Here is a 72,089-nt window from a genome sequence, read left to right on the forward strand (position 1 = left end):
TACAATTTGCGTAAAACACACGGCTAAATGCATACAAATACCTTACATGTAACCGAAATGTGTGTTCTGTATGTAAGGCTTGCAAGTGACAATTAAGTGAAAGGATTTCAATCGCGCATAAGGCAATCCAATTAAACGCCGGTGACTTATGGGCACCCAGTTGGTCATGGGCGTTTGATTTATAAACAAAAAAAAAAAAAAAAAAATTTATGTCTAAATTGGGTATTTATGTTGCAATGCAAAGCGATTATGTTAGTTAGCATTGTTATGCCAAAAACACGGCATTACATTGTATGCTGTCCGGTTCTGGAAATGATATTTTCGAAAGGCGTTGACAAGATAAAGTGCTAATTTAAAATTAATAAATAAAAGATAAAGAGTGCTATGTTCGGCCTGGCCGAATCTTGAGAACCCACCACCATGGATTCTGCTAAAAATTTATGCAAAATAGACCGGTTTACAAGGGAGCTATATCAGATTATAAACTGATTTAGACCGTACTTGGCACAGTTGTTGAAAGTAGAAACAGAACACCTCATACAAAATTTCAGCCAAATCGGACAAAAATTGCGACTTGTAAGGGCTCAAGAAACCAAATCGGCAGATCGTTTTATATGGGAGCTATATCAGGTTATAGACCAATTTTAATCGTATTTGGCACAGTTGTTGGAAGTCATAACCGAACACTTCGTGCAAAATTTCAGCCAAATCGGATAAAAACTGCGGCTTGTAAAGCCTGAAGAAATCAAATCGGGAGATCGGTTCATATGCGAGCTATATCAGGTTATAGACCGATTTGTACCGATCCCAAGGCAGCCGGTTGTACGCACCGGATTGCCCCATGGAACCCTCATCGGCAAGGGCTGCCGCCTCAGTGTACGTGTTCGTCTTTTTTCGTCATGGGAAGGGGCACATCCCGGAGTGCCTTCTCCGCACGCTTCTGGTCCGTGCCGGGATTGAAAAGAACCCCGGACCCTGGTTCTGTTCGGTTTGCCAGAACCGCCTTCATCATCGGTCGGTGTCGGTGAGGTGTAATCGGTGCACGGAGTGGCTACATTTCCGATCTTGCTCTGGCGTAACTTCACTACGGGAGTATAGTCATACTGGCTATGTCGCAAGGTGCTGTGCGAACATAGCCAGCAGTGGGTCACAAGCGTCTTCGTCGTCGCCTTTGTCGTCCTCGTCGTCGGACTATGTGATAGCAATCAGGTCCGGTACTGCCGAGATAGAGCTATACAACGTGTACATACCAGCGGTTGGCAAGCTTACAACCCCCTTATAAGTGGGTTGCTATCTGGCCATAATCGTCTGGTTCTAGGGGACTTTAATGCGCATCACATTTCATGGCATTCTCCCCTAGGTAACGACCAGCGTGGCATAGCTTTGGCAGAGCAGATAGATAGCTCCACGTTTTGCATGGTGAATGAGGATGTCCCCACTAGGATTACGAGGAGGTGCAGCAGCTCACCAGGCATTCCCATAGTATTCAATGATTTCCTGAGTGACGTATTCTGGCAAGCCGTCATCTCTTTGGGGTTAGACCACCTCTCCATAATTCTCACCAATCAGAAGAAGGCCGATTGGGCTGGCTTCAGAGAGTATACCAATCGCCGCTTCAGTGAACTGTCACCCCCCTCGGTTGTGCTAGTGGCCGAGAGGAATTTCCGAGACATCATTAACACAGCAGCCGTTCGCTTTATACCAGCCGGTCGAATACCCCAAGTGCGGCCCAATTTTCCGACGCATGCAGTGGTACTCGCAGACGAGCGTGATGAGATTCGTGCTATGGACCCCGCTAAGCCCAGAATCAGCGAGCTGAATCTGGAAATAAACAGGGTAGTCAACGAACATAAGCGAAATTTGTGTCTGGAACACTTGCAGCAATGTAACTTAGGCACCGGTGTACGCAAACTGTGGGCCACTGTTAAGTCACTCTCGAACCCCGGTAGACGGGATGACAGGACCTCAGTCACTTTTGGCGAGATAACCGTGACTGATCCAAAGAGATGCGCCAGGTTGTTCAACCGTCAATTTATTGTGCATCCCGAGAGAGACAGGGCAAGGAGGAGAGCCATTCGCCGTATTCGTGGTCTCCGAGCCGATGAACAGCCATCACAATTTACCGTGGTCGAAGTTACGAATGTCATCCGTGGCGCCAAATCTTCCAAGGCGTTGAGCCCGGACGGAGCTCTACATTGATGTTGAAGAATCTGGATTCACCTGGAGTTGAGTACCTTACCACTGTCCTCAACCTGTCTTTGAACACTCTCTTAGTTCGCGATGTCTGGAAAATGGGCAGAGTTATACCGCTACTGAAGCCTAGAAAGGACCCGAGTTTGGGGGGAGTCGTACAGACCGATCTCCCTTCTCACACCAGTAGCAAAAACGCTTGAGAATTTCCATTCGCCGAACATCAAAATGGATTTCGAAGACTGCATAGCAAACAACAGCTTTGCATGCCATCACCGCATACATTTGCCGTGGCTTTAATCAGCCTAGGCCATTTGACAGGACGGTCCTCGTGGCACTGGACCTATCGAAGGCATTCGACACGGTCAGCCAGGTCTGAAACGCTGGGTCGCGAATTATCTGTGTGGTCGCCAGTCATTTGTGGAATTTACGGATAAGAAGTCGAAGCACCGTAGAGTGAAACAGGGAGTTCCCCAAGGTGGGGTGATATCTCTGGCACTGTTCAACCTCCATTCCACCCCCTCCAGACGGCATCTTATATATAAAAATCAATTTGTGTTTGTTTGTTTGTGTGTTCCTTATGGACACAAAAACGGCTGAAATGTTCACTGATAGTTCATAATGACCCCTTGGTGAAAATAGGGTACTACATTTTTTGATATCTGAGGGGGGAGCGGATCCTCCCCCTTATCCAAATTTTCAGAAACGCCAGATCTCGGTGATGGGTGGTGCGATTTAAGCGAAATTTTGGTGTGCTCTCTTATAGCAGCATACAAACAAAAATTTGATATCCAAATTTCGGATGGGGTACCTAGGGGGAAACGCCCTACACTAAAACCTGCCAAATATATATATGCACCAATCACGGCAATGTGGGTCTCAAATTAAAGGTATTTCAGATAGGAAAACGTATCTTATATCCAATTGGCAATATGGGACTTAAATGAAAGGTTATTAGCGAGTACAATACGAATTTGATATCCAAATGTGGAACCAAGTTTCTGGGGGTCCATCCCTCCGCTAAAACACCCCCCAAACTTATTTACTGACCATGGCAATATGGGACTCAAATGAAAGGTATTTGCGAGTAAAATACGAATCTGATATCTAAATATGGGACCAAGTGTTTGGGGGGCCGTCCTTCCTCAAAAATATGCTCCAAAGAGGACAAATTTACGACCATATCAATATGGGGCTCAAATGAAAGGTATTTGGGAATAAAGCACGAATCTAATATCAATATTCGGGAAAAGTGTCTATGGGGCCAACCCACCCCCATAACACCACCCAAGTAGGAAGTATTTGCTGACCATTGCAATATGAGGCTCAAATAAGAGGTATTTTAGAGTAGAATACGAATCTGATATATATTTTCAAGGCGAAGTCACTGAGTGGCCGCCCCATCCCCCAAAATAATCCCCAAACCGGTCATGTTTGCCGACTGTGGAAATATGGGGCTCAAATGAAAGGTATTTGGGAGTAGACCATGCATCTGACATCTACATTCGGGACCAACTGTCTAGGGGACGCCCCACCACCATAACAACCCCCAAGTGGGACGTATTTGCTTACCAAGACAATTTGGGCCTTCAACACAATGGAGCTCGATATTCAGGAGGCCACCGTAGCGCAGAGGTAAGCATGTCCGCCTATGACGCTGAACGTCTACGTTCGAATCCTGGCGAGACCATCAGAAAAAATACTTTCAGCGGTGGTTTTCCTCTCCCAATGCTGGTAACATTTGTGAGGTACTATGCCATCTAAAACTTCTCTTCAAAGAGGTGTCGTACTGCAGCACGCCGTTCGGACTCGGCTATAAAAAGTAGGTCCCTTATCATTGAGCTTAAACTTGAATCGGACTGGACTCATTGATATGTGAGAAGTTTGCCCCTGTTCCTTAATGGAATGTTCATGGGCAAAATTTGCATTTGGAGCTCGATATTCATAGTTTTTAGGGCCCAAACCGGACATATTTGCTGGCTTTTTCAATAAGGGGTTTAAGTGAATGCTATTTGAAATTAGAAGAGGAATTTGATATCCAATTTTGAGGTCAATGGCAATATGGGGTTCAAATATTGTATGTGAGAATAGAGCACGTTGCTGATATATTTTCAGGGTTTAGTGTTTGGGGGACCACCCCAACCCCCAAAGCACCCCTTAAATCGGGCATATTTACCGGCCATGTCAACGATGTGTTTTGTTATGATATCCATCAAATGTGCCAAGTATGGTTCAAATCGGTCCATAACCTGATGTAGCTGCCATATAAACCGATCTTAGGTCTTGACTTCTTGAGCCTCTAGACGTCGCAATTCTTATTCGATTGGAATGCAATTTTGCACGACGTGTTTCGTTATGACTTCCAACAACTGTGCCAAGTATGGTTCAAATCGGTCCATAACCTGATATAGCTGCCATATAAACCGATCTTGGGTCTTGACTTCTTGAGCCTCTGGAGGGCGCAATTCTCATCCAATTTGACTGAAATTTTGCACGTAGTGTTTTGGTATCACTTCCAACAACTGTGTTGAGTATGATTTAAATCGGTTCATAATTTGGTATAGCTGCCATATAAACCGATCTTGGGTCTTGAGTTCTTGAGCCTCTAGACGTCGCAATTCTTATTCGATTAGAATGAAATTTTGCACGACGTATTTCATAATGACTTCCAACAACTGTGCCAAGTATGGTTCAAATCGGTTCATAACCTGATATAGCTGCCATATAAGACGATCTTGGGTCTTGACTTCTTGAGCCTCTAGAGGGCGCAATTCTCATCCAATTTGACTGAATTTTTGCACATGGTGTTTTAGTATCACTTCCAACAACTGCACTAACTATGGTTCAAATCGGTCCATAACCTGATATATCTGCCATACAAACCGATCTTGGGTCTTGAGTTCTTGAGCCTCTAGACGTCGCAATTCTTATTCGATGGGAATGAAATTTTGCACGACGTATTTCGTAATGACTTCCAACAACTGTGCCAAGTATGGTTCAAATCGGTTCATAACCTGATATAGCTGCCATATAAGACGATCTTGGGTCTTGACTTCTTGAGCCTCTAGAGGGCGCAATTCTCATCCAATTTGACTGAATTTTTGCACATGGTGTTTTGGTTTCACTTCCAACAACTGTGTTGAGTATGATTTAAATCGGTTCATAATCTGGTATAGCTGCCGTATAAACCGATCTTAGGTCTTGACTTCTTGAGCCTCTAGAGGGCGCAATTCTTATACGATTGGAATGACATTTTGCACGACGTGTTTCGTAATGACTTTCAACAACTGTGCCAAGTATGGTTCAAATCGGTTCATAACCTGATATAGCTGTCATATAAGACGATCTTGGGTCTTGACTTCTTGAGCCTCTAGAGGGCGCAATTCTCATCCAATTTGACTGAATTTTTGCACATGGTGTTTTAGTATCACTTCCAACAACTGCGCTAAGTATGGTTCAAATCGGTCCATAATCTGATATATCTGCCATATAAACCGATCTTGGGTCTTGACTTCTTGAGCCTCTAGAGGGCGCAATTCTTATTCGATTGGAATGAAATTTTGTGGAACGGGTCCTCTCATGACCATCAACATACGTGTTTATTGTGGTCTGACTCGGTCTACAGCCTGGTACAGCTCCCATATAAATCGATCTCTCTATTTTACTTCTTGAGCCCCCAAATGTAATTGGCTGACATTTTACACAGGTCTCCAACATATAATTTAATTGTGGTCCAAACCGGATCATATCTTGATATTGCTCTAATAGCATCTTTTCTTTTATCCTCTTTTTTGCCTAAGAAGAGATGCCGGGAAAAGAACTCGACAATCGCGATCCATGGTGGAGGGTATATAAAATTCGGCCCCGCCGAATTTAGCACGCTTTTACTTGTCCATATAAACATTTATAGAATTTCTATAAGGTTTTACCTTTTAGAAGTTTTATTAACTAGGCGAATTCACCTTATTTTTCATTTTCTTTTATCGAAATTGAAAAACCAATCACATAGTTGTAACAAAGTTGCATATCAACCCAGTTGTTATGAAAAGCGGACATTGTGCAAAGTTCTCGTGCATAAATTAAATCCGTTGTCGCAAGATAAATGACAGCTCTACAAATTATCCATACTTAAGGCTTAAGGCCATAAATAAGATCAAATATCAATACAAAAACGCTTAAATAAATCATATCTGCGATTAGGTTTTTTTTTTTTTAAATCAATCAACATCAAAGGTTGATAGAATTCTGCATTGGAATTCAAACACTTGTTAGAATTTTTGTTGCAATTATGTTTTAAAAATGAGAAAAATTGAAAAAAAGCTAGAATTTCAGATAAACTCTTTGTGCCAAGGTCAATGTAGGCTGCATATGTAACGTTTCTTGGAAAAGCTCACACAATTACCTGACCATGTGACAAAAACTAAAAATAAGACACTTTAATTCTTTCTCAGTTCTTGGTGTAAGTCACAACAATGCAGTAGTAATGCACAAACAACACAATGTAAGTCATTTACAAAATCCATGTCTTAGCTGTTGAAGAACATGAGTGTGTGTGTGAGTCAGACTCATATGTTACTCAACGTATAATTATTTCGTTAATTATAAATTGTCAAAAGACATGTTCGCTTAGACTTCAATGTTTTTTGTTAACAATTAAAAAAAAAGTCAATGAATGCAAACAGAAACGGTAGAGGTAGGTAAATAAGTAACATGCGTGTCAAAATAACTAAAACTTCAATTTGAAATGAAGCGTTTTGTTGCCAGCAGCATATAGACAAGAGTGCATAGTGCAAAAGGTTAAGAAATTGCAAGAAAAAATGCTGAAGATTTTTGGCAACCTCAGTCATAGGGTGAGGGTTGCTCATGATGATGGTGATATGCATATAAACTGGGTCAGATTATTTAAACGGGAATCCATGACTTATCCTAGTACTACAACCAATAGAGAAACCTACAACTAGGTAAGGTTCAATGGGCAGCCTACAGATATTGTGATACCTTAATAAGAGGAACCGGATGAGGAAACGATTTAAGTCTCTAACATATGTACATACCAAGAGAGTGTATGACAATTTAAGAAATCTTCAGTTCTATACAACAGACCTCCCATTCATTGCCCACCCAACATCTTACCACCTCTTAGCCAATTTGGCATAATTTTCACAATTTTTGCTACAAACTCCTTTCAAATTATTTGGCACTTGCCAAACGTGCAATTAAACGCATTCATAACAAGCATTAATTATTTAATCTTATCGAGCCATTGAACGCATTTAATTAATTATATGCGTTAGGCATAATTTGAACAGAAACCTCAATGATAACAAGCCTCTACGACTGTGCCTTGGCAACTCATGGCAGGTTTGCATGGTAAATATATTTGATGTAGCAGCTTGCAGCCAGAAACCATAAAACCCATTTCAAAATTCATTTATCACATTTTTGTAATTGATACCCTCTTAGCATAAATATCTTTAAGCAAATAATTTTTTCTTTTTTGTAAGTTTACTTAGAAAAATAGATTGCGCTAGCGACATTAATAATTGAAGTAAACAAGCGCACAGCAAATGTAGTCATTTATGGGCAACAATGATAAATGCGACAAGTGAAGATAGGCATATATTTTTATACCCACCACCATAGGATGGAGGTATACTAAACTAATCATTCCGTTTGTAACACCTCAAAATATGCATCTATTGGGTTGCCCAAAAAGTAATTGCGGATTTTTTAAAAGAAAGTAAATGCATTTTTAATAAAACTTGGAATGAACTTTAATCAAATATACTTTTTTTGCACTTTTTATACCCACCACCGAAGGATGGGGGTATATTCATTTTGTCATTCCGTTTGCAACACATCGAAATATCCGTTTCCGACCCTATAAAGTATATATATTCTTGATCAGCGTAAAAATCTAAGACGATCTAGACATGTCCGTCCGTCTATCCGTCTGTCTGTTGAAATCACGCTACAGTCTTTAAAAATAGAGATATTGAGCTGAAATTTTGCACAGATTATTTTTTTGTCCATAAGCAGGTTAAGTTCGAAGATGGGCTATATCGGACTATATCTTGATATAGCCCCCATATAGACCGATCCACCGATTTAGGGTCATAGGCCCATAAAAGCCACATTTATTATCCGATTTTGTTGAAATTTGGGGCAGTGAGTTGTGTTAGGCCCTTCGACATCCTTCGACAATTTGGCTCAGATCGGTTCAGATTTGGATATAGCTGCCATATAGACTGATTTCTTGATTTATGGTTTTGGGCCCATAAAATGCTCATTTATTGTCCGATGTCGCCGAAATTTGGAACATTGAGTTAAGGTAAGCCCCTTGCCATACTTCTGCAATATCGCACAGATCGGTCCAGATTTGGATATAGCTGCCATATAGACCGATATCTAGGTTTTAGGTTTTGGGGCCATAAAAGACGCATTTATTGTCCGATGTCGCTGAAATTTGAGACAGTGAGTTTTGGTTAGGCTCTTCGACGTCCTTCTTAAATGTTGCCCAGATCAGTCCAGATTTGCTTGTAGCTGCCATATAGACCGATCTCTCGATTTAAGGTTTAGGACCCATAAAAGAGGCATTTATTGTCCGATTTCGCCGAAATTTGGGACAGTGCTTTGTGTTAGGCTTTTCGACATGTTTATGCAACTTGGCCCAAATCGGATCAGATTTGGATATAGCTGCCATGTAGACCGATATCTCGATTTAAAGTCTTGGCCCCATAAAAGACGCATTTATAATCCGATTTCACTGAAATTTGACACAGCGACTTATGTTCGGCTTTTCGACATCCGTGTCGTATATAGTTCAGATCGGTATGAGGTATATGAGTATAAGGTATGAAATTTTCACCGAATTTTGATGAAAGGTGGTTCACATATATACCCGAGGTGGTGGGTATCCAAAGTTCGGCCCGGCCGAACTTAACGCCTTTTTACTTGTTTTCTAAAGCAAGCTAAAAGTAACAGCTGATAACTGACAGAAGAAAGAATGCAATTACAGAGTCACAAGCTGTGAAAAAATTTGTCAACGCCGACTATATGAAAAATCCGCAAATAATTTTTGGGCAACCCAATAAGTCCCCATAAAGTACATATTTTCTTGATCATCTCGATGTTGTAAGTCGATCATTCCGTCCGTTCTTCCGTCCGTCCTTCCGTCCGTCCTTCCGTCCGTCCTTCCGTCCGTCCTTCCGTCCGTCCTTCCGTCCGTCCTTCCGTCCGTCCTTCCGTCCGTCCTTCCGTCCGTCCTTCCGTCCGTCCTTCCGTCCGTCCTTCCGTCCGTCCTTCCGTCCGTCCTTCCGTCCGTCCTTCCGTCCGTCCTTCCGTCCGTCCTTCCGTCCGTCCTTCCGTCCGTCCTTCCGTCCGTCCTTCCGTCCGTCCTTCCGTCCGTCCTTCCGTCCGTCCTTCCGTCCGTCCTTCCGTCCGTCCTTCCGTCCGTCCTTCCGTCCTTCCGTCCGTCCTTCCGTCCGTCCTTCCGTCCGTCCTTCCGTCCGTCCTTCCGTCCGTCCTTCCGTCCGTCCTTCCGTCCGTCCTTCCGTCCGTCCTTCCGTCCGTCCTTCCGTCCGTCCTTCCGTCCGTCCTTCCGTCCGTCCTTCCGTCCTTCCGTCCGTCCTTCCGTCCGTCCTTCCGTCCGTCCTTCCGTCCGTCCTTCCGTCCGTCCTTCCGTCCGTCCTTCCGTCCGTCCTTCCGTCCGTCCTTCCGTCCGTCCTTCCGTCCGTCCTTCCGTCCGTCCTTCCGTCCGTCCTTCCGTCCGTCCTTCCGTCCGTCCTTCCGTCCGTCCTTCCGTCCGTCCTTCCGTCCGTCCTTCCGTCCGTCCTTCCGTCCGTCCTTCCGTCCGTCCTTCCGTCCGTCCTTCCGTCCGTCCTTCCGTCCGTCCTTCCGTCCGTCCTTCCGTCCGTCCTTCCGTCCGTCCTTCCGTCCGTCCTTCCGTCCGTCCTTCCGTCCGTCCTTCCGTCCGTCCTTCCGTCCGTCCTTCCGTCCTTCCGTCCGTCCTTCCGTCCGTCCTTCCGTCCGTCCTTCCGTCCGTCCTTCCGTCCGTCCTTCCGTCCGTCCTTCCGTCCGTCCTTCCGTCCGTCCTTCCGTCCGTCCTTCCGTCCGTCCTTCCGTCCGTCCTTCCGTCCGTCCTTCCGTCCGTCCTTCCGTCCGTCCTTCCGTCCGTCCTTCCGTCCGTCCTTCCGTCCGTCCTTCCGTCCGTCCTTCCGTCCGTCCTTCCGTCCGTCCTTCCGTCCGTCCTTCCGTCCGTCCTTCCGTCCGTCCTTCCGTCCGTCCTTCCGTCCGCCCTTCCGTCGCAATTCTCGTCCGATTTTAAATATGACGCAAATCGGTACATAACCTGATATAGCTGCCATATAAACCGATCTGTGATCTTGAGCCGCTAGAGAGCGCAATTCTCGTCTGATTCGGCAGAAATTTTGTGCAACAGCTTCTCCCATGACCATAAAAGCCGAATTTATTATCCGACTATGTTGAAATTTGGGACAGTGAGTTGTGTTAGGCCCTTCGACATACTTCTGTAATTTGGCACAGATCGGTCCAGATTTGTATATAGCTTCCGTATAGACCGATCTCTCGATTTAAGGTTTTGGGCCTATAAAAGGCGCATTTATTGTCCGATGTCGTCGAAATTTGGCACATTGAGTTAAGTCCCTCGACAAATATCTGTGTTTGGGCTAGATCGATCAAGATTTGCATATATCTGCCGTAAAGACCGATCTCCAGATTTAAGGTTTTGGACCCATAAAAGGCGTTTGAATTGTCCGATTTCGCCGAAATTTGGGACAGTAACTTGGAACAGTTGTAGGAAGTCATATGCAAAACGACATTGGCAAATTGTCAACCATATTAATCGATCCCATATAAATCGATCTCCCGATTTGACTTTTTGAGCGCATGGAAGACACAATTTTTGTCCGATTTGGCTGAAATTTTGCACATAGTGTTCCACTATGACTTCCAATAACTGCGCAAAGTACGGTTTAATTTGGTCGAGAACTTGATATAGCTCCCTTATAAGCCGATCACCCGATTTGATTTCTTGAGCCCCTGGAAGCCTCAATTTTCATCCAATTTGGCTGAAATTTTGCACATAGTATTTTGTTACGACTTCCAAGAACTGTGCTTAGTACGGTTAAAATCGGTCTATAACCTGATATAGCTCCCATATAAACTTGGCCTTGAAAACAAATATCGCGCTCTTCTCTCAAATACCATTTATTTAAACCCCATATTCCCATTGTTTTAAGGGGAGTTTAAGGGATGAGGTGTCCCCCACAAACTTGGCCACAAAATTGGGCATAAAATTCTTTTTCTAATTTCAAATACCTTTTATTTGAGCCACATATTACCATAGTCGGTATGTTTTTACTCTTTGTGGGGTGCTTTGGGGAAGGGGCGGTGCCCCTAAATACATAGTTCCCCTTTTGCATATCAGATTCGTATTCTACTCCCAAATACTTTAATTTGAGTCCCATATTGCGATGGCTAGTAAATAATTGCTGTTTGTGGGGTGTTTTGGAGAACAGGTAGACCCCAGAAAATTGGTCCCCATAGTGAGAATCAATTTCGTGCCATACTCCCCAAAACCTTTCATTTGAGCCCCACATTGACATGGTTGGTAAATATGTCCGATTTAGGGGTGTTTTGGGAAGTGGGGTGGTCCCCTAAACACTTAGCCCTGAAAATAAATCAGCATCGTGCTCCAGTCTCAAATATCAGTTATTTGAACCCCCTATTGCCATTGGCCTAAAAATTTTATAACAAATTCGTTTTCTAATCTCTAATACCTTACATTTAAACCGCTTTTTGCCAAAGTCAGCAAATATGTCCGGTTTGGGGTATGGTCCCTAGATGTTATCAATATCGAGCTTCACCCTCTTTAAGACCCAAATTGTCATGGTGAGTAAATACGTCCTATGTGGGTGTTGTTACGGTGGTGGAACGTCCCCTAGACTGTTGGCCCCGAATGTTGGTTGATATCAGATTCGTGGTCTACTTCCAAATACCTTCCATTTGAGCTCAATATATCCATAGTCGGAGAACATGTCCAATTTGGGTTTGTTTTTGACTTGGCCCTGAAAATATATATCAGATTCGTGTTCTCTAAAATACCCCTTATTTGACCCCATATTGCAAGGGTCAGCAAATACGTTCTATTCGGGTGGTGTTATGGTGGTAGGATGACCCATATTGCTATTGTCGTAAATTTTTGCTCTTTTGAGGGCTTTCTGGGAGGGGAAGCCCCCCAAACACTTGGTCCCACATTTGAATATCAGATTCGTATTCTACACCCAAATACCTTTTATTTGAGCCCCATATTGCCAATGGTCATAAATAAGCCCTGTTTAGGGAAGGGGGTGGACCCCCAGAAAATTGATCCCACATTTGGATAGCAGATTTCATTTGAGTCCCATATTGCGATGGTCGGTAAATATATCCGATTTAGTGGTGTTTCGAGGGTTGGGGTGGTCCCCCAAACACTTGGTGCGACATTTAGATTTTATATAGGTTTTCTAACCTTAAATAGCTCTCATATGAGTCCCATATATTTGATAGATTTGTAGGGATGATGCGAGCCCCCAGGGTTCCCCATCCGAAATTTGAATACACTTATTATTTGCAAAGCGCTTATAAGTATGACCATCAAATCTTTCTAGAATTGCAGTATACAAAAATTATTTGCATTGCAATTGATGTGTAAAATATTTCAATAATTCCATTTATGAATGAACAGCATAACGTTTTATCAAGATTTTTTCAATTTTCATTCATCTGTAGAAAAAAAAAACTGATCTCAAACTCATTAATACTCATATGGCAAGCAAAGTACCGCCCATACATAATTTTGCATTATAAGCCAAAACAAAAGACTTAAGACACAAACTTGTCACGAAACATCACAACATTGTGACTAGCATGAGGTGACTATCAAACGGCACCCGCAATGCAATGCAAAGCATTTTCACATCAGTCCCACATCTGTCAACACTATTGAGTGAGAGTGAGTGCCTATGGCGTTACATATCGACTGCCATATAAGTGTGTGTGTGTGTGTGTGTGTGCACAAATTCAGTTTTATTAGCTATCGCTCAACTATAACTGGAAACAAAAGCGGATTAACATGAAATTCTCAGAAATTAATTTAATACCTGATACTCGAATAGCGTTCTAGTAAGAATTTCCGTTATTGAAATGGTTTACAGTTGTTGGCAGTGGCGATGGTGCAGATAATTACACCGAAAGTTGGCGTGCTAAGTTTAGTGAACGCGACTTATTGCAAAATATCCTGTTTCGTTGATAATTACCAACGAAAACTGAAATCAACACAAATAAGTGTGATTTTTCTCAATCGATTTAGCTAAACCAAAAAAAAAAAAAAATATAACAAACCATGTTTATTTTGCGGCGAAGGAAAAACAAATACAAATGAGCTAACAATTATTCCTGTAATTAAAAACCACCTGTTACTGTCGAAATTTGATTTTTTACGGTCCAAATCTTGCTTACAAGCGCACAGTATGACATATGGTTTTATACCCTCCATGAGGGTATAATAATTTCGTTATTGCGTTTGTAACTTATCAAAATGGTGGATCTAAAACCCAACAGAGTATATATCTCTTCCCGTCTCGTCTCGTCTTCCCGTTCTTAGCCGATTTAGCCATGTCCGTCCGTCCGTATGTCTGTCGAAAGCACGCTAACTTATGAAGGAGTAAAGCTAGGCGCTTGAAATTTTGCACAAATATTTCTTATTAGTGCAGGTCGGTTATGATTATAAGTGGGCCAAATCGGTTCATATTTTGGTATAGCTGCTATATACACCGATCTCGGCTCTTGACTTCTTGAGCCTCTAGAGGTCGCAATTTGGCTTTGTTATGACCTTCAATAACTGTGCTAAGTATGGTATACATCGTTATAAGCCCTGATATAGCTGCCATATAAACCAGTCTGGAATCTTGACTTCCTGAGCCCCTAGGGTTCGCAATTATTATCGGATTTAGCTAAAATTTTGCGTAAAGTGTTTTGTTTTCACTTCCATTGACTATGTCAAGTCTATACCAATAAACCGATCTTCAGATTTGATTTCATGAGCCTATAGGAGGCGCAATTCTTACACGATTTGGCTGAAATTTTGTTCAATGACTTCACCTATGACCTTTATCATACGTGTCAAATCTGATCGAAATCGGTCCATAACCTGATGCAGCTCCCATTTAACCGATTGCCCTATTTTACTTCATGAGCACTTAATGGACCCAATTCTTATACGATTTGGCTGAAATATTGCTCAATGACTTCCACTATGGTCTTCAACATTCAAACCAAGTATGGCCCAAATCGGTCCATAACCTGATATAGCTATAATAGCATGACCCAGCCGACACGGGAGAACTATGAGGCTGGTACTTTGAGTTTCGTCTTGTGTGGTGTCCATCCACGGTTACCACGGGAAGCTTAGCTGAAAGCTACCGGGCGCGTATCAGAAAATTTCAGCTAAATCGTAAAATAAAAACAGCTTCTAGGTGCTCAAGAGATATTTCCCAATCTGAACCGATACGAACTCTATCAATAGGAAGTATCTGTGCAAACTTACGATCTCTATTGTGATAACCACAGACGGTAGGACAGGGCTGGACCCACTCAGAATGGCGAGACGGAACGCTGGTGCTGATATTAATCCGCCCCATGCCACTATGGACATACACCTAAGCCAGTAATCGGCTTGCTGTGCGCTCTAAATACACAAAAAAAAAACCTCGAAAGTGAAATCCTAAGTTAGGAATTCCATGCTACTTACAAAATCCTTATCTGTTTTCCATGCCACTCCCCTAAGCTGGTTCATGTCTGGTAACGTGTCCTCACCTTAATGCCGGTATCTGTTAGACGCGAAAGCCGGACATTGATAAAGGAACTGCACCAAAGTCTTATCATCTTCCCCGCATCATCTTCTCCTTCTTACACTGCAAGGCTGTTAGTGACCTTACCGTCCTGGTTGTTATTACCCTTATGGCAATTTTTCTGTCGGTAAAGATGTTCATATTTGATGTCTTTAGCGCGTTAGCACCTCACCACTTCACCTATTCCGTGATCGCCCGGATCTCCGCCTGCAGGACCGTATTATGGTCAGGCAGTCTAAAATAGATCTCAGTCCCTGGGTTCTCAATGTAGACCCCCAGGCCCACTCTGTCCTACAGCTTTGATCCGCTGGAAAGCTCCGTTTTTATGCGGAGTAGCTGCAAATGTGGCCGCGGGCAGTCAGCGACTTGCGAGACGAAAGTCTCAGTGAGGAGTCAGCTGGCACTGGTTCTTAATTAAACACTGAGTGCTAATGATACTCGAGATGGCAAGGCGTGCTATTGGCGACTTCAAATAACCAATGGCCAATATCAGCGTCTGTTCCCAGGTTGGGGACGAGCGTCGGATCTTGGAGCAAGCAGCTCGCCACATCGATGGATACATGTGCAATTCCACAAAACCCATACGGTTGGGGCGCTGGACCAGTAATCCGCTCACGGAAATCTATCAGAACTACTATGAGAAACAAAGGAATAGTAAAAACGGACCCCCCCAACGTTGACAACCCACGCAAACGAAAAAAGGACCATCATTTGCGGATCTGCACCTGGATTGTCCGCACTCTTTATAGAGAAGGTGCGGTATACGCGCTGGCGGATGTGTTAGAGAAGTACAAGGCAGAAATTACCGCCTTACAGAAAGTGCGTTGGCCTGGGAATGGCGTCACTACAACACCAAACGGTGAAGAACTATACTATAGCTGCCATAACATGAGGCATGAATTTGGCTGTGGATTTGTGGTTAGTCGGGGTCTGTAGCACCATGTCTCCAGCTTTACTCCGGTAGATAAGAGGCTAGCCTCAATCCGCATAAAAGCCACATTCTTCAAGGATATTTTCTACTGCCACCTAGAGGGGGAATATGACCGCTTCCCCGCCAATGATATTAAAATCGTTCTAGGAGATTTTAATGCGAAGAAGATTTTAATCGAAATTTAAGCCTCCACGAAATAACGTCCAGTAATGGTTTGAGGCTGATAGATTTCACCGCGGCAAAAAAACGTGGTAGTTAGTAGCACCAGATTTCAACATAAAAATATTCACAAAGCCACATGACTGACACACGATCAAAACACGAGAAACTAAATTGATCACATTGTGATAGATGGAAGGCATTCATCCAGCGTGTTAGATGTACGATCGATCCGTGGAGCGAATATAGATTCGGATCATTATCTTCTTGCAGCAAAGTTTCGTACCCGTTTGAACATGGCGAGGAAAGTACGATCTGACACTGTACGGAAGCTGGACAATGAAAAGCTGCAAACACAATAAGTGGCAGCGGCATACTCCACTCGACTGACCCAACTGCTTGATGAAAGCACTCCTTGTTCCGATGATATAATGGCGTAGAGGCAAACTATTGCCCAGTCCATGGAAAATGCCGCGAAATTCGTACTTGGGTACCGGAAGCCTCCTCCAAGAAACCCATGGTACGACCAAGAGTGTCGAGATGCTACTGAAGCCAAGAATGCGGCATATAGAGCAACCCTGCAATCAGTAGCAGCGCGCCAGATGAAGGAGAGGTATCGGCAGAAAAGGAGAGAGGAGAAACGTTGATTTCTCAGAAAGAAAAAGGAAATGGAAAGACGTGAGTGTGAGCGTATTGAGATGTACAGGAGTCAGAATGAAGTCAGGAAATTCGATCAAAGAATTTAACATCAAACCGATGGCTTTGGTGCAGGCAAAGAAGGAAATCTGGTGAGTGACACAGATAACATGCTGAGGATATGGAAAGAACATTTTACCCATCAGCTAGTGTTCGACGTTGGGGGCGAAGAGGATACCGCAGAACCAATCAATGATGATGGTATAGAATGTTTACCTTCTGGTCAGAATGAGGTCCAAGTAGCAGTGACCCGACTAAAGAATAACAAGGTAGCAGCAGCCGAAGGGTTACCCGCTGAATTTAGGACCAGAAGTGATACGCTGATAAGGCGTACGCATCAGCTTATCTTATATGGACCCGTTTGCGTTAATGGAGAATATAGGCATATGAACCTCGAGCTGTATGAGCTGTATAACGACGATAGCATAATTAGTTACACATATCAAAATACAACGGCTGCGTTGGCTAGGTCATGTTGTCAGAATGGATGAAGATGCTCCATCAAAGAAGTTTTTTGAAGGCAAACACGGTGATACAAGCAAACCGGAAAGACCAAAATCCCGATGGAATGATCAAGTGGTGGGAGACACCTCGAATCTTGGTGTCAGAGATTTTAAAATGAGCGCAGAAGATTGAGGCGCTTGGAACGCTATTCTACGTTCGGATAGTGGAACAAATGTTCTGTGCTAGCAAACTAAAGTAAGTAAAGTAGCATGGCCAATTTTAACAGTTTTGCTTTGGTGAAGGGTATGTAAGACTTATTGTTTAGTGACAACAAATCTGAATGATTAGTAACCTCTTCTAAAATTCTTACATTTGTTACACTTTCAACCATTATATGGACTGCTGTACAGGTTGGCTGACACTAAACGCTACCAGTTCAAATGAGCAATTTTTTTTTGTCTAGATCCGTCCCGAGTATTGTCTATTGGGGTATTTTGCTGGAGAAAATATGGTCCATATTGGAACTGATTCAGGTTTTAAGTCGATCTAGCCATGTTCGTCCGCCCGTCCGTCCGCCCGTCCGTCCGTCTGTCTGACGCAAACTTTCGAAGGAGTAAATCAAGACGCTTGAAATTTTGTACGAATACTTCAAATTGATGTAGGTCGGTTGGGATTGTAAATGGGCCATATCGGTTCATGTTTTGATATATTGTATTATACCCACCACCATAGGATGGGGGTATACTAATCTAGTCATTCCGTTTGTAACATCTCGAAATATTGATCTTGGACTTGATCATTTCGACATTCTGAGTCGATGTAGCCGTCCGTCCGTCTGTCGATATCACGATAGCGGTCAAACGTGTAAAGCTAGCCGCTTAATATTTTGTACAGATACTTAGTATTGATGTAGGTCATTAGGGATTGCCAAATGGGCTATTTCGGCTCTGATTTAGATATAGCTCCCATATATACCGATTTGACTTCTTGAGCCCCTGTAAGCCGCAATTTTCATCCGATACATAGTGTTCTGTTATGACTTGCAACAACTGTGCTTAACACGGTGCAAATCGGTCAAGAATCTGATATAGCTCCCATATAAACCGATCTCCCGATTTAACTTCTTGAGTCACTGGAGGCCGTAATTTTTGTCCGATATGGTTGAAATTAAGCACGTGGTGTTTTCGTTTGACTTCCAACAACTGTGCCAAGTACGGTCTAAGTCGGTCGATAACCTGATATAGCTCCCATATACTCCGTTCTCCCGATTTGACTTCTTTAGCCCTTACAAGCCGCGATTTTTATCCGATTAGGTTGAAATTTTGCATATAGTGTTCTATTGTGGCTCTCAACAACTGTGCCAAGTACGGTCCAAATCGGTGCATAACCAGATATAGCTCCCATGCTTTTTCAGAATCCATGGTGGTGGGTTACCAAGAATCGGCCCAGCCGATTTTAGCACGCTTTAATTTGTTCAATTTTAATATCTGTCTACCGAGAGATGTTCCCTAGGAATGTGTGTAGCATGTGTTGCACGTTATAGGGTGTATAAGATTCTTAACGCATTTTTACTCAGCACTTAAGGAGGATTGGGCGAATTAAATATTCGTTAATTTTGATTGCTGCAAATGAAGTCATGTAAAACTGTTATGAAATAATTCGAAAAGTTTTTGCAGTGACCAGTGACCATTATAAGCCTCATATAAAGATTCCCACCATTCCCTTAACCAAACGCATCCACTGTATGTGCATTAATACACCTACTTTACTTGAATCATTTGAAGGGTATAATTGATTTGGCTTTTAAATGCCTTCATTCAGCCCAACCGAAGCAATAAGCGAAAGAAAAAAAAAATTTGACAATTATGGAAAACCTTTGTTTAAATAAAACAATTAAATCAATTACTTAACCACAAAACAACCGCAAAAAAAATTTATTCGCTGTAGAAAGGAGAATCCTATTGGGTTGCCCAAAATGTAATTGCGGATTTTTTAAAAGAATGTAAATGCATTTTTAATAAAACTTAGAATGAACTTTAATCAAATATACTTTTTTACACTTTTTTTCTAAAGCAAGCTAAAAGTAACAGCTGATAACTGACGCCGACTATATGAAAAATCCGCAATTACTTTTTGGGCAACCCAACAATAAAAAGCTAGGCACAAAATTACAGTAAGCTACAAAAAAATGGTATGGCGGTGTTTTTAAGTTTTCTTTGATTTGTATTTCAGAAATAGCGTTAAAAAATTTAACAGGTTTCCGTTTAACGCAATGTCTTTAATTAAGCAATTGAATTAAAAACGAAACTCAACTACAAAATACTAAAGTTTTTGTCTGGTTAAATCCCGAGGAGGGAATTGAAAACAAATCTATTGATGGTAGACATTAATGAAAAAAAAAAATGAGGACTTATTCACCGTTAAAGTTATGAGAAAAATGACCTAAGTTAAAAATTTGACAAACAAAAATGAAGCACGTAAAGGCGTATTAAATTCGCACGAGCTGACTCTTTAAACCCTCCACCATGGATCACATTTGTCTACTTCTCTGCCCGGTATCTCTTTATAGGCAAACAAAGGATAATGGATAAGAACAGCTACGCTATTAAGGCTATATCAAGTTATGAACCGATTCGGGCCCTACTAAGCTTGCATGTTGGAGACAATAATATTGGGTTGCCCAAAAAGTAATTGCGGATTTTTTAAAAGAAAGTAAATGCATTTTTAATAAAACTTAGAATGAACTTTAATCAAATATACTTTTTTACACTTTTTTTCTAAAGCAAGCTAAAAGTAACAGCTGATAACTGACAGAAGAAAGAATGCAATTACAGAGTCACAAGCCGTTGAAAAAAATTGTCAACGCCGACTTTATGAAAAATCCGCAATTACTTTTTGGGCAACCCAATAGTTGCCATTGTGCCACATTTCAACCAAATCGGCTAAGAATTGCGCCCTTACGAGGCTAAAGAAGTGAAATCTGGAAATCGGTTTATATGGGAGCTATATCAGGTTTTATACCGATACGCACCGTAATTGGCACAAATGTTTTGGGTCATAGAAAAGGTTACAATGCAAAATTTTCTGCGAAATCGGATAAGAATTACGCCCTTTAGATACTCAAGAAGGAAAATCGGGACATTGGTTTATATGGGAGCTACTAGCTAAACCGGGCCCGCTCCGCTGCGCCTTCTTTTACTTTATATGGAACAAAAGTTACCTTGGAATATTTATTTTCGACAATTAAAGAGCTGTTAGTGAAATACCATGCTACGAAAATAGTTTATCGCTTGACTAACAGTTTAACATTACAAGTGCCTTTATCTGAGTCCCATATGATCCTTGTTGGCCTACGAATTTAAGTTTGGATGTAAGGTGTATTCCATTTCTAAAATACTTTATTTCAGCCCGATATTCTCATGACATCTGATTTAGGGGTGTTTTCGCGTGTGAAGTGGTCCCCCAGACACTTGCCCCTGACACTTTTCCAGAATATTGAATATTTACTCCCAAAGACCTTTCATTTGAGCCCCGTATGGCAATGGTCGTAAATTTGTCCCCTTTGGGGGATGTTTTTGGGGCGAGGAGGCCCCCAAAACACTTGGTCCTATATATGGATATCAGATTCGTATTCTATACTCAAATACCTTGTATTTAAGCCCCATATTCCCATGATCAGTAAATAAGTCCTGTTTGGGGGGTGTTTTGGGGAAGGGGAGGACCCCCAGAAACGTGGATATCAGATTCGTATTCTACTCGCAAATACCTTTCATCTCAGTCCCATATTGCCATGGTCGGTAAATATGTCCGATTTAGGAGTTTTTTGGGGCTTGGGGTGCTTCCCCTAGCACTTGGTCCGACAATTGGATATCAGATACGTTTTCTAATCCTAAATACCTTTCATTTGAGTCCCATATTGTAGTGATTGGTCTAAATATATGTTCGGAAGATTTTAGGGTGGGGCGGCCCCCCTAGGTACCCCGTCCGAAATTTGGATACCAAATTTGTATTTTTAGGGTACTATATGAGAGCACACAAAAGTTTGCTTAAATCGCACCACCTATCTCCGAGATCTGAAAATTAGTGTAAGGGGAGGGTCCGTCCCCCTATAGATATCAAAAAATGTAGTACCCTATTTTTACCACCATCTGTGAAAATTTCAAGACAATCGGTTCAGCCGTTTCTGAGTCTATAAGGAACACACAAACATACAAACAAATCTACAAACAAACACAAATTGATTTTTATATATAAGATATCAGCAAAGCGGATGAGAATTGCACCCGCTGCATGCTCAAGAAGTATAAAAGGGACTTACACTAGACTCAACCGTTCTACACAAGATCGTCTTCTGCTATAAGGGAGAATATACCCCATCCCCAAGGATGGGGGTATATTCATTTTGTCATTCCGTTTGCAACACATCGAAATATTCATTTCCGACCCTATACAGTAAACATGTATACTCGACCGTTGTTAAAGTCTAAGACGGTCTGGCCATATCTAAAACTACCCTTTCCTTTGGAAAAGGGTGCTATAACTACCCTTTCCTTTGGAAAAGGGTGCTATAACTACCCTTTCCGTCTTTAAAAGTAGACATATTGAGTTGAAACTGTGCAAAGATTCTTTTTTTGGCCCATAGACAGGTTAAGTTCAAAGATGGGCTATATCAGACTATAACTTGATATAGACCCCATATAGACCGATTTCTCGATTTAAGGTCTTGGGTCCACTAAAGACACATTTATTTTCCGATTTCGCTGAAATTTGCAGCAATGAATTGTATTAGCCCTCTACACGTCCTAATTCAATACGGCCCAGAGGGGTCCAGATTTGGATATAGCTGCCTTATAGACCGATCTCACGATTTAAGGTTTTGGGTCCATCAGAGGCGCATTTGTTGTCCGATTTCACTGAAATTTGGGATGGTGAGTTGTGTTAGACCCTTCGACCTTATTCAACTCGGCCCAGATCGGTCCAGATTTGGGAATAGCTGCCATATATACCGATCTATCGATTTAAGGTTTTATAGACAGAGATACCGGTACTTAGGTGGAGACACAATATCAGACATGAACCAACTTAGGGGGGGTAGCATTGAAAACAATTGAGGATTTTGTAAGTAGCACGGAATTCCATACTTAAAATTTTCTTTTTAGAGGTTACTTTTGAGTATTTAGAGCGCACATCAAGCCGATTACTGGCTTAGGTGTTTGTCCATAGTGGCATGGGGCGGATTAATATTGGGTTGCCCAAAAAGTAATTGCGGATTTTTCATATAGTCGGCCAGGACAAATTTTTTCACAGCTTGTGACTCTGTAATTGCATTCTTTCTTCTGTCAGTTATCAGCTGTTACTTTTAACTTGCTTTAGAAAAAATGTGTAAAAAAAGTATATTTGATTAAAGTTCATTCTAAGTTTTATTAAAAATGCATTTACTTTCTTTTAAAAAATCCGCAATTACTTTTTGGGCAAACCAATATATGCACCCTCTTTTTCAACCTAACCTAACCTAAGGTTTTAGGCCCATAAAAGCTGAATTAACTAACCAATTTCGCAGAAATTCAGCACAATGAGTTGTGTTGGGCAATTCGACATTCGTACCGAGCATGGTTAAGATCGGGCTATATTTATATTTTATACCCTCCACCTTAGGATGGGGGGTATACTAATTTCGTCACTCTGTTTGTAACTACTCGAAATATTCGTCTGAGACCCCATAAAGTATATATATTATTCAACGTCATGACATTTTAAGTCGAATTAGCCATGTCCGTCCGTCCGTCTGTCCATCCGTCTGTCCGTCCGTCTGTCTGTCCGTCCGTCCACCCGTCCATCTGTCTGTCGAAAGCACGCTAACTTTCGAAGGAGTTAAGCTAACCGTTTTAAAATTTTGCACAAATACATTTTATAAGTGTAAGTCGGTTGGGATTGTAAATGGGCTATATCGGTCCACGTTTTGATATAGCTGCCATATAAACCGATCTGGGATCGTGACTTCTTGAGCCGCTAGAAGGCACAATTCTTATCCGATTTGGCTGAAATTTTGCATGAGCTGTTTAATTATGACTTCGAACAACTGTGCGGACTATGGTTGAAATCGGTCCATAACCTCATATAGCTGTCATATAAACCTATCTGGGATCTTGACTTCTTGAGCTTCTAGAGGGCGCAATTCTTATCCGATTAAAATGAAATTTTGCACGACGTGTTTTGTTATGATATCCAACAACTGTGTTAAGAATAGTTCAAATCGGTCTATAAACTGATATAGCTGCCATAAAATCCGATCTGGGGTCTTGACTTCTTGAGCCACTAGAGGGCGCAATTATTATCCGATTTAGCTGAAATTTTGCATGAGGTGTTTTAATATGACTTTCAACAAATGTGGTAAGAATAATTCAAACTGGTCCATAACCTGATATAGCTGCTATAAAAACCGATCTGGGGTCTTGACTTCTTGAGCCACTAGAGGGCGCAATTATTATCCGATTTAGCTGAAATTTTGCATGAGTTTGTTTTGTTATAACTTTCAATGACTGTGCTAAGAATAGTTAAAATCGGTCCATAACCTGATATAGCTGCCATTAAAACCGATCTGGGGTCTTGACTTCTTGAGCCTCTAAAGGGGCGCAAGTCTTAGCCGATTTGGCTGAAATTTTGTACAACAGCTTCTCTCTGTTGTACAAAACATATGTGTCGAATATGGCATGAATCGGTTTATAGCCTAATACAGCTCCCCTATAAACCGATCTCCCTATTTTACTTCTTCAGCCCCTAAAGTGCGCAAATTTTACAAGATTTGGCTGAAATTTTACACAACGACTTCTACTATGGTCTCCAATATTCAGTTCAATCATGGTCCGAAATGAACCATTTCTTGATATTGTTCCAATAACATAGCAATTATTGTCTTTTATCCTTTGTTTGCCTAAAAAGAGATACCGTGGCAAGAGCTCGACAAATGCGATCTATGGTGAATCCATGGCCGAACTTAGCACACTTTTACTTGTTTAGTTCTAGGGACCATAGGAGCACTTTTGTTACTCGACTTCGCTGAAATTTAACACAGTGGGCAATGTAAGACCCTTCGATATATAGACTTATCTACCGATTTATTGCCGTGGACCTATAATAGGTGCAATTATTGTCTGATTTCACTAAAATCGGCACAGTGATTTAAACTATTCGACATTCTTGCAATACATTGTTCAGATCGCTCTATATTTGGATATAGCTGCTATATACATATACCGATCTTAGGCCCATAAAAGATGTATTTTTATACCCACCACCGAAGGATGGGGTGATGGTCTCGTCATGATTCGAACCCAAAATATATCGAAAAATATTCTTATGGGGTCTTGGATCAATATTTCGATGTGCTACAAACGGAATGACAAAGTTTGACGAAGTCTCATCCTATGCTGGAGGATATGTAATAAAAAAATACTAAATTAATAAAAGAAATATTTTTCCCAATTAAGCCTTTATATTAGGATTTGACATAAAACGTCCATTATATTGAAAAACCAAGAATTTTTTTGGTAAAAAAAAATTAAGAATTTTTTTTTTTTGTATTTTTTTTTTGTGGTTTATAGGCTAAATTATAAAAAATAATTTAAAAATTTTTTTTTTCTTTTTTAATATTTTTAGTCTCTTTCGAATTTTACTTGTGGGTCTGTTGTTCTCCTGTTTGCAGCTTGTGCGAATAAAATGTTTGCAATTACTATTGTCTGTTCACTGCTAACCACCACCAGCTAACCACCACCAAGCAGACATTCAGTTACTCAACGATTGATTCATTCATTCATACATTAAGAATTGTTAGAGTGTTGTTGTTGTTTTATTGCAGTAGGGTTGTTCTCTTGGCACTGGCCGGGTGGCTGACTGGCGGTAACTATAAATATAGCATACTTTTGTCATAAACATTCAAACCACAAGTTGCATTAAACTCAAACAGTCTCATAATACTCTCCAACATCACTGCCAACGAAAATAAATCTTAACAAAATGTTCAAATTGGTAAGAATTGTAGGCAATGTGAAAAAGGATACTGTGTAAAGAAAACCAATAACAAAATGTGAACATAGTGTTGGTGTGTTTGGGGGAGAAAATGAAAAACAAAAGACTTAAGACACGAACTTGATTTTCTCTAAGTGCTAGTGAAAAATATGCATGATGAATGAAAAAAATGACAAGGCATTAGTGAATATTCCGATTCGACGATAAAAAAAGTTATTGAAAATCAGATGAACCTTTGACAAAGGATTTTTTTTAAATAATAAAAATTCTGGTATTTATTGAAAAAAACTTTTGTGATTTATATGGTAGCTGAATTTTTATTGTGCAAGTATAAGTGGGTCAGCATGGTGTATATAAATTATGGTCCATAAAGAACAATAGTGAGATTACGATATCTCTCATATAAACCAAACATTGTTTAAAGCCTACCTCACTACTGATACACCGGTTTATAGTGCTTAGTGCATTTGTATGAAACATCCTGGAGTAAGAGGGAAACACCATTCGATAAGTCTACGAATTGATTCAGATTCACTTTCTTATTGGATATAGGCTTGTTTTTCTGTCTGTCTGTCCTTGCGTTGGTTAGGTTAGGTTAAGCAATAGTTTGAAAAAGGGGTGCGGGTTTTAATACGCCCCATATCACTGTGGATATACACCTAAGCCAGTAATCGGCTTGTTGTGCGCCCTAGTGGTCATGTCTAATCTCCATGGGTATGTCCAGGTTAATTTGAAATCAACAAAGTTTTCAGAGAATCCCCTTTTGGGCTAGATATGAAGCCTATAGAACTCTAAGGAATATGGATGAGTTTAAAATATCTCGTCATTTCGTTTGTAACTCATAGAAATATTGATGTGATACCCTCTCTTACCTTAATCGTCTTGATTTAGTCTTGTTAATATGTCCGTTCCTCCGCCTGTCCATCTGGCCCTTCTTCCTAGTGTCCATTCCTCTGTCTGGCAATCGCTCCATCTGTCTGTCCGTCCATCCTTCAATATTTCACCTTTTCGTTAGTCCGTATGTCAGTCCATCTGTTCATCCTTTCGTCTGTCCATCCTTTCATCTGTTTGTCCATCTGTCCTTTCATCTCTCCGAATGTCTAGCCACTTGTCCTTAAATCTTTCTGGCTGTCTGTCCATCCTTCCGTCTGTACATCATTGCATTTGTCTATTCTGCCATCAGTTTGTTCATCCGTCCTTTTATCCCTCCAATCTCAGTATATTAGTCCTTCCATCTTTCTAGCCTTCAGTCTGTGTGGCTATATGTCCATCCTTCCGACTGTCCATCCTTCCGACTGTCCATCCTTCCGTCTTCCCATCCGTCTGTCTGTCCGTTCTTCCGTCTGTCCGCCAGTCCATCTGGCCATCCTTCCGTCTGTCATCCTTCATGTGTCCATCGTTCTGTCTGTCAATCACTCCATCTGTCTGCCTGTCTGTCCATCCTTCCACATTCCACCTTTCTGTTCTGTACCTTTCTGTTCATCCTTCCGTCTGTTCATCCTCCCGTCTGTTCATCCTTTCATCTGTTTGTCTATCCGTCCATTCGTCCTACCATATCTCTTCTGTCCATCCTTCCCTCTGTCCATCCTTCCCTCTGTCCATCCTTCCCTCTGTCCATCCTTCCCTCTGTCCATCCTTCTCTCTGTCCATCCTTCCCTCTCTCCATCCTTCCCTCTGTCCGCCATGTTTTGGTCTGCCCGTTTGCCTGTCTGTTTGTATGACCGTCTGTCAATCCTTCCTGCCTGACTGTCCATCCATCCATCCTTCAACATTCCACCTTTCCGTTCGTCCGTATGTCTGTCCTTCTGTTCATCCTTCCGTCTGTTCATCCTCCCGTCTGTTCATCCTTCCGTCTGCTTATCCTTCCGTCTGTCTATCCTTTCATCTGTTTGTCTCTCCGTCCATTCGTCCTTCCATCTCTCCGACTGTCTGTCCACCTGTCCTTCCACCTTTCTGGCTGTCTGTCCAACCTTCTGTCTGTCCTTCTTTCCATTTGTCTATTCTTCCATCGGTTTGTCCATCCGTGCTTTTTTTATCCCTCCGACTCTCTTTATATCATTTCTTCCATCTTTTTGGGCGTCAGTCTGCCTGGCTGTATGTCCCTCCTTCCGTCTTCACATCCCTCTGTCTGTCCGTTTACCTGTCCATCTGTTCATCTTTCTGACTTTCCAATCCTCTGTCTGTTTGTCCGGCCATCCTTCCATAGTTATGTCCATCCGTTCAGCGTTCCACTTGTCCATCCTTCCGTATGTCCATTTTTCTTTCTATCCATCCCTCCGTCTGTCCGTCCTTCCCTTTGCCTGTCCGTCGATCCTCCATTGACCATTAACTGGCCATTCTTCAGTCCTTCTGCCAGTCCATCCTTCCGTTTGTACATTCTTCTATTTGTTAGTCCATCCATCCATCCCTTTGACTGTCTCTCCATATGTTCTTCCATCTATTTCGCCATCTATCTGTCAAGCTGTCTGTCCATCCCTCCGTCTCCCCATTTTTTGGTCTGTCTATTTACCTGTCTGTTTACATGTCTGTTTGTATGACCGTCTGTCCATCTTTTTGTCTTTTCGAATCTTCATCTGTCTGTCCATCTCTTTGCCAGTTTGTCGATCCTCCCGATTGACCTCCTTCGGTCTCATTGTCTGTTTATACTTCCATTCTTCAATCTTTCCGTCCGTTCGTCCGTCCATCCTTCCGACTATCCATCTTTCCGTCTGTCCATTCTATATGCTAGTTCATCCGTTCTTCCATTTTTCTGGCCACTTATCTGTCAAGGTATCTGTCCATCCTTCCCTCTGTCCATCCTTCCCTCTGTCCATCCTTCCCTCCGTTACCCCATTTTTTGGTCTGTACGTTTGCCTGTCTGTTTGTATGACCGTCTGTCCATCTTTCTGTCCTTCCACTTCTCCATCTGTCTGTCCGTCCCTTTGCCCGGCTGTCGATCCTCTCTTTTGACTGTCCTTCGGTCTCACTGTCTGACCATTCTTCCGTTCTTCAATCTATTCTTCTATCTGTTAGTCCATCCGTTCTTCCATCCCTTTGACCGTCTTTCCATACGTTCTTCCATTTTTCTGGCCATTTATCTGTCGAGGTATCTGTCCATCCTTCCATCTGTCCATCCTTTCCTCTGTCCATCCTTCCATCTGTCCATCCTTCCCTCTGTCCATCCTTCACTCTGTCCATCCTTCCTTCTGTCCATCCTTCCCTCTGTCCATCCTTCCCTCCGTCTCCCCATTTTTTGGTCTGTCCGTTTGCCTGTCTGTTTGTATGACCGTCTGTCCATCTTTCCGTCTTTCCACATCTTCATCTGACTGTCCGTCCCTTTGCCCGCCTGTCGATCCTCCCTTTTGGCAGTCCTTCGGTCTCACTGTCTGACCATTTTTCCGTTCTTCAATCTATCCGTCCGTTAGTCCATCCTTTCGACTGTCCATTCTTCTATCTGTTAGTCCATCCATTCTTCCATCCCCTTGACTGTCTTTCCATACGTTCTTCCATTTTTCTGGCTATATAACTGTCGAGGTATCTGTCCATCCTTCCCTCTGTCCATCCTTTCCTCTGTCCATCCTTCCCTCCGTCTCCCCATTTTTTGGTCTGTCCGTTTGCTTGTCTGTTTGTATGACCGTCTGTCCACCTTTCTGTCTTTCCACATCTCCATCTGTCTGTCCGACCCTTTGCCCGTCTGTCGATCCTCTCTTTTGACTGTCCTTCCGTCTCCCTATCTGACCATACTTCCATTCTTCAATCTATCAGTTTGTCCGTCAGTCCATCCTTCCATATGTCCATGCTCACATCTGCTTGTCCATCCATCCTTCTCTTCGACTGTCTTTCCATCCGTTCTTACCTCTCTCTGGCCATCTATCTGTTGATGTATCTGTCTATCCTTCCCTCTGTCCATCATTCCCTCCGTCTCCCCATTTTTTGGTCTGTCCCTTTGCCTGTCTGTTTGTATGACCGTCTGTCCATCTTTCTGTCTTTCCACATCTCCATCTGTCTGTCCGTCCCATTGCCTGTCTGTTGATGCACTCGTTTGATCGTCCTTTGGTCTCACTGTCTGACCACACTTCCGTTCTTCAATCTATCCGTCCGTCAGTCCATCCTTCCGACTGTTAGTCCATCCGTCCTTCCACTCCTGTGACCGTCTCTCCATACGTCCTTCCATCTTTCTGGCCATCAATCTGTCAAGGTATCTGTTCATCCTGTATGTCCATCCTTTCCTCCGTCTCCCCCATTTTTTGGTCTGTCCGTTTGTCCGTCTGTTTGTATGACCATCTGTACATCTTTCTGTCTTTCCACATCTCCATCTGTCTGTCCATCCCTTTGCCTGTCTCTCGATCCTTACGTTTGACCGTCCTTCGGTCTCCCTATCTGACCATACTTTCATTAGTTCATCCGTCCTTCCATCCATTTGACCGTCCCTCCATACGTTCTTCCATCTTTCTGGCTATCTATCTGTCCAGGTGTCTGTTCATTCTTCCCTATGTCCATCCTTTCCTCCGTCTCCCCATTTTTTGGTCTGTCCGTTTACCTGTCTGTTTGTTTGATCGTCTGTCCATCTTTCTGTGTTTCAACATCTTCCGCTGCCTGTCCGTCCCTTTGCCCGCCTTTCGATTCTCCCTTTTGGCAGTCCTTCGGTCTCACTGTCTGACCATACTTACGTTCTTCAATCTATCCGCTCGTCCGTCAGTCCATCCTTCTACATGTCCATTCTTCTATCTGCTTGTTCATCCATCTCTTCGCCTGTTTCATCCGTTCTTCCATCTTTTTGGCCATCTATCTGGCTGCTGTCTGTTTATTCTTCCATCTATCCATCCTTCTGTCAGTCCATCTGTCTGTCCATTTTACGGTCTGTCAGTTTACCTGACTGTTTGTATGACCCTCTGTACATCTTTCTCTATTTCCATCTCTTCGTCTGTCTACCCTTCCGTTTGACCATCTGTCCATACTACCGTTTGACTGTGCTTCTCACGGTCTGACCATCCTTCCGTTCTTCAATCTATCAGTCCGTTCGTCAGTCCATCCTTCAGTTTGTGTATCCTTCCAACTGACTGTGATTCTGTTTGTGCAGCCTTTCCGCTCTTCCGTCTGTTGGTAGAGAAGTTTTTACATGGCACGATACCCTACAAATGTAGCCAGCATTTGTAAGGGGATAATCACCGCTGAAAATGTTTCTGATGTTCATGCCGGGATTTGAACCCAGGCGTTCGGCATCATAGGCGGACATGCCCATCTCTGCGTCACCATTACCTCTGAGGATTTTGTTCTGTTACATCTTCCAGCATCTGTTTAGAGTTTGGTCTGAAACGCGTCATAAATTCTTGAGCATACTTCAAGGCATACTTCATACTAAAATTTAATCCATTTTGATGGATTGGTATTTATGACTCTGTCCTGCAGAACTTGACATGTTTTTGCTTTTTATAAGCCCAAGAAATCTTATAAGTTCATATAGGGTCTATATTTTTTTATGGTGGGATATTGCACTTTCAAGTTCGTTTCTTAAGTCTTTTGTTTTAAAACCAACAAACTTTCTCTAACTCTCTCACTCTCTCTCTCCCTCATTTACTCTCTTTCAGATTGCTGTTTTCTCTGCTCTCTTCGCCGTTGCCTCAGCCGGCTATTTGGGAGGTTATGGTCATGGTTTGGCTTATTCTGCACCCGCTTATTCTGCCCCCGCTTATACAGCCTCCTATCATGCTGTCGCGGCACCCGTAGTCCATTCAGCTCCTATTATTAAATCTTATGCTGCCCCTGTTGCAGTGGCCGCGCCCATTGTGAAAACCTATGCTGCTCCTGTGGCAGTAGCTGCTCCTGTCATCAAAACCTATGCCGCTCCAGTGGCCACCTCATATGCCAATACTTATAAGGTATCCGCTAAGGCCATTCCTGTAGTACATGCCGCCCCAGCAGTGGTTGCCGCACCAGTCTACAAATCATATGCCGCCCCCGCTGTTGTAGCTGCTCCCGCCTACGGCTATGGTTATCATCATGGTCTAGCCAGTTATGGTCACTCTGTCTATCATCATTAATTTGCAACTTGGCAGCTGACTTCATAAGGATTTTTTTTTCACATTCTACGCATGACATTTGGACCATCTACCATTATTGTTAGTTTAATTTGTATCACCATGACCTAACTTGTCATTTAAGTTTAAATTTCATTTTTTTTTTTAAATTGCTTTACATTTTGTTTTATATCATGGAAAAATTTTCCAAAGTTTAACAAAGCCTCATTGAGAGGAGAGAGAGGAGATTTGTTTTTAACTTGGGAAAGAATTCATACCTGAAGAGTATTAAGGAGCATAAAAATTGTAAGAAAAACAACATCTATCACTGCCGCTATAAATGCTTTCTGTGCATGGCACAGCAAATGAGGAGAAAAGGTATCGCAAGAGAGTGAGTAGTAGAAGTTTGCAACTTGAAAGGGTTTTATGACTTTGTTTTTATTTATTTTGTCAAACTTTTGAGTAATTTCTAGCCAAATTTTTATTATTTATCAAAGAGTTGCCACGGATGTGTTTGTTTCATATCTTGTAAATAAATTACAATTGTAAAAAAAACGAAAACTGTACATTTATGTTGTTTTAATTCAAACTGTCTTACGAGGGAAGCCATTTATGGGGTTGCCCAAAAAGTAATTGCGGATTTTTCATATAGTCGGCGTTGACAAATTTTTTCACAGCTTGTGACTCTGTAATTGCACTCATTCTTCTGTCAGTTATCAGCTGTTACTTTTAGCTTGCTTTAGAAAAAAAGTATATTTGATTGAAGTTCATTCTAAGTTTTATTAAAAATGCATTTACTTTCTTTTAAAAAATCCGCAATTACTTTTTGGGCAACCCATATAAACCATGGAAACCATCAAAAATCTCTCTATTGTATATCAAAATATTTCCCATTACAATTTTGCATGTGTTTGAACCAATTGTCGAAGTACTTTTGCCACTCTGACCTATCGAGACGAGCCTTTTTTTTAAGCGATTGATAAATTGTGTGGGATGCAATGCGAAAAAATTTTTTGACTCTCAAATTTTTATGCAATTTTGAATGTATTCTAGTCCCACTAATGCCTAAGGTTGTCTCAATTTCACAATAGGTCACATGACGATCGTGCAATATCAGTTGGCACACAGCTTCAATGGGTTTTTCGTCTTCGAGTGAACTACGACCTCGGTTAAATTCACCATACCATCGATAAACACTGGTCCTTGATGGAGCTTCATGGCCAGAAATTGAATTAAACTAGTCGATGCACTGTTGTTGAGTTGTAAAAAATAATCGCACGAAAATATTCACGATTGAATTCCATTCTTTGGGCGAGATGAATCTTTTAAGCTATTGAAAATGACACAAATAGCGCTGGTATGTCAAAACGTTTTGAGTACATATGACCTCAAAAATGTTAAGCTTTACGATACGATGTCAGCAATGAGATTGCCACACAAGGATATTTACAAAGTGCGGGTTTTTAAAGCTCATACATTATGGGGTCCTACTTAAGCTTTACAAGTAAACAACGATGTCTGTCCAAAAGCAGAAACTGAATACGAATCTAGGTAACCCAACAATCATGAATACCATATTCGTATTTTACTCTCCAATACCTTTCATTTGATACCTATATTGTCCCGATCGGTTCACTTTTGATTTTGAGTTGTGTTTTTGGCATAAGGGGGAGGGTACGTCCCCCTTCCGATATCGGAAAATTATATAACCTATGTTTCCCTCCAGACCATCCTACATAATATGCGAAAATTTCGAGAAAATAGGCTCTGCCATTTTTCAGTTCACACGGAACAAACTAACCTAGTCCCATATATCCGTAAATAGGCTAATGTGCCCATTTTGGGCGTTTTTGTGGGGATGGTGATGATGACCCCCTACACTTCGACATGAATTTGTATGCCAGATTCGTTATCTTCTCCGCATACTTTTCATTAGATACCCATATTGTCCTTATCGGTCCAATTTTGATTTTGTGTGGTGATTTTGGGGTAACGGTGCGGGGTCCGCCGCCTTCCGTTATCTATAAATTATACAGCCCATTCCTACTTCCTGGCCATATTCGTCATCTACTCCCGAAAACCTTTCATTTGAGTCCCATATTGTCATAATCGTCAAAAAAACCAATTTGAAGGGGTTTTGGGGTTGGGGCGGCCCCCCAGGTTCTTGGACCCAGCTTTTATTATTTAATTCTTACTCTACTTTTCCATATCTTTCATTTGAATCCCACATTATCCTGATCGGTCCACTTTTATTTTTGGATAGTACTTTTGTGGTAAGGGGGAGGGGGTCCGCCCCCCTCTCAATATCAAAAAATTAAATAGCCTATGTTTCCTTCCAGACCAACCTATACAATCTGTGAAAATTTCAAGGTAGTCGGTTCAACCGTTTTTATACCCCCCCACCATAGCATGGGGGAACACCTCGAAATATGCGTCTGAGACCCCATAAAGAATGTATAATTCTTGATCGTCATGTCATTTTAAGTCGATCTAGCCATGTCCGTCCGTCCGTCTGTCTGTCGAAAGCACGCTAACTTTCGAAAGAATAAAGCTAGCCGCTTGAAATTTTGCTTCCTTCGTCAATTTGGCCCAGATCGGCCCAGATTTGGATATAGCTGCCATATAGACTGATCCTCCAATTTAGGGTATTAGGCCCATAAAATCTACATTTATTATCCGATTTTGCTGAAATTTGGGACAGTGAGTTGTGTTAGGCCCTTCGACATCCTCCGTCAATTTGGCCCAGATCGGTCCAGATTTGGATATAGCTGCCATATAGACCGATCTCTCGGTTTTAGGCTTTTGTGACCATAATAGGCGCATTTACTGTCCGATTTTGCCAAAATTTGAGACAGTGAGTTGCGTTAGGCCCTACCACATCCTTCGTCAATTTGGCTCAGATCGGTCCAGATTTGGATATAGCTGGCATATAGACCGATCTCTCGATTTAAGGTTTTGGGAGCATAAAAGCCACATTTGTTACCCGATTTTGTTGAAATTTGGGAAAGTGAGTTCTGTTAAGCCACAAGACATCCTTCGTCAATTTGGCCCAGATCGGTCCAGATTTGGATATAGCTGCCATATAGACTGATCCTCCGATTTAGGGTCTTAAGCCCATTAAAGTTACATTTGTTACCCGATTTTGCTGAAATTCGCGACAGTAAGTTGTGTTAGGCCCTTCGACATCTTTCTTCAATTTGGCTCAGATCGGTCCAGATTTGGATATAGCTGCCATATAGACCGATCCTCCGATTTAGGGTCTTCGGCCATAAAAGCTACATTTGTTACCTGATTTTGCCAAAATTTGAGACAGTAAGTTGTGTTAGGCTCTTCGGCATCCTTCTTCAATTTGGCCCAGATCGGTCAAAATTTTGATATAGCTGCCATATAGACCAATCCTCCGATTTAGGGTCTTACGCCCATAAAAGCCACATTTGTTACCCGATTATGCTGAAATTTAGGACAGTGAGTTGTGTTAGGCCATTCGACATCCTCCGTCAATTTGGCCCAGATCGCTCCAGATTTAGATATAGCTGCCATATAGACCGATCTCTCGATTTAAGGTTTTAGGCCCATAAAAGGCACATTTATTGTCCGATGTCGCCGAAATTTGGGACAGTGAGTTGAGATAAGTCCCTTAATATACTTCTGTAATATGGCACAGATCGGTTCAGATTTGGATATAGCTGCCATATAGACTGATCTGTCGATTTAAGGTTTTGTCCGATGTCGACGAAATTTGGGACAGTGAGTTAAGATAAGTCCCTTAACATACTTCTGTAATATGGCCCAAATCGGTCCAGATTTAGATAAAGCTCCCATATAGACCGATCTCTCGGTTTTAGGTTTTGGGGCCATAAAAGGCTCATTTATTGTCCCATTTCGCCGAAATTTGGGACAGTGCGTTGTGTTGGGCTCTTCGACATTTTTCTGCAACTTGGCCCAATTCAGTCCAGATTTGAATATAGCTGCCATGTAGACCGATATCTCGATTTAAGGTCTTGGCCCCATAAAAGGCGCATTTATAATCCGATTTCACTGAAATTTGACACAGTGACTTATGTTAGGCTTTTCGACATCCGTGTCGTATATGGTTCAGATCAGTTTATTTTTAGATATAGCTACTAAAAAGACCAATATTTTGTTGTACACAATTGAACAATGACTTGCACTTATTAGAGTTTGGTCCAAATCGGAATATATTTCGATATAACTGCTATGTGACATAAGCTATGCAATTTTCACCGGATGAAAGGTGGTTTACATGTATACCCGAAGTGGTGGGTATCCAAAGTTCGGCCCGGCGTAACTTAACGCCTTTTTACTTGTTTTGTTTAATGTTTCTCAAAAACCTTTCCATCAATATTACTGTTTAATTTCTAATGAACAGGACATAATTCTCTCATATCAGTGAGTGCAGTCCGATTAAAGTCTATTAAGCTCATTGATTAGTGGCCTCCTTTTACATGCCTGGTCCAAACATCTTGCCGCATAGCGACACCATTTGGTAGAGAAGTTTTGACAGGATACCTCACAAATGTAGCCACCATTAGGGGATAACCATCGCAGACAATTTTTTCTAAAGTCCACCTCGGAATTTAAGGCCAAGCGTTCGGCGTCATAGGCGAACATACGTACCTCTGCGCCACGGTGGCCTCTTTGACAACATTTTGTTTTAATTGTTTAATTAAATTTAAGTCATTTTATTCAATTGGCTCAATTGCCAACATTGTGGCCACTTAAGGCGGACATTAGAAGAATTAAACTGTTGCCATAAAGAGAATAGTTAATTATATCACAATTTAAATTGTTTATTACAACTTAAGTAGATGAAAGACCTATTCGTTTGCTCATAATTAAGCTTTAAGTGCAAGCATAGGTAGTATTTGTATGGAAGTAAATTAATTATTTATGTGTGTATAGAGCAAAGTAAATAGCAAAAAGTTGCAAGTAATATTAATTTTAAATATGTCATAAAAAAATAAATAAAAAATAAAACAAATAAAAAGGCATTAAGATCGGCCCGTCCGAACCACCTCGGGTAAATATGTAAATCCCATTTTGTCACAATCTGGTGAAAATTGGATTAGAACAAAATATTGGTCTCTTTAATATATCCAATTATAAACCGATCTGAACCTTATTATTGTCGAATATCGTGAGGCTCCGAAAAACTCACTTTTTCAAATATCAGCGAAATTGGCCCTTATCGGCAGATCGGTCTATGTGGCAGCTTTTGGGTTGCCCAAAAAGTAATTGCGGATTTTTCATACAGTCGGCGTTGACAAATTTTTTCACAGCTTGTGACTCTGTACTTGCATTCTTTCTTCTGTCAGTTATCAGCTGTTACTTTTAGCTTGCTTTAGAAAAAAAGTGTAAAAAAGGTATATTTGATTAACGTTCATTCTAAGTTTTATTAAAAATGCATTTACTTTCTTTTAAAAAATCCGCAATTACTTTTTGGGCAACCCAATATATGTAAATATAGTTCGATCTGAACCATATTTAGGTCGGGTATCAGGAGGCTAAAAATAACTCACTGTTTCAAATTTCAGCGAAATCGGGTAATAAATAAAGCTTCTATGGGCTTCAGTCCCTTTATCGGGAGATCGGCCTATGTGGCAGCTATATCTAAATATAGTCCCATCTGAACCATATTTAGGTCGGGTATCAGGAAGCTAAAAATAACTCACTGTTTCAAATTTTGGCGAAATCATTTAAAAATAAAGCTTTTATGGACAAAGCTTTATGGTTTAAAACTGCTCACTATTCCAAATTTCAGCGAAATCGGTTAAAAAGTAAAGTTTTTGCTGCCTTCAGGCTATCTATCGGGAGATCGGTCTATATGGCAGCTATATCTAAATATAGACCGATCTAATCCATATTTAGGTTGGATGTTGCTTAGCTTAAAATAACCCAATGTTGCAAATTTAAGTGAAATCGAGTAATAAATAAAGCTTTTATGGCCTGCAGACCCTTTATCGGGAGTCCGGTCTATGTGACAGCTATATCTAAATATAGTCCGATCTGAACCATATTTACATCAGATGTTGGGAGGCTTAAACTAACCCACTGTTTTAAATTACAGCGAAATCGGGTAATAAATAAAGCTTTTATGGGCTTCACACCCTATATCGGAAAATCGGTCTATATAGCAACTATATCCAAATATGGTCCGATTTTGCCCGTTCAAGAACTTAACCAGCCTACATCAAAAAGACGTATCTGTGCAAATTTCAGCTCAAGATCTCAAGTTTTGAAGGCTCTGGGGTGATTACAACAGACGGACGGACAGACGGATAGACGGACAGACATACGGACATCGTTAAATCGTCTTTGAATTTTACCACGATCCGAAGTATATATACTTTGTTGGGTCGAAAATTGATATTTCGATGTGTTGCAAACGGAATGACTAAATGAATATACACCCTATACTACAGTGGCAGGCATAAAAATAACAAGTAAAATCGTGCTAAGTTCGGCCGTGCCGAATCTTATATACCCTCCACCATGGATCACATTTGTCGAGTTCTTGCCAATATGGGGCCATAAAAGGTGCATTTATTGTCCGAGGTCGCCGAAACATGGGACAGCTAGTCATGTGAGGTCCTTTGACATCCTTCTTCAATTTGGCTCAGATCGGTCCAGATTTGGATATAGCTGCCACACCGAATTCTCGATTTAAGGTTTTGGGGCCATAAAAGGTGCATTTGTTGGCCGGTTTCGCCGAAATTGGGGACAGTGAGTTGTGTTGGGTCCTTCGACCTCCTTCTTCAATTTGGCCCAGATCAGTCCAGATTTGCATATTGCTGCCATATAAACCGATCTGTCGATTTAAGGTTTCGGGACCATAAAAGACGCATTTGCGATGTTGCCAAATTTGGGACAGTGAGTTGCGTAAAGCACTTCGACATCCTTCTTCAATTTGGCCCAGATCGGTCCAGATTTGGATATAGCTGCCATATAGACCTATCTCTCGATTTAAGATTTTTGGGCCTACAAAAGGCGCATTTATTGTCCGATGTTGCCAAAATTTGGGACAGTGAGTTGTGTTAGACTCTTCAACATTTTTCTGCAACTTGGCACAAATCGATCCAGATGCGGATGTAGCTGCCATATAGGTTTAATGTCTTGACCCCATAAAAGGCGCATTTATAATCCGATTAAACTGAAATTTGACACGGTGACTTATGGTGGGCTTTTCGACATCGGTGTCGTATATGGTTCAAATCGGTTTATTCTTAGATATGGCTACTAACAATAACTTGTACTTAATAATATTTGGTCCAAATCTGGAACATATTTCGATATAGCTGCTATGGGGCAAGAGGTATGAATTTTTCAACGGTTTTTGACGAAAGGTGATTTAGCTCATCAATTTGTATTTTATCTTGAATGCACCTTAATGGCTGTATGTGTATGGTGAGCAAAGAAGAAGCACTTGTCGAACATAATTTTTGCTATACGAAAATTAAAGTCGATCTAGCCATGTCCGTTCGTCTGTCTGTCCGTCCATCCGTCCGTCCGTCCGTCTATCTGTCCGTCCATCCGTCTGCCCGTCCGTCCGTCCGTCTGTCCGTCCGTCTGTCCTTTTATCCGTCTGTCCGTCCGTCCGTCTGTCTGTCAAAGGCACGATAACTTTCGAAGGAGTAAAGCTAGACGCTTGAAATTTTGCGCAAAAACTTTTTATTAGTATAGATCGGTTGGGATTTTAAATGGGCCAAATCGGTCCATGTTTTGATATAGCTGCCATATAAACCGATCTTGGGTCTTGATCCGATTTGACTGAAATTTTGCACATGGTGTTTTAGTATAACTTCCAACAACTGTGTTAAGTATGATTTAAATCGGTTCATAATCTGGTTTAGCAGTCATATAAACCGATCTTGGAACTTGACTTCTTTAGCCTCTAGAGGGCGCTATTCTTATCCAATTTGGCTGGAATTTTTAATGAGGTGTTTTATTATGACTTCCAATAACTGTATAAGGTATGGCGCAAATTGGTACATAACCTGATATAGCTGCCATATAAACCGATCTTGGGTGTTGACTTCTTGAGCCACTAGAGGGCGCTGTTCCTATCCGATTGGAATGGAATTTTGCACGACGTGTTTCGCTATGACTTCCAACAACTGTGCTGAGTTAGGTTCAAATCGGCCAATAACCTGATATAGCTGCCATATAAACCGTTTTTGAATCTTGATTTCTTAAGCCTCTAGAGGGCGCTATTCTTATCCCATTGGAATGAAATTTTGCACGCGATGTTTTGGTATCACTTCCATCAACTGTGTTCAATTAGGTTCAAATCGGTCCATAACCTGATATAGCTGCCATATAAACCGATCTTGGGTCTTGACTTCTTGAGCCACTAGAGGGCGCTATTCTTATACGATTGGATTGAAATTTTGCACGACGTGTTTCGCTATAACTTCCAACAACTGTGCTGAGTTAGGTTTAAATCGGCCAATAACCTTATATAGCTGCCATATAAACCGATCTTGGGTCTTGACTTCTTGAGCCTATAGAGGGCGCAATTCTCGTCCGATTTGATTGAAATTTCGCACATGGTGTTTTGATATTACTTTCAATAACTGTGCGAAGTATGGTTCAAATCGGTCTATAACCTGATATAGCAGTCATATAAACCGATCTTGGGTCTTGACTTCTTGAGCTACTAGAGGGCGCTATTCTTATCCCATTAGAATGAAATTTTGCACGACGTGTTTTGTTATGATATCCAATAACTGTGCCAAGTATGGTTCGAATCGGTTTATAATCTGGTATAGCAGTCATATAAACCGATCTTGGGTCTTGACTTCTTGAGCCTCTAGAGGTTGCTATTCTTATCCAATTGGAATAAAATTTTGCACGACGTATTTTTCTATATCTTCCAACAACTGTGCTGAGTTAGGTTCAAATCGGCCAAAAACCTGATATAGCTGCCATATAAACCGATCTTGGGTCTTGACTTCTTGAGCCTCTAGAGGGCGCAATTCACATCCGATTTGACTGAAATTTTGCACATAGTGTTTTGATATCACTTCCAACAACTGTGCGAAGTATTGTCCTCAATGGTCCGATTTGGCACAAATTTTGTTCAACGGTTCCTCCCATGGCCTTCAACATACGTGTGCAATATGGTCAGAATCGATCTATGGTTGCCCAAAAAGTAATTGCGGATTTTTAAAAAAAAAGTAAATGCATTTTTAATAAAAATTAGAATGAACTTTAATCAAAAATACTTTTTTACATTTTCTTTCTAAAGCAAGCTAGAAGTAACAGCTGATAATTGACAGAAGAAAGAATGCAATTACAGAGTCACAAGCTGTGAAAAAATTTGTCAACGCCGAATATATGAAAAATCTGCAATTACTTTTTGGGCAACCCAATATATAGCTCCCATATAAACCGATCTCCCGATTTCGCTTCTTGAGCCCCGAATCGGACTATAACTTGATATAGCTGCTCCTCCGTCCTTATTATACCCTCCACCATAAGATGAGGGGTATACTAATTTCGTCATTCTGTTTGTAACTACTCGAAATATTCGTCTGAGACCCCATAAAGTATATATATTCTTGATCTTCGTGACATTTTATGTCGGTCCGTCTGTCTGTCCGTCCGTCTGTCTGGCCGTCCGTCCGTCCGTCCGTCTGTCTGTCGAAAGCACGCTAACTTCCGAAGGAGTAAAGCTAGCCGCTTGAAATTTTGCAAAAATACTTCTTATTAGTGTAGGTCGGTTGGTATTGTAAATGGGCCATATCGGTCCATGTTTTGATATAGCTGCCATATAAACCGATCTTGGGTCTTGACTTCTTGAGCCTGTAGAGTGCGCAATTCTTATCCGATTGGAATGAAATTTTGCATGACGTGTTTTGCTATGATATCCAACAACTGTGTCAAATAAGGTTTAAATCGGTCCATAACCTGATATAGCTGTCATATAAACCGATCTTGGGTCTTGACTTCTTGACCCCTAGAGGTCGCAATTATTATCCGATATGCCTGAAATTTTGTACGATGGATCCTCTCATCACCATCAACAAACGTGTTTATTATGGTCTGAATCGGTCTATAGCCCGATACAGATCCCATATAAGTCGTTCTCTCTATTTTACTTCGTGAGCCCCAATGGGCCCAATTCTTATACGAATTGGCTGAAATTTTACACAGGTCTCCAACATATAATTTAATTGTGGTCCGAACCGGACCATATCTTGATATCGTTTTAATAGCAGAGAAACTCTTTTCTTATATCCTTTTTTGCCTAAGAAGAGATGACGGGAAAAGAACTCGACAAATGCGATCCATGGTGGAGGGTATATAAGATTCGGCCTGGCCGAACTTAGCACGCTTTTACTTGTTCATTATACTTTGTTTGCCTAAAAACAGATACTGCGCAAAGAACTTGACAGATGCGACCATGGTATATAAGAGTAGGGTATCTAAGATTCGGCCAGGGTATATAAGTTTTGACCCCTCCGAACTTAGCACGCTTTTACTTGTTTTTCTTTTATTTATCTGAAATTTGGAACAAATACTCCTGCTATGACTTCCAACATCCATGTCAAGTACCATCCGAATCAGTCTATATACTGACATAGCCCCCATATAAACCGATCACCGGATTTGAATTCTTGCCTGCTAAGGGTCTCTTTTTTCATCTAACTTGGCTGGAGTTCGTCAAGAGGACTTCTCTTCGGACTTTCAATATCATTGCTGTGTATGATCCGAATCAGTCAAAAAACTGGTGTACCCACCCCCCCTTAAATCGATCCCCGGATTTGACTTCAATTTGCACCTAGTTTAGCTGAAATTAGACACAAACACTTCTGTTATGACTTCCAGTGTCCCTGTCAAGTTTCACCTGAGTCGGTCTAAATACCAATGTAGGGCCCTTGAATACCGATTCCCCGATATGACAACTTGCAGCCGCAACCAATTCCCAATTTGGTTGTTGTAAAATAACCGGAAATAGCAGAATCCATGGTGTTGGCTACTCATGATTCTCCCTGCCCAACTTAGGACGTTTTTACTTTTTATACCATTAAAATATGTCTTAAGCGGTTTTCCAATTTAACTGCCGCTGAAAAATGTGTGTGTATGCTTATGTTTGCTGCACTATTGTTGTAATGGTAGTTGAATTTCAACCGACAGTAAGACAGTAACTCATTCGACCATTCATTCATTAATACAGTCATTCAGAATTGTTATTGGAGTTTTTCTTGTTAATCCGCATGTGTTTCTAGTATTCATTGTTTTTGTTGTTGTTTTTGTTGTTATGCTCGATACTCACTAGGTTTTCATAGCATTGTGGTTTAGTATAAATGTCTTGTGATTTTGTCATAATCATTCAAATCATAAGTAAAACGAAACTCAAGCACATTCTTCGAATAGAACCAAATTAAAAATTCCCACAACAAAATGTTTAAATTGGTAAGGATATAGTGGAGGAAAAAAAAGGATATTCACAAGTTATGGAAAATTGTTGCAAATATTTCTGAGTGGGGAAAGTGAAGTGAAAAAACAAAAGACTTAAGACACAAACTTTATATAAATAAAAAAATTTTAAATAGTTTCAAGTAGCAGTCAAGTGTTTTTTCGAAATAAAAAAATAACAGCAACAAAACAAAATTGACAACTCCTACTGACAAGTTTGGGTGGTGTTAAATGAAATCGCCATCTAGGAAACCAGTCAAATGCTATTACGAAGCAAAAAAAAAAAACACAGTTTCTGGCTCACATTCCAAAAAAAGGGTTTTCTATTTTTATATTTGAAATTGACACAGATGACTAGGGCCTGCAGCTGGATAATATCCGATTGTATGAAAGTAAAAGCCTAGTATGAAAGTAAAAGCCGAGCCTAGTCCAAAATTTAATGTAACGACAATATATATGCTACAGCCTACATTTTGAAGTGAGGTGTGCCGCATTCAGTGTAAAATATCATAAAAATTTAATTGAATTTAAATACCTTAAAAAGTTGTTTATTCGTGTCAAAACGTGATAAAAAAATTAATCGCAAGAGATTAAAAATCGATATTCAATATCATAGAAAACCTATTTCCTACCATGGATGCTAGTATCCCTTGCTTATTTCGGGCCTACTGTGACTATAGCAAGACACATTTGAACAAATAATATTTGGCTGCACTTTTGATTAAAGTGTGCAAACACCGCATAGAGTTGAGTTCTCAATCGATTTCTTATCCCATTTTTCTTGATCTTGATTTCTTGAGCCGAGCCACTAGAGGGCGCTCTTTTTATCTGATTTGGCTGAAATTTTGCATGACTTGTTTTGTTAGGACTTTCAACAACTGTGCTAAGTACGGTTGAAATCGGTCAACAACCTGATATAACTGCCATATAAACTGATCTTGGATCTTGACTTTTTGAGTCTCTAGAGGGCGCACTTTTTATCCGATTTGGCTGAAATTTTCCACGACGTGTTTTGTTATGACTTTCAACAACTAAATATGGTTGAAATCGGCCCATAACCTGATATAGCTGCCATATAAACCGATCTTGGATCTTGATTTCTTGAGCCTCTAGAGGGCGCAATATTAATCCAATTTGGCTGAAATTTTGCACGACTTGTTTTGCTATAACCTACAATAACTGTGCTAAATATGGTTCAAATCGGTCTATAACGTGATAGAGCTGCCATATAAGCCGAACTTGGATCTTGACTTTTGAGCCTCTAGAGGGCGCACTTTTTGTCCAATTTTAGCTGAAATTTTGCACAACGTGTTTTTTTATGACTTTCAACAACTGTGCTAGGTACGGTTGAAATCGGTCAAGAACCTGATATAGCTGCATATAAACCCATCTGGGATCTTGACTTCTTGAGCCTCTAGAGGGCGCACTTGTTATTCGATTTGGTTGAAATTTTGCACTACGTGTTTTGTTATGACTTCCAACAACTGTGCCAAGTAAGTTTGAAATCGGTCTATAAACTGATATAGCTGCCATATAATTCGATTTGGGATCTTGACTACTTGAGCCTCTAGACGGCGCACTTTTTATCCGATTTGGCTGAAATTTTGCACGACGTATTCTATTATGACTTTCGAAAACTGTGCTAAATGCGGTTGAAATCGGTCTATAAACTGACATAGCTGCCATATAAACCGATCTTGGATCTTGAGTTCTTCAGCCTCTAGAGGGCGCACTTTTTATCCAAATTGGCAGCAATTTTGCATGATTTGTTTTGCTGTAACCTCCAACAAATGTGCTATATATGGTTTAGATCGGTCCATAACCTGATCTATTTGCCATATAAGCCGATCTGGGATCTTGACTTCTTAAGCCTCTAGAGGGCGCAATTATTAACCCATTTGGCTAAAATTGTGTACAGCGGCTTCTTTCATGATCTTTAACATTCGTGTCAAATATGGTCTGAATCAGTCTATAGCCTGATACAGCTTCCATATGAACCGGTCTTCCTATTTTACTTTTTGAACCCTCTAAAGGGCCCAATTCTAATTCGAATTGGCTGAAATTGTACACAATGACTTCTACTAAGATCTCAAACATACGGTTTAAATATGGTGCGAATCAGGCCATAACATGATATAACTCCAATAGCATAGCAAGTCTTTTCTTTTATTCTTTGTTTGCCTAAAAAGAGATACCGGGAAAAGATCTGGACAAATGCGATCCATGGTGGAGGGTATATAAGATTCGGCCAGGCCGAACTTAGCAATCTTTTACTTGTTTTGCCTAAAGATAAAACCTAAAGAAATTGAAAAAAATCTGTTCAGATTTAGATATAGCTCCCATATATATTGGGTTGCCCAGAAAGTAATTGCGGATTTTTTAAAAGAAAGTAAATGCATTTTTAATAAAACTTGGAATGAACTTTAATCAAATCTACTTTTTTTACACTTTTTTTCTAAAGCAAGCTAAACTAACTGACAGAAGAAAGAATGCAATTACAGAGTCACAAGCTGTGAAAAAATATCTCAACGCCGACTATATGAAAAATCCGCAATTACTTTTTGGGCAACCCATATATATGTTTGTCCGATTTGGACTAATATTGCAATAATATCGTCTTGTGTGAACCTATTCTCGCGAAATTTTGTACAAGGGGTTCCCTTGTAAGTCTTGATATGACCGTTCAATTTCATCTAAATCGGTTCAGATTTAGATATAGCTTCCATATATGTGTATCTCCCGATTTTCGCTTCTAAGACCTATATAAGCGCATTTATCACCCAATCTTCTCAAAACCATTCCCTTTTACTACTACCATGAAACGTGCGGATTTTTGTCAAAATCGGTTTAGATTTCGATATAGCTCTCCTATATACGATCGCCCGATTTCGACTAATATAGCAATAAAGTAGTCATTAATTTCTTATCCGATTCTCACAAAAATTGACACAAACGGTTCCTTTATGACTCCCGTCACTTCTGCTGTACTTGTTATACCCTCCACCATAGGATGGGGGTATACTAATTTCGTCATTCTGTTTGTAACACCTCGAAATATGCGTCTAAGACCCCATAAAGTATATATATTCTTGATCGTCGTGACATTTTATGTTGAACTCGCCATGTCCGTCCGTCCGTATGTCCGTCCGTCCGTATGTCCGTCCGTCTGTCGAAAGCACGCTAACTTTTGAAGGAGTAGAGCTAGCCGCTTGAAATTTTACACAAATACTTCTTATTAGTGTAGGTCGGTTGGGATTGTAAATGGGCCAAATTGGTCCATATACTGATATAGCTGCCATATAAACCGATCTTGGGTCTTGACTTCTTTAGCCGCTAGAGGGCACAATTCTTATCCGATTTGGCTGCAATTTTGCATGAGGTGTTTTATTATGACTTCCAACAACTGTGCGAAGAATAGTTCAAATCGGCCCATAACCTGATATAGCTGTCATATAAACCGATCTTGGGTCTTGACTTCTTGAGCCGCTAGAGGGCACAATTCTTATCCGATTTGGCTGCAATTTTGCATGAGGTGTTTTATTATGACTTCCAACAACTGTGCGAAGAATAGTTCAAATCGGTCCATAACCTGATATAGCTGCTGTATAAACCGATCTGGGATCTTGACTTCTTGAGCCTCTAGAGGTCGCAATTTTTATCCGATTTGCCTGAAATTTTTTACCGCGGATCCCCTCATGACCATTAATATACTTGTTTATTATGGTCTGAATTGGTCTATAGCCCGATACAGCTTCCATCTTAATCGATCTCTCTATTTTACTTCTTGTTTTTTATAGATTTTTCCTTAAATAATTTAAATTTTCCTCATTTTTGTAGATTGCTGTCTTCTCTGCTCTCTTCGCTGTCGCCTCAGCTGGCTATCTGGGTCATGGTTTAGCTTTAACTGCTCCCGCCTATAGTGCTTCCTACCATGGTGTAGCAGCTCCTGTCTACAAATCCTATGCTGCTCCCATAGTACATGCAGCACCTGTTGTACATGCTGCTCCAGTCATTAAAACCTATGCTGCTCCCGTGGCTACCTCCTATGCCAATACCTACAAGGTTTCCGCTAAAGCTATTCCTGTGGTACATGCTGCCCCCGCCGTTGTTGCTGCTCCAGTTTATAAGACTTATGCTGCCCCCGCAGTGGTTGCTGCTCCCGCCTATGGTTATGGTTATCATCATGGTCTTGCCAGTTATGGTCACTCGGTTTATCATCATTAAGTCGAGGGGGGCATACAGATAATCGACAATGATTTTTGCTTCAAAGCTTGCCCAGGACGACAATTCTCATGTGTATGACATTTGGACGAAAATTTCATATTATCATTAATTTAATTTAAATCATCGAGACCTATTTCTTTTCATTTTGTCATTGTTTTTAATTTTTCATAAATTTTGTAAATATGTTGGAGAGTGAGAGAAATGTTAATATTCAGAGCTTCAAGTCACTTATATTTGTATAAAACCTTAGAGAGCGGAAACAGATTTTGTTATCATAAGGAGAGTTGTAAAGTTAGATTTTTAAATTAGAGAAATACCAGAGAGAGAGAGAGTGAGAGAGAGAGAGGGAGAAAGAGAAACACTAAATAAGAGTGAGTTGCAATTGATGTTCTTGCTTAATTTTTTGTAAATAAAAAAGTTTTTATACCTAAAATAAAATTTTTCGAATTCTTTATCAAGTAAAAACGTGCTACGTTCGTCAGGGCCGAATCTTATATACCTTCCACCATGGATGGCATTTGCTAAGTTCTTTTCCTGGTATCTCTTTTGAGGCAAACAAAGGATAAAAGAAAAGAACTGCTGTGCTATTGGATCCATATCAAGTTATGGTCCGATTCGGATCGTAATTGAATTGAATGTTGGAGACCATAGTAGAAGCCATTGTGTAAAATTTCAGCCGATTCGAATAAGAACTGCGCCCTTTGGGGGCTCAAGAAGTCAAATATGGAGATCGGTTTATATGGTAGCTTTATCAGGCTATAGACCGATTCAGACCATATCTGACATGCATGTCGAAGATTATGGAAGAAGCAGTTGTACAAAATTTCACCCAAATTGGTTAATAATTGCGCCCTCTAGAGGCTTAAGAAGTCAAGATCCCAGATCGGCTTATATGGCAGCTATATGAGGTAATGGATCGATCTAAACCATATTTGGCACAGATATTGGAAGTTATAGCAAAACATGCGAATTTCAGCTAAATTGGATAAGAATTGCGCCCCCTTTTGAGGCTCAAGAAGTCAAGATCCAAGATCGGTTTATATGACAGCTATATAATTTTCTTGACCGATTTCAACAGCACTTAGCATAGTAGTTGAAAGCCGTAACAAAACACGTAGTGAAAAAATTTCAGTCAAGTCGAATAAAAAGTGCGCCCTCTAGAGGCTCAAGAAGTCAAGATCCCAAATCGGATTATATGGCAGCTATATCAGTTTATAGACCGATTTGAACCATGCTTGGCACAGTTGTTGGAAGTCATAACGAAACACATCGTTCAAAATTTCATCCAAATTGGATAGCAAATGCGCCTTCTAGAGGCTCAAGAAGTCAAGACCGCAGATGGGTTTATATGACAGCTATATCAGATTATGGACCGATTTCAACCATACTCAACACAGTTGTTGGAAGTGATAATAAAACACCTCAAGCAAAATGTCAGCCAAATTCCAGTCATATTTGAAACGTATGTTAAAGGTCAGGAGGGAAGCCGTTGTACAAAATTTCTGCCAAATCGGATGATAATTGAGGCCTCTTGAGGCTCAAGAAGTCGAGATCCCAAATCGGTTTATATGGCAGCTATATCAGGCTATGTTCTGATATGCACCATACTTAGCACTGTTATTGGAAGTCATAACAGAATACCTGATGCAAATTTACAGCCAAATCGGATGAGAATTGCGCCCTCTAGAGGCTCAAGAAGTCAAGACCCAATATCGGTTTATATGGCAGCTATATCAAAACATGGACCAATTTGAACCATTTTTAGCGCAGTTGTTGGAAGTGATACCAAAACACCACGTGCAAAATTACAGTCAAATCGGACAAGAATTGCGCCCTCTAGAGGCTCAAGAAGGCAAGATCCCAGATCGGTTTATATGGCACCTATATCTGGTTATGGACTGATCTAACCATATTTGGCGCAGATATTGGAAGTTGAAGCAAAACAAGTCATACGAGATTTCAGCTAAATTGGTTAAGAATTGCGCCCTCTAGAGGCTCAAGAAGTCAAGACCCAAGATCGGTTTATATGGCAGCTATATCAGCACATGGAATGATTTGAACCATACTTAGCGCAGTTGTTGGAAGTGATACCAAAACACCACATGCAAAATTATAGTCAAATCGGACAAGAATTGCGCCCTCTAGAGGCTCAAGAATTCAAGACCCAAGATCGGTTTGTATGGCAGCTATATCAAAACATGGACCGATTTGGCCCATTTACAGTCCCAACTGACCACTAATAAAAAGTATTTGTGCAAAATTTCAAGCGGCCAGCTTTGCTCCTTCGTAAGTTAGCGTGCTTTCGACAGACAGACGGACGGACAGACGGACGGACAGACGGACGGACAGACGGACGAACAGACGGACGGACAGGCGGACGGACACACGGACGGACAGAGGGACGGACAGAGGGACGAACAGACGGACGGACAGACGGATGGACGGACAGACGGATGGACGGACAGACGGATGGACGGACAGACGGATGGACGGACAGACGGACGGACAGACGGACGGACGGACAGACGGGCGGACGGACAGGAGGACGGACACACGGACGTACAGACGGACGGACGGACATGGCTAGATCGACTTAAAATGACATGACCATCAACAAGACTTTATGGGATCTCCGACGCTTATTTCAAGGTGTTACAAACAGATTGACGATATTAGTACACCCCCATCCTATGGTGGAGGGTATAAAAATAATTTGTAAAAACACCATTCTCAAAAATGTTTAGAGCAATTAAAAGAAGTAAGTATTGTTTGCACTCCTATACGGGTGATTTTTTTAATCTATTATCTTTTTTGGCAACACTGGCTTGGACAGCTCGCACACCATTCGTCTTTTGATCCACTGTCAAACATCTTAAGTTTGGTCTATAGTTTAACTAGGAATCGTCTAATGCTTGCGTACTCTGTTAAGAAAGTGCATCGTCCGTTGAAAGACATTCCATCGACGAAGCTCATTTTTGGCTCAATGGTTAGGTAAATAAGTAGAATTGTCGATTTTGGAGTGAAGATCCGCCAGAAGCATTGCAAGAGCTACCAATGCATCCAGAGAAATTTACAGTTTGGTGCGGTTTATACGCTGGTGGTATCATTGGACCGTACTTCTTTAAAGGTGATGCGATGAATCGTAATGCAAATGTGAATGGTGAGCACTATCATTAGATGATATCCAACTTTTTTTTTTTGCCCAAAATGCAAGAGCTTGACTTGGATGACATGTGGTTTCTGCAACAACTCAATGCGTCAAATTTCAGCGAAATCGGGGAAATAAATAAAGCTTTTATGGGCTTCACACCCCTTATCGGCAGGTCGGTCTATATGGCAGCTATAACCAAATATGGTTCGATTTGCCTCGTTCAAGATCTTAACCTACGTGCAGCAAAAAGACGGATTTTGTGCTAAATATCAGCTCAGTATCTCAATTCTTGTGATAACATCAGACGGGCGGACAGACAGACACAAACATCGTTAGGTTAGGTTTAAGAGGCAGTCTGCCATTGGACTCACTTAGACGTTTTCGTTCATGGTGATGCCACAGGAACAGAATAAGGAAGATACATTACGAACCATGCAACAGGTTCAGAGAACTTGTTGTCTTGGCATAGGCGGAGCGATGAGGACCACGCCCACTAGGACACTGGAGGCTATTCTAGATATCTGACCCATTGACAGACAGATTAAGTGTGAGGCAGCCACTGCGGCTATGAGACTTAAGGCGATGGGAGAATGGATTGAGGATGGAAGCAGCTCATACCATCACGGTATAATCGAGGTGACGATGGGAAACCTGGAAGGAAAGCAAGAGGTTTCCGATCGGATACTTGAGATGAACCTTGAAGTGGAGTGCGAGGCACTGCTGCCATCGGCACAGTTTTGGATTGACGAAGCCCTAGTATTGCCATCTGGAAGATCATAATACACGGATGGATCAATGCTAGAGGATAAAGTGGGCCTGGGGGTCTACATTAAGAACCCAGGGACAGAGATCTGTTTTAGACTGCCTGATCATAATACGATCCTGCAGGCGGAGATCCGATCGATCATGGAATGCATGAAGTGGTGAGGTGCTTACGCATGGACGTCGAGTGTGAACCTCTTTACCGACAGTAAAATTGCCATAAGGGCAATAACAACCAAGCCTTGCAGTGTATGAATGAGATTAACGCCTTCTCTGTGGATGGCAAAATCCGCATCGTTTGGGTGCCGGGGAAATTAAAGGGCAGACGATTTGGCGGTGAAGGCCCGAGGACTGCCGTCAATAAACTTGGCTAACCCGAAGACTTTCGGGTCGATGCAGTCCGAGTTAAGGGTGTGGGCGACGAATGGGCATCCAACATTGTGGAACAGCGAAACGGTCGCTAAGACGGCGAAAATCCTATGGGGGGGGGGGGGGGATCCACAACGTGAGAAGACAAGGCTATTACTGAAAGTAAGCAACAAGGAGGTCAGTATAGCTATTGGTATCATAACGGGACACATAAGACTACGAACTCACTCAGGCAAAATCGGTGCGGCAAGTGGCAGCATGTGTAGGATATGCGGGTAAGATGATAAGACGCTCATCCAACAGATACCGGTATTTAGGTGGAGACACAATATCAGACATGAACCAACTTAGGGGAGTGGTATTGACAACAATTAAGGATTTTGTAAGTAGCATGGAATGTCTAACTTAAAAACTTCCTTTTAGAGGTTATTTTATAGTTTTTAAAGCGCACAACAAGCCGATTACTGGCTTAGGTGTATGTCCATAGTGGCATGGGGCAGATTCATATCTGCACCCTCTTTTCAACCTAACCTAACCTAGCCATTCTACCACTTTCTTAATTACAAAGATTTCCGCTTGATGCACACTATAGTGGTCGGGTAATCGTTTCGATATGACCAGTTCTAGATACTTAGAGTACACCCCAAAGCCCACCTGGTCGTCTAGTTTGGAGCCATCGGTATAGTGCATCAGATGGTGTGCATCAGATGGTGTGCATCAGATGGTGTGCATCAGATGATGTGCATCAGATGGTGTGCATCAGATGGTGTGCATCAGATGGTGTGCATCAGATTGTGTACATCAGATGGTGTGCATCAGATGATGTGCATCAGATGGTGTGCATCAGATGGTGTGCATCAGATGGTGTGCATCAGATGGTGTGCATCAGATGGTGTGCATCAGATGATGTGCATCAGATGGTGTGCATCAGATGGTGTGCATCAGATGGTGTGCATCAGATGGTGTGCATCAGATGATGTGCATCAGATGGTGTGCATCAGATGGTGTGCATCAGATGGTGTGCATCAGATGGTGTGCAACAGATGGTGTGCATCAGATGGTGTGCATCAGATGGTGTGCATCAGATGGTGTGCATCAGATGGTGTGCATCAGATGGTGTGCATCAGATGGTGTGCATCAGATGGTGTGCATCAGATGGTGTACATCAGATGGTGTGCATCAAATGGTGTGCATCAGATGGTGTGCATCAGATGGTGTACATCAGATGGTGTGCATCAGATGTTGTACATTAGATGGTGTGCATCAGATGGTGTGCATCAGATGGTGTGCATCAGATGATGTGCATCAAATGGTGTGCATCAGATGGTGTGCATCAGATGGTGTGCATCAGATGGTGTGCATCAGATGGTGTGCATCAGATGGTGTGCATCAGATGGTGTGCATCTGATGATGTGCATCAGATGGTGTGCATCAGATGGTGTGCATCAGATGGTGCGCATCAAATGGTGTGCATTAGATGGTGTGCATCAGATGGTGTACATCAGATGATGTGCATCAGATGGTGTGCATCAGATGGTGTGCATCAGATGGTGTGCATCTGATGATGTGCATCAGATGGTGTGCATCAGATGGTGTGCATCAAATGGTGTGCATCAGATGGTGTGCATCAGATGGTGTGCATCAGATGGTGTGCATCAGATGGTGTGCATCTGATGATGTGCATCAGATGGTGTGCATCAGATGGTGTGCATCAGATGGTGTACATCAGATGGTGTGCATCAAATGGTGTGCATCAGATTGTGTCGTCCTCATTGCGGCTGTGATGCACGCACAAGCCATCCTTTCGATCCGGTTGAGTATTGAACAGTAGGTGGACATTTAAAGCGCCGTCCACCAGACCACAATACCATATCACATTAAAGGTCTGACAACTGCAGTATATACCCAACGCATGACACGCGGTCCAACTTTTGCGAATGGCTCTCTTGCAGATGTAGAGAGCAAAAGTTTTCTTTCTTGCCCTTTCCAAAATGTTGGATTTGAAGATCAATTTCATGTCCAACCAAACACCCAGGCATTTTGCGCTTTCTGCAAATGGAGCATTTTCCCCCTCCCCAGGAGACAGTTGCCACTGTAGGCAACTTGTATCTCCTGCAGAAAAAACTACTTTTGACTTGCACGGATTTATACCTAGACCACTTGGCGTTGCATGTAGAGCTTCCTGAAGGATATCTCTTGGAGGGTTAGTTAACTTTCATCTAATCGCAAATGTTGACCCTGACAGAAGAAAGAATGCAATTACAGGGTCACAAGCTGTGAAAAAATATGTACATGCTGCTGCCGGGAGCGGTCATCTCCAGGCATCTTTGCCCTAAGATATTGGGTTGCCCAAAAAGTAATTGCGGATTTTTTAAAAGAAAGTAAATGCATTTTTAATAAATCTTAGAATGAACTTTAATCAAATATTCTTTTTTTACACTTTTTTCTAAAGCAAGCTAAAAGTAACAGCTGATAACTGACAGAAGAAAGAATGCAATTACAGGGTCACAAGCTGTGAAAAAATTTGTCAACGCCGACTATATGAAAAATCCGCAATTACTTTTTGGGCAACCCAATATGTTTTTATCAACCTCTCAAGAGTCTTTAGCATAAAGGATGACACGTAGGACGAAAAGCTTTCGCCTTCGTGTGTTAAGGTTTTTCTGCTTTCGGAATGAAGAGAATAAGAGAAGTATCCCTTTTTAGTGTCGTATTCTTCATTTGTATTTTTTGATTTAAGACTTCATATTTGAAAAAAAATATGTTTGTTTAAAGAATTCAACATTTTTAGATGAATTAGAAAAAATTGAAAAAAAAAAAAAATATTTTCATGCGGATACACCACATCACGTTTATCAACTTCCCATGTTCTCATGTGTGGTTCGTGCAGTATTGAAAACCCATATAGAAAATATGTCGTCCAATGTCATAACATGCCACCTTATACTCCATAATCTTAGATGTATGGTGCACATTTAATGTGTGAACACTTAATTGGGACTTCAATAAACAAATGTGGTAACTAGCCGTCGTCATCGTCGTCGTCTTGGTCTGTTTAATGATAAATGCCATTTATTGCCATTAATGTAATCCAAATTAATTTCTTATTTTATTTCATAGCTAAACCAAAACGAAAACATGAATTAAACGTCCATTCACAAGATTTTAATCGCAATTGTGTGTTTTATTTGTTTTGCCTTTTTTCAGCATGAACTTCATGTTTTACTGCACGTAAGGCTCTTTTTTTCTGGTATTGTCAACAACATCTGCATTGGAAAGACCCAACAACCGTCACCAATTATCTGCTGTCTGTGAAGTGCTGCTGCTGCTGCTGCCTTGTGGTTTGACTCACTCCGCTTGTCAGTCATTCCTTGCGGAGCTTGGTCATTTCTGGCATAGACAATGTTGGTGATACCAAAACGGCCTTGTGGTCTAAGCGGTGGGGCTGTGTGACACCACACTAGAGGGACACATACATATATCGGTGATTAAATTAAAAGCAAAGTAGCAAAGTAAGCCACAAAGGCTGGGTTGGTCACTAAAATACTTTAATTGCCTGCATTTTCATATAATTTTGGATAATCATTTTGCTACTGTCTCAACTATTAAAGTAATAAAATCGTTATGGAGTCATGAGAATACGATTTACAACACTTTTAATAAGTTGTGGTTGTTGTTGTTGTAGCAGTTTATTGTGTTTTATTTTTCGTCTGCTTGATTCTTTTGAGTGTCAAGACCCAGGAACTCTGCGACTAAGATGGGGTGCGTCCACAGGGATCTGGGTCTGAGTCGAGTGGTTCTGGCCGGGCAGTTAAACAGGTGACGTGTATCGTGCCGTAATCGGGACATACATCTTGCCCGTCGGCATCATTCCTAGCTCTGTGGGAATTGAGGCGGCTGCATCTGCCGGAACGTAATTGAGCCAGAACCACTCTGGTTTGCCGGGCGAGGCCGATTTCTTCGGGTGCAATGGGTGGCGGTCGTTCTCCAAGGACTACATTCACCCAGTAGCCAATTACCGCATCTGCTACCGTGTCTGCATGCATGGTGTTTAGACCCGCTTGATATGCCGCTTGATCTAGGGGTTCTCTCTTATAGCGCTGAACCTCACGCTCTAGATGTACCTCAAGGCTTCTGAGCGGTGGATATCTATCCACAAGATGATGATTTGGATGGTTTCTGCGATAACAGCCCAAAAGGTATTGCTTGGACAGCATGTATTGGGTTGCCCAAAAAGTAATTGCGGATTTTTCATATAGTCGACGTTGACAAATTTTTTCACAGCTTGTGACTCTGTAATTGCATTCTTTCTTCTGTCAGTTATCAGCTGTTACTGTTAGCTTGCTTTAGAAAAAAGTGTGAAAAAAGTATATTTGATTAAAGTTCATTCTAAGTTTTATTACAAATGCATTTACTTTCTTTTAAAAAATCCGCAATTACTTTTTGGGCAACCCAATAGTTATGTCTTCGCACTGGTAGGATCTTTGTCTCCTGGATGGAGGTGGTCCACATGAGAACTGAGGAGACAGCCCGTCGCAGTTCGGAGGGCGGCGTTCTGATAGATCTGAATATTATTCCACACTGGCGCTGCATAACTTACCACAGACCGGCCAATTGCTTTGTACGTGGTCAACAAGGTTTTTTTGTCTGCACCCCAAGTGCTGCCAGCAAGTGACTTGAAGACCTTGTTTCTACTTTGGACTTTATTGCATATTGCTGTGGCATGTGGGGAGAATGTGTAAGAGCTGTCAAATGTGACGCCAAGTATTTTGGGACACTTGAGGGTCGGAATCATTTCTTCATCGACCCTCACAGTCAGCTCAGTATTCACCTCACGCGTATTTGTAGTGAACAATGAGGCTGAAGATTTGGTGGCGGATATCTTCAGATTTCTTGCAGCGAAATATGAGACAAGCTCGTCGTCATCAATGGGTGGGGGGCCTGATGCCATGATCGTACAATCGTCCGCATATGATACGATCTCTATGCCATCTGGAGGGGGTGGAATGGAGAAGAGGTAGAGGTTAAACAGTGCCGGAGATATCATCCCACCTTGGGGAACTCCCTCTTTCACTCTACGATGCTTCGACTTTTTATCCCTAAATTCCACAAATGACTGGCGGCCACACAGATAATTCGCAAACCATCGTTTCAAGCCTGGCTGGAGGGATGTGTTGTAGAATGCCTTCGATAGGTCCAGTGGCACGAGGGCCGTCCTATCACATGGCCTGGGCAGATTGAAGCCATGGCAAATGTGTGTGGTGATGGCATGGAAAGTTGTTGTTGTGCTGTGCAGTCTCCGAAATCCATGTTGATGCGCGGCGAAGGGAAATTCTCCTATGAGGCCGGCAGGAGTAATGCCTCAATCGTCTTTGCCACTGGTGAGAGAAGGGAGATCGGTCTATACGACTCCCCCAACCTGGGGTCTTTTCCAGGCTTCAGTAGCGGGATCACTCTGCCCATTTTTCAGACATCGGGTTGAATGACAGGTTGAGGACAGTGGTAAGGTACTCAACTCCAGGTGAATCCAGATTCTTAAGCATCAATGTAGAGATTCCGTCGGGGCCCCACGCCTTGGAGGATTTGGCGCCACGGATGACATTCGTAACTTCGACCATGGTAAATTGTGATGGCTGTTCATCGCCACGGAGACCACGAATACGGCGAATGGCTTTCCTCCTTGCCCTGTCTCTCTCGGGATGCACAATAAATTGACGGCTGAACAACCTGGCGCATCTCTTCGAATCAGTCACGGTTATCTCGCCAAAAGTGACTGAGGTCCTGTCATCCCGTCTACCGGGGTACGAGAGTGACTTAAAAGTGGGCCACAGTTTGCCTACACCGGTGCCTAAGTTACATTGCTCCAAGTGTTCCAGTCACAAATTCCGCTTATGTTCGTTGACTGCCCTGTTTATTTCCAGATTCAGTTCGCTGATTCTGGGCTTAGCGGGGTCCATAGCACGAATCTCATCACGCTCGTCTGCGAGTACCACCGGGAAATTGGGCCGCATTTGGGGTATTCGACCGGCTGGTATAAAGCGAACGGCTGCTGCGTTAATCAAAAAGGGGGTGGCAATGCACTGAAGCGGCGATTGGTATACTCTCTGAAGCCAGTCCAATCGGCCTTTTTCTGATTGATAAACGTCCGGCGCTCAGAGGTTATGAAGTCGGGTGGTCGGTCGATGGTAAGAATTATGAGGAGGTGGTCTGAACCCAAAGAGATGACGGCTTGCCAGGATACGTCACTCAGGAGATCAGGGGATGCAATTGAGATGTCTGGCGAGCTGCTGCACCTCCTCGTTATCCTAGTGAGGGCATCCTCATTCACCGTGCAAAACGTGGAGTTTTCAATTTGCTCTGCCAAAGCTATGCCACGCTGATCGTTACCTAGGAAAGAATGCCATGACGTGTGATGCGCATTAAAGTCCCCTAGAACCAGACGATTATGGCCAGATAGCAACCCACTTATGTCGGGGTTGTAAGCCTGGCCAGCTACCAACTGGCGGTATATCTCTATCTCGGCAGTACCAGACCTGACTGCTATCCTTAATCCGTAATATGCGTAAATTGCCGTACGGGAGAGGTCGGGGGGGTCACATAGTCCGACGACGAGGACGCCGAATTTTGATTTTTATAAAATTTAAGAATAAATTTAAAAGAATTTTACTTGTCATAAACTTATTCGAATATGGGAATTTAGCAAAGAAAACCTACCTCTGCTTGTATTTTTATGGTCTAGGAACAGTTTGCATTTCTTCTTCCATCGTCATAAAGCTTTACACAAGGGTAACTTTGATCCAAGGAAGAATGAATTTTTTTTTAATTATTTTTTTTTTTCATTTGAAGTCCTATAATCTTCATAATCATATCAAATTATGAAAACAATGAGCAAAATAATGTTCTTCTAGTCGCCAATAATAAATGCTAACGATATGATTCGTTATTTGTATAGACAACACTTGCTCTTAGCAAAATCCTCAACCATAAAAACAAAAGACTTAAGACACAAACTTTTTTATTTTTAATGAAAATTTTGATTTTTATAAAAATTATAAGAAAAAATTAGAAAGAATTTTACTTGTTATGAGCTTATTCGAATATGGGAATTTAACATAGCCTACCCGTCCCTGCTTGTCTTTTTGTGGTCTTGGGACAGTTTGCATTTCTTCTTCGATTGTCATAAAGCTTTAAAAAAGTTACTTCTTTGATCCAAAGGGGAATGATGTTTTTTTTCACATGAAGCCCCACAATCCTCAAAATCATATCAAATTATGAAAACAATGAGCAAAATAATGTTCTTCTAGTCGCCAATAATAAATGCTAACGATATGATTCGTTATTTGTATAGACAACACTTGCTCTTAGCAAAATCCTCAACCATAAAAACAAAAGACTTAAGACACAAACTTTGCTAACATTGTAAACACACTGCCGGGTATTGGTTACTAAACCGAAAAGTTTATGATTGATATTTGGTTTATAAAACGTGGCAAGTTATTCAATTATAACTGCTTTTGTTAAAAGCAGTAAAGAAGTTGAAAGTAATCTTATTAAATATTTCTATATGTTTCACAAGTTTGCTTATATATAACAAAAATATTAACTTGCCCACGAGCGAATGGCGGCGTATGATTGCTTAAGACAACATTCTTAATGTCAGCTCTCAATGGTTGTCACATCAACTCTCAAAGCTAAAAAAACTAAAACTCCAAGCTCTGTTAAAATGTTATTCCATCGAATCAAACCGTTTAACAGCTAAAAAATTGTCAAACATTTTTCGATCATAATTTGAGGAAATGCCATAAATAGTTCGTCAAGCTTTGGCAGAGACTCTGTCTCCACCACCACCGAAGGATGGGGGTATATTCATTTTGTCATTCCGTTTGCAATACATCGAAATATCCATTTCGGACCCTAAAAAATCTAAGACGATCTAGGCATGTCCGTCCGTCTGTCCGTATGTCTATTGAAATCTCGCTACAGTCTTAAAAAAAAGAGAAACTGAAACTTTGCACAGATTCTTTTTTTGTCCATAAGCAGGGTAAGTTCGAAGATGGGCTATATAGGGCTATATCTTGATATAGCCCCCATATAGACCGATCCGCCGATTTAGGGTCTTAGGCCCATAAAAGCCACACTTATTATCCGAATTTGTCGAAATTTAAGACAATGAGTTTCGTTAGGCCGCTCGACATGCTTCGTCAATTTGGCCCAGGTAGGTCCAGATTTGGATATAGCTGCCATATAGACCGATCTCTCGATTTAGGGTCTTGGGCCCGTAAAAGCCAAATTTTTAGTCCGATTTTGCTGAAATTTTGGACAGTGAGTAGTGTTGGGCCCTTCGACAACCTTCTTCAATTTGATTCAGATCGGTCCAGATTTGGATATAGCTGCCATATAGACCGATCCTCCGATTTAGGGTCTTAGGCCCATAAAAGTCATATTTATTACCCAATTTTGTTGAAATTTGGGACAGGGAGTTGTGTTAGGCCCTTCGACATCCTCCGTTAATTTGGCCCAGATCGGTCCAGATTTGGATATAGCTGCCATATATACAGATCTCTCGATTTAAGGTCTTAGGCCCATAAAAGGCACATTTATTGTCCGAAGTCGCCGAAATTTGGGAAAGTGAGTTATGTTAAGCCCCTCGACATACCTCTGCAATATAGCACAGATCGGTCCAGATTTGGATATAGCTGTCATATAGACCGATCCGCCGATTTAGGGGTTTAAGCCCATAAAAGCCACATTTATTACCCGATTTTGCTGAAATTTGGGACAGTGAGTTGTGCTAGGCCGGTCGACACGCTTCGTCAATTTGGCTAAGATCGGTGAAGATTTGGATATAGCTGCCATATAGACCGATCTCTCTATTTAATGTTTTGGGCCCATAAAATGCGCATTTATTATCCGATTTTACTGAAATTTGGGACAGTGAGTTGTGTTAGGCCCTTCAACATCCTCCGTTGATTTGGCCTCGATCGCATCAGTTTTGGATATAGCTGCCATATAGACCGATCCTCCGATATAAGGTCTTAGGCCCATTAAAGCCACATTTAATATCCGATTTTACTGAAATTTGGGACAGTGAGTTATGTTAAGCCCCTCGACATACTTTTGCAATATGGCACAGATCGGTCCAGATTTAGTTACAGCTGCCATATAGACCGATCCGCCAATTTAGGTTTTTAAGCCCATAAAAGCCACATTTATTACCCGATTTTGCTGAAATTTAGTACAGTGAGTTGTGCTAGGCCGATCGATACGCTCCGTCAATTTGGCTTAGATCGGTGAAGATTTGGATATAGCTGCCATATAGACCGATCCTCCGATTTAGTATTTAAGGCCCATAAAAGCTACATTTATTTTCCGATTTTGCTGAAATTTGGGACAGTGAGTTGTGTTTGGCCCTTCGACATCATTTATCAATTTGGCTCAGATCGGTCCAGATTTGGATATAGCTGCCATATAGACCGATCTCTCGATTTAGTGTTTCGGGCTCATAAAGGGCGCATTTATTGTCCGATGTTGCTGAAATTTGGGACAGAGGATTAAGTTAAGCCCCCCAACATATTTCTGCAATTTGGTCTAGATCGATCCAGATTTGCATATAGCTGCCATATAGATCGATATCTCGATTTAAAGTCTTGACCCCAAAAAAGGCTCATATACAATCCGATTTCATTGAAATTTAACACAGTGACTTAAGTTAGGCTTTTCAACATTCATGTTGCATATGGTTCAGATCGGTTTTTTTTCGATATTTTGTTATACACAGTTCAACAATGACTTGGACTTATTAATATTTGGTCCAAATCGGAACATATTTCGTTATAACTACTATGGGACATAAGGTATGCAATTTTCACCGAATTTTGCTGAAAGGTGGTTTACATATATACCCGAGGTGGTGGGTATCCAAAGTTCGGCCCGGCCGAACTTAACGCCTTTTTATTTGTTCAAAATTCAATTAAGCAATAAATGGAAAATATTTATGAACAAAAATATGCCTCAAATGTGTAACACATTTGAGTTAAAATGCTAAAATATTTGAGTTTTGTAATTTGGTATTTTTATTTTTCAGATTTCTTTTTTATTCAACTATTCACATTTGAAATTATTGCCCCAATAATTTTGCGTCATATCAATTTAACGAGTCTCATTAAAACATGTGTTAGCAATTTACCAATGCCACTTAATGCCGGCTCTCAATGAACAGCTATTGCAACAAAAAGTCATTAACATTGTTTTGTGCCATTGGTGCACTTTGGGTTCACCTTATGGGGTATGGCTAATTTGTTACACATAATGGAAGAATTTTTCATTATTAAGAATGAATTCTGGATTTCAAAAGCAAACGCACAATACAATAGATGACCAATTAATATTGATAACAAAGAACGCGTATAGTTTGGTACTACTTGTGCTAGATTTCATGGATAGTGTCATATTACAAATATTTTGACAAATGAACTTTAACTCAAAATAAACCAAGCAGAAAACCAGTAAGGAAGGGCAAAAATCGACTAGATAATACCCTACACCACCAACGTACTACTTTTAATACATGGAACCTATGTTGAAAGCTAGTCCGACTTTAATTTTGTATCCCTATTGAAATATTGTATAGAACCTTCCAAAATTTTCTTACAATAGGATCTAAATTGTGGCTACTACAGCCCTTATATCCCATATAGGGAGCTATATCTAAATCTACGCTCGGCTAGTGGAACAAATGTTCTGTCATCCAAATTAAGTGAAGTAAGGGTTTTTGTCTAGACCTCTGTACCAATTTGTCGAATGTGGTTCAGATAGGACCATATTTGGATATAGCTGCCTTATAGACCAATCTCCTGATATACGGTATTAAGGCCATAAAGTATCCATTTATTACCCGATTTCGATGAAAATTGGTACAGTAAGTTCTCGAAGACCCCCGCCAATTCCTAGCAAGTGTGGTCCAGAATGGACAATATTTGGATACAGACCGTACACCCGACATAGGGTATGGAGCCTAAAACAAGAGCATTTTTCATCCGATTTTGGTGAAATTTAAAAAGGTGGGTTCTGCAGACCTCTACACCTTTTGGTATCCAACAGCTATTGGATACCCAACCTTTGGTATCCAACAGCCCAAACCCATTCGTTTCATTACTAGATATATTTTTAGCATCGCAATTCTTATCAATTATCCTTTGTTTTTCTGTAAAGAGATATCGGGCAAAGAACTTGACATATGTTATCCATGGTAGAGGGTTTATAAGACTTGGCCCTGCCGAACTAGGCACGCCTTTACTTATTTTTACTAATTTTTATACTCACCAAACTTATACGACCCAAGGATGGGGGTATATTCATTTTGTCATTCCGTTTGCAACATATCGAATAATCCATTTCCGACCCTATAAAGTGTATATATTCTTGATCGTCATAAATAACTAAGACGATCTAGACTTGTCCGTACGTATGTCTGTCCTTCCTTCCGTCTGCCTGTCCGTCCATTTGCCCGTCTGTCTGTACATACGTCTGCCTGTCCGTCCGCCCGTCCGTCTGTCTGTTTGTCCATCCATCTGTGTGTACGTCTGTCTGTCCATCCGTCTGTCCATCCATCCGGCTGTCCATCCATCCGTCTGTCAGTACGTCCGTCCATCCGTTCGCCTGTCTGTCCGTTCGCCTCTCTGTCCGTTCGCCTGTCTGTCCGTCCGTCTGTCCGTCCGTCTGTCCGTCCGTCTGTCCGTCCGTCTGTCCGTCCGTCTATCCGTCCGTCTGTCCGTCCGTCTGTCCGTCCGTCTGTCCGTCTGTCCGTCCGTCTGTTCGTCCAACTGTCCGTCCGTCCGTCTGTCCGACTGTCCATCCGTCCGTCTGTCAGTCTGTCTGCCTGTCTATACGTCCGTCCATCCGTCTGTCCATCTGTCCGTCCGTCTGTCCGTACGTCTGTCAGTACGTCTGTTCGTCCGTCTGTCCGTCCGTCTGTCCACCCGTCTGTCTGCTTGTCCGTCCGTCCGTCTGTTCGTCTGTCCGTCCGTCTGTCTATCCTTCCTTCCGTCTGCCCGTCCGTACGTCTGCTCGTCTGTCTGTACATCCGTCTGTCTATCCGACTGTCCATCCGTCCGTCTGTCTTTCTGTCCGTCCGTCTGTCCGTCCGTCTGTCCGTCCGTCTGTCCGTCCGTCTGTCCGTCCGTCTGTCCTTTCGTCTGTCCTTCCGTTTGTGTCCGTCCGTTTTTCCTTCCGTCCGTCTGTCCATCCGTCTGTCCGTCTGTCTGTACGTCCGTCTCTCTGTCCGTCCGTCTGTCCGTCCATCCATATGTTGCAATCACGCTGCAGTCTTTAAAAAATAGAGATAATGAGCTGAAACGTTGCACAGATTCTTTTTTTTGTCTATAAGCAGGTTAAGTTCGAAGATGGGCTATATCAGCCTTCATATTGATATAGCCCCCATATAGACCAATCCGCCGATTTAATATCTTAGATCCATAAAAGCCACATTTATTAACCGATTTTGTTGAAATTTGAGGCAGTGGCTTGTGTTAGGCCCCTCGATATCTTACTTAAATTTTGCTCAGATCGGTCCAGATTTGGATATAGCTGTCATACAGACCGATCCTCCGATTTAAGGTCTTAGGTCCATAAAAGCCACATTTATTATCCGACTTTGCTGAAATTTGGGACAGTGAGTTGTGTAAGGCCTATCAACATCCTTCTTTTATTTGGTCTAGATCGGTCGAGATTTGGTTATAGCTGCCATATAGACCGATCTCCCGGTTTAGGGTCTTAGGCCCATAAAAGCCACATTTATTTTCCGATTTTGCTGAAATTTAGGACAGTGAGTTTTGCTAGGCTCTTCGACATCTTTCTTCAATTTAGCCCTGATCCGTTCTGATTTGGATATAGCTGTCATATAGACCGATCTTTCGGTTTTACTTTTTGGTCCGATGTCGCTGAAATACGAGACACTGAGTTGTCTTAGGCCTTTCGACGTCCGTCGTCAATTTGGTTGAGATCGGTCCTGATTTGGATATAGCTGTCATATAGACCGATTCTCCGATTTAGGGTCTTGGCCATAAAAGGCACATTTATTATCCCATTTTGCTGAAATCTGGGACAAGGAGTTGCCTTAAGCCCTTCGACATCTTTCGTTAAATTGGCCAAGATCGGTTGAGATTTGGTTATAGCTGCCATATAGACCGATCCACCGATTTAGGGTCTTAGGCACATAAAAGCCACATTTATTATCCGATTTTGATGAAATTTGGGACAGTGAGTTGTATTTGGCCCTTTGACATCCGTCGCACAGTGGGCCAAATGGCAAAAAAATTGGAAATAAGTCTACAACTTTTTATCTGTTGATTTTAGCCATACAAAATGTTCTAGACATTTGTAGAGAAGGACATAGGCTTTCAGAAAAGTGCTGTTGTTGGTCCATATCTTTAATACAGGGTGAGCTACAGGGTGTCAAAGTTGACCACTTTTGACTTCTCCAAGTTTCTGGGGGCCATAACTTTTGATCTACTCAACCGATTTACATGATTTAGGACTCTAGAGAAAGAGCTTGACAAGATCTAAAAAACTTATGCATAAAGTACCATGCCATCGTGTACTGTTAAGGAGTTATGAATTGTTTAATTTTAAAATATGAAAATTTGGCCTTGGTTTTTTTCAGTGTTTTTTAAATAACTCCGTCAATTTTAAAGCTATAAACTTCATACTTCACACAAATTATGCCAGCATATGTGTGCATAAAATACAAAAGGAATCACGTGAATATCTTTGGCGGTTTAAAAATGGCATCGTTTTCAATATGAAAAATATTTTTTTTGTCAAAAAATTGCAAAATTTTTCAAAAAAGATACTCCCATTTCCTTTAAGTTTTCGCAAACTTTGGCCATCAAAGCATTATCATTTCTTTCCATTTTCACAAAGTCGAGGTATTAAGAAAAGTTTTAAGTGCTAATTTGGCTAATTTCGATATCAAACAACACCGTTATCTTAAGACCAAAATGGCCAATTTTTTTACTAAACTTCAAAAGTTTCTCACTGGAAAAAAAGTTCCACGGGGATTTTTTCGCTTTTTTTGAACTTAAATGAAAGCTTAAAATGTTCCCAACATTTTAAGGTATGTCTCGCCATATCCTAGCCATAAATGAGATCGTAGCGATCAAAATACTGAAAAAAGTCAATTTTCAAGTAGTGCTATATTCATTGCTAAAAAACAAGTATTACGTCACATTTTATTGCAAAGATGTTAAATAAACTTTTATTTGGTAACACTTCTTCTACAAAACACAAAAAGAATCATGGAAATATCTCTATTCTATTCCATTTTATGGAACCGGCAATAAAAAAGTCAATTTTTCAAAAAAGTCGAATTTCCCAAATTTTGTTTTTGTTGTCCTAATTGCACATGACACACTATAGCCATATTTACGCAACATACCTTATCGTAAAGGAAATTTTCATACCTTTCCAACAATGTATAAAACATTTCTCAACTTCTATCTACTCTAAAATTCATTTACACTTCATTAAACTCTATATAAAAATGTCTATTTGTGAAATGGAACCTTATATGGGGCCTACACTAAAACATTGATAGATTTGCCCAGGGTTTACAATACAAATGTGTTAGAATAAAAAAAGGTCTCCTGCCAAAGTTTAAAAAAATTGGAATAAAAATATGTGTTTTAGAGCGAAAACACTTCGCATCGGCGTGCGTTTGTATAGTACCTACATCTATTTTTAATGTAAGCTGATGATTTTTGAATAAAAAGTAACCTAGAAATATACCTGCATATATATATATATATTTGTGTTAAGATTTGATGCAGACAAATGTTACCTGTTTCGCTATGTCGAATTCCCAGGAAATCCACCGTATCAATGAATGTGAAAAAACCTACCCATAAAAAATTCATTGTCATTTTTTTTAACCAAATTCGAGTCCAGGTAAATAATTATAGAAGAGTAAGTAAAAAGAGGCACTTTGGACCCCTTTTTACGATTGCGTCTGATACCTGAAATGGGTCATTAATTGTGAATATATTGCATAAATATTTGAACAAAATCCAAATTTTCTTCATTATATTTTGTAGAGGCGTAAAGGACATTTATAAGTTATGGAAGTCATACTGAAGTATTCCACTCTTTCGAAAATTGTATGGGACATCAAAAATGATTCCAAATCATACACGGAGTCATTTAAGGAACTTGTTTACACTTTGGACCACATATATGGAATAAGGCTAAATAAAGACGCTTTAGACAAACTTGAAAAATTCTACAAATCATTTGAGAGAAGGTTGCCAGAATGTTCATTCGCAAAAATCAAGTTTTTCAAAATGTATGAGAAGTGGCTGAAATCGGATCTACTTATTGAAATTAAACCGCTGATTCCCGGCCGGCCTAGCAAAGCATACGACGAAGTTACGGAGAAAACCAAAAAGAAAAAACAAGAGGAACTATTGGCGGCACATCCGCCAAATTTAATAAAAGATACGTTCAAAACAGCATTGTTAAAAACACAACCAAAAAATGTTGGACGAATTGTCGATGTTTTACCATTAGCATCTCCGAAAAGGGTAAAGAGAATGGTAGAAAGTATTCCAACTCCAAAATCGACTACAGAATTCACGGAGGAAGATGCACTGGCCCTGATTTTGAACCTAGGCCTCTCAAGAAACAAATACTCAACAATGAGGAAGGCTCTTCGTGAAAAAGGATGGGGTTGTTTACCCTCAAAACATAAATTGTACAACACCAGGACGAAAATGGTGCCATCAAATATATACGTGGACGAATTAAAAGCAAGAGTGAAACTTGCTGATCTTGTTGAAAATACAGCTGTTAGAATTATTTCTAATTTTACTGAAGAACAGTTGAACACATGTAATAATTCCGAAGTGGTTTTGATCAGCAAATGGGGTTGTGATGGATCATCTGGATTTTCCGAATATAAGCAACAAACAGAAATAGATACCAACTTCGCATCAATTTTCATGGCATCATTAGTACCATTGAGAATGAGATTGTACAAGGACCAATCTTCATCATCGAAAGAAAATGCATTTCAAGATATATGGATAAATAGAACACCTGGGTCAAAATATTTATGTCGCCCAATTCGGTTTGAGTATACAAAGGAAGACCGGAACACAACACGATCTTTGGTGAACGAAATAAAGGAAGAAATTGCTGCATTACCCATGATTGTTATAAACCAATTGGGAAGAAATATAAAAGTTTCGTTTCAACTACAACTCACTATGATCGATGGAAAGGTGGCAAACGCATTAACTGGCGTTATGTCCAATTGGAGATGCAATATTTGTGGCAAGAAGAATGGGCAATTCGAGGACAAGTCTGATGAAAATTTAGTAAACGAAAATGCGCTCAATTTCGGTATTTCGCCCCTGCACTGTAGAATTCGATTCATGGAGTATTGTTTGCATTTATCGTATGACCTTAAATATCGGACTAGCCCTGGAAACCGCGATGTCTCTGCTAGAAACAACCAAGATCTTCACAAAATGAGGCAGGAAGAGAAGAATCGAATCCAGTTGGAGTTTAAACAAAAGGGACTTATAATAGATAAACCTCTTTACGGATACGGAAGCACAAATGATGGCAACTCGGCAAGGCGGTTTTTTGAGGACCCCGTATCGACATCTAAAATAACCGGTCTTGATGAACACTTGCTAAGACGATTCAAAGTGATTTTGGCTGTAATCAATAGCAAAAAGATGATAAATTCAACCAAATTTGAAGCTTATAGTAATGACACAAAAAACATTTTATCTGATTTATATTCGTGGAAAGCTTTAACACCGACAGTACATAAAGTCTTACATCATGGCAAGGAAATTGTGGAATACAACATACTTCCGTTAGGAGAACTTACAGAAGAAGCTCAGGAATCCCGTAATAGAGATGTTAAACAGTTCCGGCTTTTCAATACCCGAAAGAGCACCAAATTTAACCAAAATTATGATTTACTTCAATATTTATTGTTATCGTCTGATCCGGTACTATACAGCATCAGAACTAAATGGCTACCAAAAATATGTGACGATATAGATAAGGACGATCCCGATGCCATTCAAATTAAAGAGCTTTTAAATTTTGATACCTTAGATTATTTGGTAGAGAATAAAATCAAATAATACAAAACTAAAATGCTTTTTTATTTTGGGAGTAGCTAATATACATATAAACGCACGCCGATGCGAAGTGTTTTCGCTCTAAAACACATATTTTTATTCCAATTTTTTTAAACTTTGGCAGGAGACCTTTTTTTATTCTAACACATTTGTATTGTAAACCCTGGGCAAATCTATCAATGTTTTAGTGTAGGCCCCATATAAGGTTCCATTTCACAAATAGACATTTTTATATAGAGTTTAATGAAGTGTAAATGAATTTTAGAGTAGATAGAATCCGAGTTGAGAAATGTTTTATACATTGTTGGAAAGGTATGGAAATTTCCTTTACGATAAGGTATGTTGCGTAAATATGGCTATAGTGTGTCATGTGCAATTAGGACAACAAAAACAAAATTTGGGAAATTCGACTTTTTTGAAAAATTGACTTTTTTATTGCCGGTTCCATAAAATGGAATAGAATAGAGATATTTCCATGATTCTTTTTGTGTTTTGTAGAAGAAGTGTTACCAAATAAAAGTTTATTTAACATCTTTGCAATAAAATGTGACGTAATACTTGTTTTTTAGCAATGAATATAGCACTACTTGAAAATTGACTTTTTTCAGTATTTTGATCGCTACGATCTCATTTATGGCTAGGATATGGCGAGACATACCTTAAAATGTTGGGAACATTTTAAGCTTTCATTTAAGTTCAAAAAAAGCGAAAAAATCCCCGTGGAACTTTTTTTCCAGTGAGAAACTTTTGAAGTTTAGTAAAAAAATTGGCCATTTTGGTCTTAAGATAACGGTGTTGTTTGATATCGAAATTAGCCAAATTAGCACTTAAAACTTTTCTTAATACCTCGACTTTGTGAAAATGGAAAGAAATGATAATGCTTTGATGGCCAAAGTTTGCGAAAACTTAAAGGAAATGGGAGTATCTTTTTTGAAAAATTTTGCAATTTTTTGACAAAAAAAATATTTTTCATATTGAAAACGATGCCATTTTTAAACCGCCAAAGATATTCACGTGATTCCTTTTGTATTTTATGCACACATATGCTGGCATAATTTGTGTGAAGTATGAAGTTTATAGCTTTAAAATTGACGGAGTTATTTAAAAAACACTGAAAAAAACCAAGGCCAAATTTTCATATTTTAAAATTAAACAATTCATAACTCCTTAACAGTACACGATGGCATGGTACTTTATGCATAAGTTTTTTAGATCTTGTCAAGCTCTTTCTCTAGAGTCCTAAATCATGTAAATCGGTTGAGTAGATCAAAAGTTATGGCCCCCAGAAACTTGGAGAAGTCAAAAGTGGTCAACTTTGACACCCTGTAGCTCACCCTGTATTAAAGATATGGACCAACAACAGCACTTTTCTGAAAGCCTATGTCCTTCTCTACAAATGTCTAGAACATTTTGTATGGCTAAAATCAACAGATAAAAAGTTGTAGACTTATTTCCAATTTTTTTGCCATTTGGCCCACTGTGCGTCGTCAATTTGGTTCAGATCGGTTCAGATTTGGATATAGCTGCCATATAGACCGATCTTTCGGTTTTACTTTTTGGGGCCATAGAAGGCGCATTTATTGTCTGATGTCGCTGAAATTTGAGACACTGAGTTGTCTTAGACCCTTCGAAGTCTTTCTATAATTTGACCCTGATCAGTTCAAATTTGGATATATCTGCCATATAGACCGATCCTCCGATTTAGGGTCTTAGGCCCATAAAAGCCTCATTTATTATCCGAATTTGATGAAATTTGGGGCAGTGAGTTGTCTAAGGCCCTTTGATATCGTTTTTCAGTTTGGCTCAGATCAGTTTAAATTTGGATATAGCTGCCATATAGACCGGTCTCTCGATTTAAGGTTTTGGGCCCATAAAAGCCACATTTATTATCCGATTTTGCTGAAGTTTGGGATAGTGAGTTAAGTTAAGCCCCTTGATATACTTATGCAATATGGCACAGATTGGTCCAGGTTTGGATATAGCTGCCATATAGACCGATCTTTCGGTTTTACTTTTTGGGGCCATAAAAGGCGCATTTATTGTCCGATGTCGCTGAAATTTGAGACAGTTAGTTGTCTAAGGCCCTTTGACATCTTTTTGCAATTTGGCTCTGATCGGCCCAGATTTGGATATAGCGGCCATATAGACCGATTTCTCGATTTAAGGTTTTGGGCCCATAAAAGCCCCATTTATTATCCAATTTTGTTGAAATTAGGGACCATGAGTTGCCTTAGGCCCTTCGACATCTTTCTTTAATTTGGCCTTGATCGGTTTAGATTTGAATATAGATGCCATATAGACCGATCTCTAGATTAAAGGTTTTGGGCCCATAAAAGGCGCATTTATTGTCCGATTTCGCCGAAATTTAGGACAGTGAGTTAAGTTAAGTCCCTCGACATACTTCTGCAATATGGCCCAGATCGGTCCAGATTTGAATATAGCTGCCATATAGACCGATCCTCCGATTTAAGGTTTTGGGCCCATAACAGGCGCATTTATTGTCCGATTTCGCCGAAATTTGGGACAGTGCTTTGTGTTATGCTCTTCAACATTTTTCTGCTGCTTGGCCCAAATCGTCCTAGATTTGGATATAGCTACCATATAGACCAATATCTCGATTTTATGTCTTGACACTGCGACTTAGCTTAGGCTTTTCGACAACCGTGTCGTATGTGGTTCAAATCTATATTAAGTTTTATGTATACCGATCTAAATTTCTATGAAATTTTCTCTCAGTACAAAATAAATTTTCCTAAAAAAGTTAGAACTTCAATAAACATTTATAATGTCATTACAATTTAAGTCATATTGATTATGCCAACCAATGCCTTCCCTTGCAGTATCAATAAACTATTTTAGTAAAGTGTTTGCATGGCAATTATCATTATCGTAATGATATCTTGTTAACATAAGTTTTTTTCATAACATTTAAACAAAACGTTTGCACTTCTTTGGCCAGCCAACGCTTTAGCATCCCACTCGCCGTTGAATATTTGTCTGCAATTGGTAGGCCCAAGCAATGCCACAAACAAAATCTTGTAATTTGTATGTCTTGTCAGATATATGGGCATTTTTTGTTACAGCGTCAACTATGCATTGGATGCAGTGGCAATTGCTTCTCTGGTGTCGGGGTAAATTGTAGTCACCTTTTGTGTCGGTGTCAAGCCATAGACTGCAAATGGCTATGGTGGTGAAGCCCTAGCACCACACTACACACACAATTATGTACAAATTATTGCCGTCACACAAAATCACTGCTGCCGCCGCTGTGCATCCAACTTCCAACTCCAACAACAAATACTAGAAATCGAACATTTTTCCCACATATTATTTTGTAAAATATTCGTAAATTTTAAGTTTTATTCTGTGGGTGAATGTAATTCTTTTGTTTTCAAGTTTATTTATTGCAATGAATAATTTTGGAGCTTAAGAAAAATACGGACGGACGGACGTACAATGAAAAAGGCTAAAAATTTGTTTAGCATAATTGAACTTGCAGATAATGTATTGTTTGTTTAATTTTGAATTAGCTACACTTGCAGTGAAGACAAATGTAGTGGTTTTTTGCCATCGGAAACTTATTTTTCTTTTGCTGAGTATCTATTCGGCAGCTTTCATGTTTCGTTTCTTTGTTTT

The 72,089-nt window shown here is 40.8% G+C and overlaps 1 protein-coding gene across 1 annotated transcript; it reads left to right on the forward strand.

The window, feature by feature from the left end:
* Positions 1-25,248: 25,248 nt before the first annotated feature.
* On the forward strand, positions 25,249-47,411 carry LOC106094196 (cuticle protein 38). Its single transcript, XM_059368942.1, has 4 exons — positions 25,249-25,356; positions 30,924-31,373; positions 42,753-42,791; positions 46,632-47,411. The coding sequence occupies exons 1-4, from the start codon at positions 25,345-25,347 to the stop codon at positions 47,016-47,018; spliced, it is 888 nt and encodes a 295-aa protein (XP_059224925.1). The 5' UTR covers positions 25,249-25,344; the 3' UTR covers positions 47,019-47,411.
* The last annotated feature ends 24,678 nt before the right edge of the window (positions 47,412-72,089 follow it).

Source organism: Stomoxys calcitrans, chromosome 1 (genome assembly GCF_963082655.1).
Source record: "Stomoxys calcitrans chromosome 1, idStoCalc2.1, whole genome shotgun sequence".
NCBI classification, from domain to species: Eukaryota; Metazoa; Arthropoda; class Insecta; order Diptera; family Muscidae; genus Stomoxys; species Stomoxys calcitrans.

What these genes read in the sequence shown, in the direction of transcription:
- LOC106094196 (XM_059368942.1), top strand. An exon ending in GTCACTCTGTCTATCATCAT is followed by an intron (nt 31,374 to 42,752) that starts TAATTTGCAACT and finishes TTCTTCGAATAG; the next exon opens with AACCAAATTAAAAATTCCCA. An exon ending in ACAACAAAATGTTTAAATTG is followed by an intron (nt 42,792 to 46,631) that starts GTAAGGATATAG and finishes TCATTTTTGTAG; the next exon opens with ATTGCTGTCTTCTCTGCTCT.